This window comes from Sinocyclocheilus rhinocerous, unplaced genomic scaffold (genome assembly GCF_001515625.1).
Source record: "Sinocyclocheilus rhinocerous isolate Xijiao unplaced genomic scaffold, SAMN03320098_v1.1 scaffold711, whole genome shotgun sequence".
NCBI classification, from domain to species: Eukaryota; Metazoa; Chordata; class Actinopteri; order Cypriniformes; family Cyprinidae; genus Sinocyclocheilus; species Sinocyclocheilus rhinocerous.
Window position 1 is genome coordinate 103708 of NW_015641018.1, and position 54818 is coordinate 158525.

At 36.5% G+C, this 54818-nt stretch overlaps 1 protein-coding gene across 1 annotated transcript; it reads left to right on the forward strand.

Annotated features, from left to right (window-relative positions):
* The first annotated feature begins 8749 nt into the window (after positions 1 to 8749).
* Positions 8750 to 31584, forward strand: LOC107753886 (protein FAM19A4-like). Its single transcript, XM_016570153.1, has 5 exons — positions 8750 to 8838; positions 8951 to 9065; positions 19235 to 19390; positions 28453 to 28577; positions 31508 to 31584. Exons 2-5 carry the CDS (start codon positions 8951 to 8953, stop codon positions 31517 to 31519), a joined length of 408 nt encoding a protein of 135 aa, XP_016425639.1. The 5' UTR covers positions 8750 to 8838; the 3' UTR covers positions 31520 to 31584.
* Positions 31585 to 54818: the final 23234 nt, after the last annotated feature.

Consider the following 54818-nt stretch of genomic DNA (forward strand, 5'->3'; position numbering starts at 1 on the left):
TTTGAGAGAAGTGTAATAATGTAGCAGATTGTACTGCTTTGGGGCAGAAAGTTTATTAGCCTGTAAGTGCTATAGTTACACTATACCTTCATAAAGCACACAGGAACCTGTCTAGAGTTATAATTTAACACACACACACACACGCACGCACGCACGCACATATACACACACACACACACACACACACACACACACACACAGAAATCTAATTGACGACTTCATTCTACTGTTCATAATTCATTCTTTTATAATTAGTAATTATATAAATTTTTATAGTGCAACTCTTATATATAAATACTCTTATAAAGTACTTTTAGAAATGAATCTTTGAGGAGCTCTCCAGAATGGCTTGGTTAATTTCTGAGGACATTTTCGAGTAAGTTTGTCACCAAAATTAACCAAAAATACACTAGCAGTCATACAAACCAAACAACAGGGAGAGTTTTGTTTAAAAATTAACATATGGGCCGAATACAATAGACACAGCTAGTAAATGATGCAGTAAAGCATCTCATTGTGTTCAAATGAGGTCATGGTGAACTTCATGGAACTTGTACATCAGAGCAAAGCTAATTGGATAGTTAACAGCATCTGCACTGTCTCAAGACGATGCCGTGAGAAGCAGAACCTCAGCAAATGAGCGGCGAGCTCAAACTTCAGCTTAACTCTAACTCCATATCTAATTCAGAGGGCTTAAATGTGATGTGTTGAAATCATATGAGTTAGACACACAGGTGCTTTTTTAAGTTATAAGGCAAGCGTGCACGCACACACGTAAAGACCCTGGAAGGAAAGTGTCTGGTTACAGATATTTCTTTTTACTGGGTCTGTGAGGAAATGGAAGAGAGGGAAAAAATGGTCTGGTGGAGTCATTGGATCTAGGAGACTCCAGTCTGAGCAACAGGCTGTGGATGGGACTTAAGTGCAATGAAGATCAATTCTTCTGTAACTTTAACTCAGTACCCTTGTCATCATATTACCCTTGGGCTTGATACAAAAACTGTAGCAAGTTCAGGGCTGTGTTACAGCTGACAGCAAAGATTTACATAGATACGTTTTTGTTTTTGCATATCTGAAGCATACCTTCTTACAAATACGTTTTTAGTAAAAATACAAAGTGAAAATCTTGTCTGTTCTAACATCTCTTGCATTTGTCACCAAAGTAGACCTTGAGGCATTCAAGTTGTATTCATGTTTTTCATTAAACAGTATAACAATTCAGCAATCATGCACTTTTTTGAAAAACTAAAAAAAAAAACACACTTAACAAATTATTATTTATTTAAATAAAAGTATAAATAATCCAGCCATGAATCAGCTTAATTTAGCACTCAATTCAAATTCTGAACTTATATTTTAATGTTATAAAATATTTAAATGTAATGAAATATATGTATGTATGTATGAGTTTGTGTGGGTACACACACACACACACACACACACACACAAAATACTAATGAAATTAACTAAATGATACTGAGCAATAGAGCACACGGAATAGAGCAGCTCTGATATTTTGTTAAATGTGACCCTGGATCACAAAACCAGTCATAAGGGTCTTTTAAATTTTTTTTATTGAGATCTATACATCATCTGAAAGCTAAATAAATAAGCTTTCCATTGATGTAGCCTATGGTTTGTTAGAATAGGACAATATTTAGCCGAGAAATTGGTAATTGGAAATTGGCTTTAAAGTTGTCCAAATGAAGTTCTTATAGCCATGCATATGACTAGTCAAAAATTAAGTTTTGATATATTTATGGTAGGCAATTTACAAAATATCTTAATGGAACATTATCTTAATATCTTTACTTAATATTCTAATGATTTTTGGCATTAAAAAATTGATAATTTTGACCCATACAATGTATTATTGGCTATTGCTACAAATATACCCCAGCGACTTATGACTAGTTTTGTGGTCCAGGATCACAAATTCTTTTGCAGCATGAGAGTGGCTAGATGATGTCAGAATCTTAAATTTAAAGCAAATGATTTGCAGAAGGTGCAATTCAATTGGACTGACTGTCAGCCACAACATTTTTGATGCATATTATTAACCTACAGTAATCATGCAACTTAATTATCAAAGATACAGATTCATTTTTGGAAACTGCATTCAAAATCTGAATGGGCAGTATGCATGGGTATGTGTGCGTGTGCGTATGTGCTTTTGTGTGTGAAAAGGTATATGTGTTTATATAGCCTTATGTCGTCTTGTAGATTAAACTTCCAATATGTTTCAATAGTCTCTAAAATAATCACAGACTCGCGCACACACAAGCTCGTAAATACATATTGAAATGAGATGCTGTATAGTGCAGGGTGGGGAAAATTGCCTGCTTATCTCCAGTAATATCGGCTGATCGAGAGCTGATGTACTCATCTGCAAACACACTGATACGGCAGGGCCAGCGGTGCGGAAACTCCCCGTGTCCGTTCGGATTGGCTGTCGGAGCTTTACTGCGAGCTTCCCCACAGATGCTTGTGCACATAAACGCATGCGCCGATATTGCCTGGAGATGTGGGAATGCAGCAGGCTGGAAATGTTTAATTGAAAAGCCAGATAAATGCACGGGAGGCCTCGGCCTCCCACCGCATTTCAATATTGTGCATTTTTCCAGAAATCCAAGATGCTTTTAAGAACTTCTGTTGGCCCTCACACCGTTTGGGCTCATTTTCGGTGGGGCCTCTCGTCGGAGAGATAGAGTTGTTTTGCAGGGATTCATTTTTCTGCTCTGTTTGAGCTCCAGAGCATGAAATGGTGTATTTAGGATCAAGTCTGTTGTTGCAAATGGCTTGTATGTGTATGTGTGTGTTAGTGAAAGAGAGAGAGAGAGAGAGCAAAAATAAGTGAGACAGTGACAGGGCACAAGAAAGTTGTCTGAACCACAGGTACCCAGCTGACAAAAATATGCTCTAATAACCTTTTACTACTGTTCTCTTGAAATTGCTATTTCAGAATGTTCTCTGAACATTTAAAGCATCCAGTTTTTAAAATTAAATTTTTTTTTTTGTTATGCAAATCAACTCGTTTGGAATGTTACTTTTGAATAATTCTCTGAATAGAACATTCTGTAACAAGTAGAAGCTGAAGCTGTATGACATTATTTCTTCTCCACACAAAAGGAGGTAATTTATTAAATATTTGCTTTAAAAACAATGTGCACTTCATACTCCTGAAATTGAAGAAATTCTTCTAGTGCTTTTTCTAGTGTTTTAGTTGCAGTTGGCAAACTAATGTGCATTAGTCAACTAAAAAGTGATTTTTTTCCCCCACCTGCTATACTGGAGTGTGAAGCACTGGATGGCTCACAGGAGAGCAATGGCGTCTCGTCTGCCAAGATTTCACTGCACAATTGCTAAAGCATCATGTTGTTTTTCACTAAAAATCACTGAAGCAGTTTGAAAATGTTCAGTCAGCCATGTGCATTTTTTTTGCTGACACTCTTGAGTTACAATGTACTAACATTGCATTGAGTTTGTAAAGAAGAAAGAAAGTCATACAGGTTATTTTGAATGACATGAGGGTAAGTAAATGATGACAGCATTGTAATGTGTTTAAGTTATAGCAAAGCAAGCCATTAGGTTGATTTCCCCCCCAAAATGTAAACACCGCTGCTCTATAATACTTTCAAAACTCTTTGCTGCTTGTTTGAGAATCCTGACCGACCCATAGTCATGTATGCTCATACATGGTTGTGAATCTGGGGTGAGGCCAATTTGTCCGTTTAATAGAAATTGAAGGAAGTGTTTGTAAACTGTCACAGAATCTGAAATAACACATTTCATCTTCGACTTTAGTCTGACTAGATGCCTTATACAATTCCGTTATAATTTGGAATGTACAGTTTGTTCAGTGTGTTATACTTTATACTTATATTTTCACTTGATCAGGAATTTCGCATTATGTTGAAAGATTTCCCCACACAGACTTTGCAATTCTCTGTGTTAACCGGAGAATCAGAAAGCTGCTTGGCTTGAAAGTGGCTTCTGTGTGAGCTGTGCTTCATACATTGCTACAATAGAGAATGGACCCTTTTTGCCCATGAAATTTCACTGAAATGTCACTAATGTGATTGCACCTTTTGTCAGGGTAGTACCATATTTCATTTTTGACAGGTATGAAAACAAGGCTGTGAGGGATGGAAGTACAATCTGTTCAATGGATTCTTCTACTGTTGTTTTATGACATGTCAGTTGTTCAGCTCATGCAGCATCTTTCCAAAAAACTTTAAGTAGACAAAAACTCCATAAAACATTTTGAAAAGTTGTGGGTTTTGGAAATTACATGATCTAGACCTTCATACAGTGCGTGTCAATGTAAAGACTGTAGTCTATCCCTCACAGCCTTGTTTTCCTCAGATTAAGATCAGCTGATCGAACAACTGATGCAACATTAAACATATTGTTTTTCAGTGCTTTCCGAAAAATCTGATTAAGAAAATGAGTTGTGTTGAGAAAATGAGACATGTGACATAAGACCTTAGTTCACCCAAAAATGGAAATTCGGTGCCATTCCAAACCAATATGACTTTTTTGTCCATACAGTGGTCAGCAAAACTGGTTACCAACATTCTTCAAAATGTCAGAAGAAAGAAAGTCATACTTGTTTGGAATGTCTTGAGGGGGTGGAAATTATGGCAATTTTCATTTCACCTTTAAAGACAACTCATTAAATGGGCTAGTTCTGATATGCATAAAATTAAATATGCTGTCTAGCTAAAGCCTTTTAAGTGAAAATAAAAATTCTATCTAAAATCTACCTAAACTGCCAGTTTAACATCCCAAATAGAGTAATTTATACCTGATTTCACCTTAATGTCAACTTTTTCCTTCCCATTTGGTTGTCACACTAGTAACAGGTAAACAAGCAGTTATAAACAAACCAGTAGTTCTTCCCTCAATTAGTAGTTCATGTTATTGCAAGGCCGATGCGTCAAGAAGCCTAAAAGGGTTTTATTATCATCGGCCAGCCAGGCATGTAATATTGGATTTCATTTCATTTTGGTGCACCCCATTTTTGAGAGACTCGGAAATTCAATTTACAATTCACTGGTCAATTTAAATGACTCAGTCTAGCAGGGAATGTACAGTCAGGGCTGTGCTTTATATTCGACAGGAAAATGGGCCAAGTATTCCACCTCGGGATGTGTGCCGTACCGAGTCGCCTCACCTGCATGCGTGTTTATATTTAATGCTTCAGTTGTGAGATCCAGGCAGGAGATGACGGCATTAAATGCAGGGCACAGTTCTCTATCTTAGTCAGAGGTGGCTTTGAGCCGGTGCATGTCAATGAAGCGCGGTTTTGCATGACTGCGTGTGCGCGTGGCTTTGTGTTTGTGATTAAGGTTAAGCCAAATGCAAATCAAAGCAATCTCCAGACAGACTTTCTTATGCAGACCGTCCCACTCCACGTAATGATCTACTTGGTCTGTTCTGCTGAAGAGTCCTTCAGTTAATACACTGATAAATAGCGCACGCACACACACATACACACACACTCACACACACACACACACACGCACGCACACACACACAACACACACACACACACACACACACACACACACTCGCCTATGAGCAAACACAGGTGCATTTGCATGAGTTTAGGGCAATTAGAGGTGTTGTGCAGGAAGAACAGAGTGACAGTAACAGGATGATTTAATATGTCAAGACTAGGGATATGCCGGTATCAAATTCTCATGTTGCGATTAATTGCTAATGCTTTTAATTTACCGTCATATATCGCATGACCGAATACCGGCACAAGTCTAGTCAAGACTGTTGACAGGAGTTTATGTATGTGTGTAAAGGTGCGTAGTCAGCTTTTGTGTGTATCCTTTTGCAATCCAGTATGGGTTTCTCTAATGAATGTGCCAGAATACAAAGCTGTCGGTAATGCTGTTATGTGTCTGTCTGTGTAAAGAGAATGGACAATGTGCTGCTTTTGGTGGCTCACTATGTCTAATCATCAGTCACACACACACACACACACACACACATGCTAATGTTGGATGAGGAGTGTTTTATTAAAGTGCTAAGGCAAATGCACACTTTATGAGCTCCTCATGCACTCCTATAATAAAAACACCAGTGAAAGTGTCTGAGTGTGGGAAATGAAACGTTCATACACTCTACTGTATACATCACAACATTCAGATCGATCTTGTTTTTATGTTTGACCGATAAATCTAAAAATTAAAATTAATTAATTAATTTATTAAAACATTTAAAATAAATATTAATACTATTTTTTTTTTAAAATGTGTATTAAAACATCTCAGTCTTATTTTTTTTCTTCATTCAAAGCAATTCTCATTGTATCCACAAGGGGACAGAGTGAATGTACACAATCACTCATTCGGATCTGTGGGGAAATCTCTAGAAAACATGTCCAAGTGATGTCACTTCAAAAGTAATGATAATAATAAAACATTTTACATATAGAAACCATTTGAGATTTTTGCAGGTTTACTTTTTATGACAATTAAGCATATTTCTATCCATTTTTATATTGTAATGTGTCTGGGTGTTTTACCTATATGTTACAGAGGGGTGCCTAATTATCATAAAATATTTAAATGTGAATATGCCTCACATAATAATTCAAGCGAGCACAATAATTCAAGTGCATATATTTGATGTTAACTTTCTATAATGGTTGCAGACAATATAGATGTTAATGATGGTACATTTTTCATGTTGTCATCTGTGTACCTGTGGTACTCGGTATTCATTTTACTATTAAGGTAAATGAGTCAAGCAGGAATTTGACCTGCTTGAATTTTAAGTCTGTTCGCCCGTGGCAACTTTTATTTATGGGCATGTTCACTGTGCGCATGTGGAACTGTGTATTGGCATGGCTATACGTATGAAAGAAGCAGAGAAAAAGAGAGTATGAATGTGTGTGTATATGATTGAACTTGCAAGATCGGTGGTCTCTGTGATTGTGTGATGTGGCTGTGAGATCACTTCAAGCCCGGGGGTAGGTGAACTACAGTAAACAATATATCAGTCCCATCTCTGTGGCCCCACCGCCTGTGTGCGTGTGCGGGGTTGCCTTTGAAGAACAGGGGTTGCATCGGGCCCTGAGGGTGGATATCCCTCTCTGAAGCTGCCCTTCTTTTGCTCACCCCATCTCTGTTTCTCTCATGCCCCGCTCCATCAGGACTTTCATTCCTCTCTCCCTCCCTGTCCTCAGACCTTCCATCTCATCTCAGGTCTTTTTTACTTCTTTCCATCCAATCTCACGTTTCATCTGTGCTGTTCTATTATCATGTTCTTGTTTTTATTTTCTCGCCTATATGTGGGTGTTTCTTGAACAAAGGGAACTTTAGGTGCCAGAGGTTACTTTTAATTTAAAACTCGCAGATGTTTTTTTCCTTTTATCATATGAAGGTCACATAACAGTTCTGTAAGCATGTTAATTAACTTTTATTGTGTAGATGTTATTGTTTAACCTTGTCCTAGACCCAGGCTTTCAGTTTTAAAATATTAAAGGGGTGGTTCATTGCGATTTCACTTTTTTAACGTTAGTTATTATAAAACTGTATATTAAAAGCTAACAAGCTAACATAAGCAGTAGCATTTACAAATAACAGCGTATCTAAAAGTATGAGACAACAACAAACAAAAAACATAGGCCTAAATTCCGTGCTTGCACAGGTTCTGCACAATCCTCTTCAATAATATCCTTTGCTTCTCAATCGGGCTCAAACTGATAAGCGATATTAAGGACGTAGCTGTTTACAATACAAACGGAGCACATACTGCTGAGGAGAGGGGCAGGACGTTTAGACACGCACTAGAGGCGGTTTAGCCAATCACAACACACTGGGCTAGCTAACCAATCAGAGCCCATCGCCTATTTCTGAGGGAGGGGCCTCATAAAAACAGGAAATTGATCAGCGCGTTTCTCAGAGAAGGGACAGAGCAGTGTGGAATAAAGGTAAATTATGTGAAAAATAATGTGTTTTTTTAAAAACGAAGCATTAACACATGTTAGACTGCACCCCATAAACACAATCAAGCCTAGAAAAAAACCACTGAACCACCCCTTTAAATTCCATCATAAAAATACTTGTTACATTTTATGAGAGGAAAAGAGGGAAATCATTTCGATATATATTCTGTGGAAATGACATTATTACACAAATTACTGCTGTCTCTCAGTTGTACTGTAATGTGTCTCATTAATTTTAATTAGATTTTTTTTCTTCTATTTTTTTAAGATCAGTTTTCCATTAGTTAAATTATAACTGCCCCTCAGTTATCATTTTGATCAATTTAACATAGACATTTTTCACAAATTACAACAGTCACACCATTTTGATTTAAATTTAAATTTTATGACTAAATTAACATGAATTTTTCACTAATTATAACGGCCCTCCATGAAATTTTTTAGTATTCATTAATTTTAATTTTAATCTTAACACTAATAAAGTTCAATAAGAAGTTAGTGTACTATCTATCTATCTATGCGTATATACATATATATATATATATATATATATATATATGGGAGAAAACCCTTAAAATGTCCATTTGTCATGCATGTATATCCACTGCTAGTAGACAAAGTAAATGAATATGAGAGAAAAGTGTGTTTTAAGGGAGTTTCAAATCTGAATGCCCAGAAGACCAAAAGTGCCTATAAGAGAGGCACATGTACTAATTTTTTTACCTCATTTGACTTCATCCCTCTCCTCCTTCCTTCTGTCTCCTCAGGATCTGAACGGTGATTGAGGAAGCGAGTGAAGACAGAGGAGGACAAAGAAGGAGACATGGCCGGCTCACAGGCAAGAGAGTGAACAGAGAACACAAGACAGAAAGGTAACACAGTTGACGTCTCCTCACAACCTTGAGGCAGACTGTGACTTATGTTTACACTTTTCAACCCTCTCCCTCGCCTTCTTTCTCTCTCTTTGTCCTGGTCTATCTCTAGATGAAGCTGTGGGGGCAGTCAGTGTGGCCGTTGCAGGTTGTACTCTTGGTCACCTTGGTAATGTGCTCGTGCCAGTTGGTTTCTGCGGGTACACGGAGTCTGCGGGGACACACAGGTATGTCAAAGCCCTGTTGGCTTAATTACAGGAGAGTAACACAAAGCAGATCATCTGGTTTACTCTCACACTGTCATTCATAAGTTCTTCTCCTGCCTCTTGTGTGTTTGTTAATTAAACAAATATTCCAGGTAGACGTTAAGCTCAACAAACAGCATTTGTGGCAAGATATTGATTACCACAAAAATTAATTTCCACCTCTCCCTTTTCTTTAAAAGAGCAAAAATCTGGGTTACACCGGGCACTTACAATGGAAGGGAATAGGGCCAGTCTTTAAAAATTAAAATAGTGTAGTCACACTTTAACATAATGTTATCTGTATAATGTTATGTGCAATTTTTCAACTTTGTAGCCATGATGAAATGCCACAAGGAGAGCAACAATGATAGCAAAGGATTCTTCACATTTTCTGTTTAATGAATTTGAAAAATTGCCTTCAGAAAGGCGTTATAGAGCAATGAAAAATATTTAGTCCCATTGTCGATCGGTTAATTGAATAATTGTTGACATTAAAGTTTTTTTCTCATTCTTTTTCTCTATTATGGATGTATTGTGTTTCTATGTGTTGTGAATAAACTGTATGCGTATGTTGTACCACCTGTGGGGGCTAAAGGAAGATTTCCATGATAATAGATAAAGTGTAATATAGCCATAAAAAACATCAGAACAAATTTACACCCCAAATAATACATACATTTTGACAAATGAATAATTCTAAGTACTTTTTATAACCTGAAATTATAACCTTCACATTTCTGCTTTTAATACTTTTTTTGTTTGTTAAAAAAAATTTTTTTTTGTAGTAATCATGCCACTAATCTTGGTGAATAAGCTTAACCTTTATTGAACCAGGAAGATTCAACCCTAATATTCAATGATGCTTTCAGCTACCAATAAGAGTACATTACTCTCATCTCTTTTTAACACATTTCACCATGTTTAAATCCAATTCTATGCAAAATTAGTGTAGAAAAAAAAAAAAAGTCCTCAGATTCTGTCCACCCAGTGAATGTAAACTACAGAGGATGTCGGTAAACCTTTCAACATTCAGTTTGTTTTTGCAGCCCATAAAGGACATTTAACATGGCTTGACCTCTAATATAAACACACAATTACCGTTATTGTCAGTGCTGTCCTGTTCAGGAGATTAAATGCAGGTCGTTTGCATCCGTATCATATTTATATGATAGTGCTCCTGCCCTGCAGTAATATTAAAATGGACAGCAGCAAAGTCACTCTTTTCATTAGACTTCATTCCTCCGCAGTAAGGAGTTTTAAGCAAAGCGACAATTCAGTAATGACTGTATTAATATGTATGATCTTAAATGGTCAGGTAATAAAATCGTCACACCTCTGCGTGCCACACACACACACACACACACACACAGATACAGACCTACCCGTCTTTGTGAAAAAAAGAGGGAGGGTAACTAAAATAATGTCCACTTCCCCACACTAATTGACACCCACGAGCTAACTAATTCTGATTTGCATAATTCATGAAAGCTCCCCTCATGGCGACGAAGTGACCAGCAGTACATAAATATTTTAGCATGCCAAAAGGTCAGACTCCGGCTCTTTCGCTGAATCATTCATATTATGCAAAGTCCTTCCCCAATGTCAGTGTTGCTCCAGCTAATTATCACACTTTCTTTAATTACGACTTCTCTTTGTTTAGTTGTTGCTAATGCAAGGTGACCTTTTTGCTGGCACAGAAATGCCACCAGCATCTCGAGTTGGTCTGACTGATGATGTTACTTTTCATTTTTGACGGGGAGAAGAGGTTACTTTTCTAACGGAGGTGTTTTTAATCAGCTCGCTGCTAATTAAAGCAGCAATGTGTTGTGAAGGTCACTAAAGTTTTCACATTTCATATCCTATCACCAAAGTGGATGTCAGTTTCAGCCTTATCCTTATAATTTCAAGGGAAATTCTTGCTAATTGGGTAAAAACTTGTTGTTTGTTGTGAAATTGCAAATTTTCAGGAGAACAAAACAAAAGGGTGAACTTTTGGCAAAAACAGAAAATTGCATTGCCAACACTTTTCATTGATTCGCTGCTCTGTTATTTGCCATGCAGTGTCTATGTTGGGGAAAGTTTCAGAGTGACTTTTTACATCGACTGGCTGCACGAAGCGGCTATTTGTACCCCAATAGTTTGGAACCCGACCTGACTACCAAAAAACAAACAAAAATAATAATAATGACTGCGATTTAGATGTTGGAGAAGTGGACTGGAGAATAAAGCATGTTTTATTATGTTTGCACAGGTGACCACAGGCTTATGAAAATCTCTATTAATAAAAAATTAAAAAGGATGAAAACATTGAAAAAAAATTACTATATTATAGTAGTGATATGTTATATATTATTATATTCAATATAAGAATTCTCTATTCAAAGCGTAATTTCCCATATTTATATATTGCATAACATTATATGATATTTTAATATAAAATATACGTTTATATCATACACTACCATTCAAAAGTTTGGGGTTGAGGATTTTTAAAGAAATTCAAAAATACCCATAAAATGGTATCACTTTATTTTGCAGTCCATGTACATACTATTTGTTGTAGCAATAAGCTTCTATATTTTTTGCTGTTGCTTCTATATTTTTTGACGGTGTTGCTCCGTCTTTCTTTCTTTCTTTCTTAAAGGAAGCATCCTTCAATAAAAGCTGCTTAAAGGCAGTCCAATAATAAACAGAGCAAACCATTACAGAATAAACATGCAGTATAAAAAAATTATATGCTAAATTTTAAGCAGTTTTCAACTATGATGATAATAATAAGAAATGTTTCTTGAGCACCAAATCATCATGTGACACTGAAGACAGGAGTAATAATAGCTGAAAAGATTTGAAGATTTGAAATGATATTATACATAAAATGATAAAAATGATATTATATCTAAAATATTTAGGTGTGTGTCTTAATGTTGTAATTATACTATCTTATTATATTACTACACAAAATATCAGCAGCGCAATTAGTACCGTATGTTAATGATAACATTTTCCAATTTATAAACAGGTTTTGTCACATCTTACCTGTACCTTGAGAAAAGCCAGTTCTTCATTGCAGTGTCACTTGTGGCCACATGGTGGCTCTGAAGCTCTATAAATGCCTGTACAGGAATAAGCCCTCATGTGTCTGAATGAGAAGCAGTAATGGGTCATTTGTAAAGTTCTCCTGTGGAAACATGGACACTAATGGGAATGGATGGTCTGAATCTCACCCAAACGAGGCAAGGGCCATTGACTGATGGTTGACACTGAAACCAGACACTATAACTAACAACCACTTTTTCTTGTCTTGCGTGTCTTGCCGTGCTTGTCCATGCTTGCAGGTAAATAGAGACAATAGCGTGTGAGCGGCTGCCTTTGTTCCTGTCTGCTGTAATAGGCCCTTATATAGCCAACACCGAAGGCCAACAAAGTCCCAATGTGCATTGCATTTAATGAGTATACACACATTCTCCATGCCTACACGAACCATTCGTGGCCATTTTCGACACATCGCTTCAGCCTCCATATAGTACAGTGTGTCAAAGTGAGTCACCTGCAGCCAAAGGCCACCCACTCTGAGACCTCATTTGTGTTATGTGAGCTGTGCTTTGGTCTGTGTCAGTTTTGTCCGTTCTTACACTCATGACATAAAGATTAAACACACAAGTTCAAATGTCCGTGCAACATTGTTCAAGCCTGTGATGACATTTGACACATCCAATTAAAAACAACAGCTAACCTAGAGCTATTACCTGGTCTGAGTAATGGAGGTGTGTGTCAGCCGGGTTCGGGCAGTATGTTACGGGTGTTCTTGTTTGAAAGCTTGTTAGTTTCATTTTATGTCACCTTGCACATTTAATTCTGTCATGGACGTAGACGTTCATCTGTAATTGCACGGTTCTTTCTTGAACACTGAACCAGTCATCACATGTGGTGTTATTTTATGAAATTCACATCCTGAATGCCTCATTTTAAATTAGTAAAAAAAAAAGTATGGATGGACAGATGGAAAACAGTGCAATAAAGAGACTAGAAAGAAAACATTTCTGCAGGTGCTATAGCAATTTTTAAAAACTTTTTATTCATCAAAGAATCCTGGAGAATTTTTTTTTATAAGTTTTATACAAAAATAGTAAGCAGTACAACTATTTTCAACATATGTGTATTAATGTAAGCAGCAAATCAACATATTAGAATGGTTTCTGAAGAAATCTTTCTTTAAAATATTTTAAAATAAAAAACAGTTTTTTAAAATTGTAATAATATTTCACAATATTACTGTTTTTGATCAAATAAATGCAGCCTTTGTGAGCATAAGAGACTTTCAAAAACAAAAAAATTACCTCAAACTCACATTGATCATTTGGGATTCAAACATCTGGAAATAAACTGAATGTTTAAGAACATAAAAAATGTTTAAAATGTTAAATTAAAGAAGCATAAGGAAAAAATCAATAGTTTTGGTCACATTACTGTGCAAATAAGATACTTTGAACTTTAACTGATAACATAATTTGTTAATCAAATACATAAAGAAGGAAAATAAAAGTTTTTTTATTTAAGACTTTTAGATGGCTGTATCTCATATGTTAGCAGGTGCTTGAGACATTAGCGGCTCTGCTATTGTCATTATCTTGTCCAGCAAATGCTGTCATGATTTTGGAATTATACACAATTGTAATTTTACAAGCGAAACTGTCGCACAGAGACAGACTTTGTAAATGCATTCTTCTCAGCTTTTTTCCATCTTAGTCACTATCTGACAAGAAGTCATGCAGAGTAAGTTTTATTAGACATAGACCCATGTGTAAATGAGGGACCTGTTATTTGTCACAGTTACACTGTTCCAGTCTTAATGTCAGTTAATTAAGGATGTCAATCGATTAAAATGTTTGATTAAATTAATTAGAGGTAATTAATTATAATTAAATGCATATCAAAATTTGCTAGAAAAAAACAGTCAAATGCATGAATAAACATTAATGTGGTTTCAATAAAAGTTGTAAAAACCCCTGTAAAAGACTTTACGTATGAGTCAGAGAGGGCAGGATTATTATGTTATTTCTAGCAACATTTTTTATATAATTAATCTCACTTATTATTACATTACATTGACAGTCCTAGTCTTAGTGCATAATTTTTGTCGTCGCAATTAACCAAGTTCCCTCAAATCGAGTCACAAAATGCCTGCCCATTTGATGCTGTCACGCTAGTCAGCTATTGACAGCAGAAAGACATGCTTCTTGATAAATCGCACAAAGGCTCACCCGCCTCGCACTGTCAGAATATATCAATCGCCTGGCTGCCCCATCAGCTCAAGGTAATGGCGTTTACCTCGACACCCAGATGCGTCCGCCACAGGGATAGAGACAGTTAGCCATGCTTGAAATCTTATTTGATTTCAGGCTGATCTGAGATTTATTACTCTGAGACCATCATAACAGCGCTTTAAAATCCAGAACAAGATGCTATGGTGGAACGCCGAGCGGTTAATTCCAGCGGTGCGGTCCTGGAGGAGAAGCCGCGCAAAAAATGCACGATTATCCCCGGAGTCTGCTCACTGTGCTTAATGGCGCGGCGGAGAATTTTACAAATGACTTCTGCTGCCAAGTGTGTAAGAAGAGGCAGATACAGAGAAAAGCTTATTCAGATGCATTTATGCTGTTCATACACCACAAATTTTCCATGCCTGTTCAGTCATTATTAGCTTATAATGCCACGTTTACAAGCAATCGAAACCTTGCAGAACTCATTTTTGTGGTTTGTCGGTTTCTGTGTAGTCCTCAGGGCCAGAGATGTGTCAGATGAGTGTCCAAGATGTGATGCCTGCCTGTGTGTGAGGAAGGTGTAAGACATGAGTGATAGTGCGAAGTGTGAGACCTTCTTCCTGTGATGTCTCTGCACAGTATGTTGTTAAATCCAGGGAATTGCTCATCAGTTTAACTGTAAATGACTGTTAGTATATAAAGGATGTGTGTAAGTGTGTCGTTGGAAGCAAGCAAACTACTTAGGAAGGATGTGGGCTGTGAAGGCTTGGTGCTTAGGTTTTTCCCGTGACCCCATTATGCCGGTAGAAGGCAGTATGGCCTTTGTTCTTGGGGTTTGGTGGTGATGGGGTGTCTTCCCCTGAGCGCTGAGCCTCCAACCTCTTGCTTCTCTGCACACTAACAAGGCGCACAGAACCCACACACACACATGCACATGTGCAAATTGGAACATATGCTGCACTTCCAGGAAAGCTACATTCTTAAAATAATTTCCAGTTAGAATCCAAAAAGTTTTAGTGGTTTTATATGCAGCTGCTTTAAAGCAGTAGATCCAGTGGAAATGCTTGCGAAAAACTGGATAGCATAATCTATTTATATGTACACTACCATTCAACAGTTTGGGGTTGAAACATCTGTTATGCTCATCAAGGCTGCATTTATTTGATTTAAATTACAGTAAAAACAGCAATATTGTGTAATATTATAAAAATTTGCAATAACTTTTGTGCATTTTAAAACATTTTAAAATGTCATTTATTCCTGTGATGGCAAAGCTGTATTGTCAGCAGCCATTACTCCAGTATTTAGTGTCACATGATCCGTCAGAAATCATTTTAATATGCTGATTTGCTGCTCAAGAAACATTTCTTATTATCAGTGCTGAAAACAGTTGTGCTGCTTAATATTTTTGTGGAAACTATGATACTTTGTGAACTATATACTTTTTTTACTATGTAAAAAACAAAAAAACTAAAACAACAACAACAAAACAGCATTTATATTTTCTTTTGCAACATTATACATGTCTTTACTGTCACTTTTAGTTGGTTTAATGCATCCTTGCTAAATAAAAGTATTTCTTTAAAACAAAAATTTAACTTTTAGACGAAAGTTTATGTTTTGCAGACACTTTTATTCAAAGCACCTTGCATTTCATTCAAAGCATAAAGCATATATACATTTTATCAGTTGATGTAGTCCCAGGGAGTTGAACCCATGACTTTGGCTTCATTGCATATGCTACTGTTTGTGATACAAGAACACTGTTAAAGTGATAAACTTCACATCTTTTGCCATCAGATGTTGTATCCTGTCAAACTCTGGTGCAAATTAATTTAATGGAAGTGGACATGCCCTCATGCTTGAAAACCAAGAACAAAGTTGCGCAAAGTAAAAGCAAGTATGAGCCAGACTATAGATGATGTTCACATTGGTCAAAGAGCATTTTGTGTGGGTCACCATTCAATGTCCAATGTAAAATCTGGGTCCTCAACTCTTTAGCTTTAAGTAACCTTTAAAGAAACCTCTGATCTGAATGACAGTCAAACATCCCTACAGTGAAAAAATGCTGCAAAGAACCACTGAAGAACCTTAATTTTTAAGAATTTAACAAAATAAAGAATAATTTCTGCAGTATTTTTCAGTGTTATTTTAGTATTATTTATATACGATTATAGCTTTTATTAATATTTTGAATTTATAGTTTTTGTTTTTATATTTTTAGAAATTTCAAATTCAAATGTTCATTTTTGTTGTTTCAGCTAGTATTTATATTTAACTTTTTTCAATCATCAAAAATAGTTGTAGTTAAAAATAACAATACTGTAATGCTTCAGATACAAAATCAGACATCACAGACACTTTTTCAGCTCGTTCCAAAAAGATCCCCCATCCCCTCATCTCCGGAATACAGAAGCGCACCATCCATCATTCATTATCTCTGCGATATCCGTGCAGGATCCGACGCGAGGCCCCGTGGTGTCAGTCATAGTCACAGTTAGAGATCTGTCCTTACCTGTTGTTTATCCGGTGATGTCGGGCTGACAGAGACGGAGCGCATCGAGCTCTTGAGCGGCACGCACATGGCCATCCAGCCTGTAAGGCCCCTGGACTCCACACGCTTTCTCTAATTAAAGCCCAGTCGGCGGGGTCCATGTTGGGCAGAGAGGACAGGGTGATGGGGTAATGTGGCTACACGTGGAGCCTCAGGGGAAGAAGGTAGAGGGGTGAGTACAGAAGGAAATGAAAAGAGAAGGAAGAGTAGAAAGAATGAGACCTCTCTAAGCTGAGGAGCATCACCTTTCCCAGGAGGAAGCTGTCAAACAAACTCTACATCATAGCGGGAGAGCGAGTTCACGGCCTGATGAAATGGAAACCATCATGTTGCTCTGTGTGTGTGTTTGTGTGCAGACCCACCATGTCCAGCTTATGTTCAGAACAAAAAATAAAAGTGTAGGCTACATTTAAAAGAATACGAATTTTTTTTTATCAGTCAAGATTGAACTATTAACTTTAATGCAAGAACTACAATGAAAAGTTATCATATTTACACATCAATTATAGAATCATGTCAGAATTGCTCAGCAATTGTTGCTGATCATAATAATTTGTTATTTGCATTCTGACTAAAATGTTTATGCATTTTATGATTTATGATAATCTGATTTAAAAAGTACAGAAATCAAATGCTGCATATAATACCCATTTAAGCCAATTTTTGGCTACTTCTCATAACTACACTTCCCATAATTCTCTGTTGCAACATGAGAATTACACAATACATTAAAAAATGGTCACATTCTTCATACTTCATTCAACTTAAACCATATTCCAGTAAGTTGCCAAGGCATCATCACTAGTTTTCTTTTTTGAAGTTTTTTTTACATTTTAAGTTTTTCATCTTTTTTTTTAGTTAACAATAGTCTCATTGTAATGCTTCATATACAAAATCACATACTGTATCACAGACACTTTTTCATATAAAATTTATGTGGGTGTGTCTCTGTTAAAAAATCCTCACATACTTTATTTTGCATTAGCACTAAAAAGCTTTGTCAGTAAAGGCAGCCTAAAACACTTCCAGCAGTGTTTCAGCAGTGTTTCAGCAGTGTTCCAGCATATCACATCTCATAAAGCACTTCTGAACTTGTAAGTGGGAACTTGTAGTAGGCAATATATAGTATGACCTTTTGCATTTCTTACAGTTGTGTATTAAAGATATGGTATGTGTCACTGGAATATGTGTTTAATGTATTTTTAGACATTGCTGGTCATTCCATTCCTTTTCTTAAATATCAGACACATTTCAGACTGACCTTAGGGGTTGTTTGTGTTCCACTGTGCTGTTTTTCCTTTGTTTTTCTATGTAAATATGTGTTAGTCTAGCTTTATAAAAACTCAAGTTACAATAAAGTCCAACTTAAAAAAATATTCTAGACCTGTGTCTCATGTTTTCAAACACAAAAATGCTTTCTGTGTGAATGGCCCCAAATTCCGTCTTGTAATGAAAGTTGGCTAGTAATGTCCCAAGAGAAGAAAGCTAAATGTTCACCTCAAATCCATGTCACCTGCTTGTTCTCTCTCATGACAGCAGGACAGATGGTTATGCCACCTATAAATTTATCAGTAAAAACAGACTGACTAGTTACTTTTGCATTTAAGGAATGCTAATGGTATTTGATAACTTCATCCACATTGTGATTTAAATCATTTGGATATGTTATTTTCCTCAGCCACCTGTTATAACAGCTCTAATATGTCATAATATTACCACATTGCATCTACATTGAGGCATTAGCCGATACTCACACACCTCACTGTATAGAGGAGCCTGAGTTTCTTGGAGACAAATCTTGGTTGTAATTGAGCACTCATGTTAGACTGGCTGAAAACAAACAAAAAAAATTCAATGCTCAAGCGATTTATTTACACTCTGAACAGAAAAACAGAGCTCTGTGTTCATTATGTATGTCCTGCTATGGGAAGTGGGAAAGAAAAAGAGTGAAGACTTGGACCTGGCAGCCCTTAAGCTGCTTGTTAGATTCTGCTACTCTCATTAAATATAGATGTTATTTCTTATATTGGGTGGGTTATTATTATTAAATGTTAGGGTTAAATCCATGAGCAAACCTTTACATAACTTTATTTATTTACATCTATACACAAATAAAGTTGACATTTCCTCGCTTGATCTCTTGCTGTCTTGCTCTGCTAACTGAAAGAACAGACTTTGCATAATGTTGCAATTTCTCTAGCTGGGGAAGAGAAGAGCTGCATGTGTTGATATTTGTCTGAGCAAAACATTAGCTTTTTTTTGTGCATATTTTTATGACCTGCTTCATAGGGAAATGAAGTAGGCCTATCTCTATTTTTTTTTTTATATTTCCGCAGCTTCGTACCAGGTGAAGCAGGGAACCTGTGAGGTGGTGGCCATCCACCGGTGCTGCAATAAGAACAAGATAGAGGAACGTTCACAAACCGTCAAGTGCTCCTGCTTCCCTGGTCAGGTGGCCGGTACGACACGTACACAGCCTTCTTGTGTGGAGGGTAAGTGCTTTTCATGTGTTGCTAATTCCCCTTTATTGGCAAAAACATAGCTATATGCATACATTTCAGTGCATTTTCTAGGTGAAATGAACAGTAAAACCAAATTATGACTACAGGGGCAGATTATCAATGAATAAAGGCAAATGTTAAAGCAATTCCTTTAAAAAATACTATGTTACAACCTCAAAACATGTTTACTATAATACACGATTTGTTAACTAATAAATTTTAATGTCTGAATCACATAATCCATTCCATATGTATGGATTTTCTAACATAGTAAGCTTGCTCAGTAGCTCACCTGGTACAGCACTGTGATGTGAAGCGCTCGGGTACGAGTCCCATGAAACATGAGCGGTTCTTGCAGAAAATGTAGGCAGAGTCATATATTTCGAATGAGCCTGGGTTAAAAATATTATGAGGATGTACAAAATAAAAAGCGCATCGACAGTAGTGTAGTATAGTATGAGGACATTAAAATGGCCCAATTTACCCTGGTATTATCCACCTGGTATTATCAGCCCACCCAGGGACAGAGGGAGCTTTAAGGGCAGTCGTGGCCTAATGGATAGAGAGTTGGACTTGTAAACCGAAGGTCGTGGGTTCGAGTCTCAGGTCTGGCAGGAATTGTAGGTGGGGGGAGTAAATAACCAGTGCTCTCTCCACCTTCAATACCACGACTGAGGTGAGACCCTTGAGCAAGGCACCGAACCCCAAACTGTTCCCCGGGCTGCCCACTGCTCCGGGTGTGTGTTCTCGGTGTGTGTGTGTTCACTGCTGTGTGTGTTCTTGGTTGGGTTAAATTCCGAGTATGGGACACCATACTTGGCCACACGTCACTTCACTGTTCATCTTGTGTGATCCATTCATGTATGATCAGCACAGACACGTTACCGTTTATACCTGATGTTAACCTGTCTCTTGTGGCAAATTGTGAATGGGTTTCATTGGGAAAAGTCTCTGATTTAGCTAAATATTAGGTGTGTTTTGATATCAAAGCCATTATCCCTTTGATAAATGTGACTACACTGTCTATATTGTCCTCCGCTTCATCTCTTCTGTATTACCTAAAGGTTTAGGACAAGAGAGTGTCGTTTGGGTGATGAAGGAGGTTTAAATGTGTCCCTTCGGTCATACTGTACGCACTTTAGTTATGAAGGCAAGAGGGGGAATGCTGGCAGCCATTTTTCTTCTTTGTCTTCTTTGACACCCGAGACAAAATACCCCAATAGAAAGTAGGGAGGGCTGCACCAGGGGAGGTATTCCATGTTAAGACTTTCATGGCTCTCTTTGACTATAGTTCATGTAATGACAAAAATGGGTCCTATGCACATTTTGTATTTTCCACAGATGTGAGGCTGCAGGACTGTATTATGGAGACACAAGGAATCTGATGTAACCGAGAGAAAGACAACCAAAAACTACGAAAAGGATAAAATACACAAGCATAGGGATAAATTCATCTGATATTTGTATATACTGTACCTAATACTTTAATTATTTGCCTAAATAACAAGACAAGTAAAATATTAATAAAATTATGTATTATATATAATTGATATATTACATGTTTCTATTTTAATATATTTAAAAAATGTAATGATTCCTATTATGGAAAAGCTGCATTTTTAGCTTTTCCATTACTCCTGTCTTCAGTGTCACATCATCCTTCAGAGATAATTTTAATATGCTGATTTGCTGCTCAAGAAATATTTATCATTATTATTAAGGTTGAAAACAGTTGTGCTGCTTAATATTTTTGTGAAAACTGTGATGCTGTTTTTTTTCCAGGGTTTTTGGTTAATTGAAAGTCCAAAAGAATAGCATTTATTTGAAGTAGAAATGTTTTGTAACAATGTAAAAGTTTTTACTGAAAGTCTTTGCTGTCACTTTTGATCAGTTTTTAGAATATTTATTATCACTTTTTAGAATATTGCATATTTTATGCATTTATGTGCATGGGTGCAGTATTATGCAGTTTCTTTTTCTTTTTCTTTTAAAACTATTGGTATACACAGAAGGGCAGAAAGAGAGTTGGAGAGGCCGTGTGTGAACTCACATCAGAGGCCATGTTAGCTTTGTGTTGATGTAAGACAGAGTCAGTATGATTGACCTGTGTTTTTGTGCAGTGAAGGAGAGAGTGGTGAGGGTCATTTCCTCTATCAACATCGCTGGATCTCTAGATCCCACAGGCCATCAGTCTCACTTTCTCCCTCAGGACCACACAGCCCTCTGGAGAGAGGTCACATAGGAACATATTCTCCACTTCTGATTCCTGAAGCTTCATAAATATCTAATACTCAGCGCAGAGTTGGAGAGTAGCTAACTAGAAGTAGTGACATGACTAACTACATTTTTCAGTAGCTTAGAAACTGTGTTGCTTTTTCTAGAAAGAAGCTATTTTTTCCAAAAAATAGTGGTGTAGCATGAGAAAATACTTTACGTCACAATTATATGGCATCAGTTCTGTACTAAAGGTTCCATGTATTTAAAGCAAAAATTAATAAATGTATTAAGGTTTTGACAAAAATATCATGCAGCACAACTGTTTCAACATTGCTAAAAATGATGAATGTTTCTTGAGAAGCAAATCAGCATAATAGAATGATTTCTGAAGGATCATGTAAACATGCAAACATAAAAATCTCAAACGTCACTTTGTACTCCATGTAGTTCACCTTTTAGCAGCAGATACTGAGAAATGCATTTAATCTTATTTTTTAAATAGTGTTTAGAAACAAAAGTGTGATGGGAGTAATTGTGATTTTCCTGTGGTATATTACTGCTGTGGTAACTTAAAGATTTGATTGCTTATTATATTAATGGTAACACTAGTATAGGGACCAATTCTCACTATTCATGCCTATTATTAACATATTGGCTTTTTATTAGTGCTTATAAAGCAAATATTCTGCATGAACATATTCTACATCCCTAATCCTACCCAATACCTAAACTTAACAACTAACTTAATATCTAGAATTGGACCTTAAAATAAAGTGTGACCATATTTATTTTTATATGATTGCTGTATTAGATATTTGTATTGTGTTGTTCCTCTGTATGGCCATTAGAGGGCACTTTACCCATTCATATATCATTAAAACATCAGTGAGAGCCACAGAGGAGCCTTAGAAAGAGCTGAAAGAAACTTCATTGAAACCTTCAGAGGATGAGAGTTGAGATATACCTTCTTATGGCAAATCAACTAGGATCAGAATTTAAACAATGATGCACTGAGAACTTGGACTTTAAATCTCATTCAATGAGAATGTAATACATAAGGGATTAAATATCTCTGCTGTCTGATGTAGAGGTCCTTTGTTACTCTGTTGTGGCTGGGACTGTATCTCTAGTCACTCCTCTGTGAGCTCTTGAGTCTCTGAAGGCCTCTACCGACCTGCCCATTAAAATCTCATTAGAAGAAGCGAAGGGAAGGTGGAGAGAGATTCCCTTTGGCGCTCTGTGGGGAGATCTGCTTCACTCTGCATGAGGGCCTCTCTTTCTGCCCGGTGTGCCCAGGATTTCTGCTCTGCTTTGGGGCTTGAGGCAAGCCCCCTCTGAGCCTCTGCCATCTGTGATTTGGGTATCAGCGCTCAGCCACACATACAGGAACTTCAAGGCCCTGTCTAATAAATCCAGCATCTAGTTAATCTAGACATTTGTCCACAGGAAGAGCCATGATTAAGCCTGGGTTTATTTTGCAGTCACGCCAGACTAGCTGTACATTATTCTACTTATTTTACAGAAAAAAAAGACATATTCCTTTTTAAAATAATAGAGTGATATGAACGACATGAGATTAGCACAGCTATAAAAATTGATTGCCAGGGATGGTCATATAGGGTCTGTTTAAATTAACTTACTTTGAAAATGTATTAAAAGAATGAATAAATGAATAAAAAAATATATTTGATTGCAGGTTCTAGAAGATGTTTTTAATTCAGATTACAGTTAGATTTTTTAAAATTATTATTATTTTCCAGTTTTACACTTGTTAGAATTTTTCAAACACACAGTCCAAATGATTATATTTCCAGTATATATATAGATTGCAGGGATTTGGATCAATTTGCATCCAGATTGCCGTTAGAAATCATCTTATTTCTCAATGTTACATTTGTTGAAGTCTATCAATCAGCTTATAGTCTTAATGTTTATAATAAACAGTCATTTTTTATGCATTTGGTTTCAGGCAAGCAAATGACCAATTCCTAGATCACCTGTAAAATGTGACAAACAAGCTTAGTGCACTGATTATTCAACCAGTTTGGTCAGCAAATGTAATTTGAGTTAGTAGCTTTTTATGAATTCAGGCAATAAAATCTGCTCTAACATAATTACTTTCAGTTTTTTGGTACTTTGGCTTAATTTTCTGCATTGATTCCATCTGTTGTTGCTGAGTCCTTGTATAAACACTTGTTTAAACAGAGATTATAGTCTCACCAGTGTTGAATTAGATTAGAAACATGCAACCGAGAATAACATACTGTATTTTATGCCATTTACAACCAGCCTGTACCTTATTCTATCTTATGCCAACGTAAGGCTGAGGTTACATTTATGCAGTGGCAGATGTGGAGAAAACCCACTGTGATTTCTTAACGCACAGCGAGTGATGTGTCGGATTCGTGAGCTGGAATGCCTGCTGTTTAATAAATAGGTCGGTGGGGTCAGGTGTGTTTCCTGCGCTGCTCTTCGGGCATATCCTTAAGGAGACAAATGTGCTGTTAGCCTGCGGAGAGTGATACTGAATTAATACACTGCATTAATGTGTGTCAAAGGCAGAATCTGTAGCTAAGATGATAGTGTTGTAAATTAGGTCATTTCAAGCTTTGTGCTGCTGAGACGGAGTGCTGGGTAATCTAATAGACGGGTATAAATGGATTTGGATTGATACTAGGGGGTTTTGAGTCTCTGGCGCATAAACAACAATGTGAGGTGTGTTAGCTGGGATGCACACCCATATGCATATACATGTACAGATATACATTATTGTTTACCACCCCCATTAATCTGAGGTATGGCAAAATACACATGTTTGTGTTGTGCAAGTATTTGTGAACTTTTTTGTGTACTCCCATCCTGTGTAGGAATTTGTTATAACTTTCTAAGCTTGATTCAATCATCAAAATGTGCTGAATTCTGATTACCTAAAAACATAATTTTGTATTGTGTAATTTCTGTGCTGCGAGTGTCAACAAGTGGAATTGCAACAGTGCTGCAGGGATGATGTGTTTTTGTTAGCATTTTTAGCATGAGTTAGCATTTTAGCACTTCTGGTTCCATTTGTCCAATCTAGGTAAACTCATGTACTCACTAGTCCACTTTTTCAACCTTGTGTTATATCACACTCTTGCAAACTATTCATACTCAAACTTTATGAGGAAATGTTTTTAAAGACTGAAAGAGCTGTTGGAAGCTTACTGATGGTGATGCTGAAGAAATGTTGCTGCGGTGTAGTTTGTTTATAGCCTATATTTAGCTTCTGACGACTGTATTTAGGCTTCAAATTTTCTAAAAGTTGTTTTGTTCATATAGGAGATTATCAATGTAAGCTAAATAATTAACTGTTTGTCACAGAGCTTTATTTTTTGCTATAATCTAAAAGCCATTGGAAAAATCCTACTGGGGATTTTGTCTAGGGGAACCAAGGTGATGTGAAATTTTGCATTAGCTTACAAAAAATATGCTCTTTGATGATGGTTTTCGAACAGGTTTCTCAAACACTCTCCCCTCTGCCATTGGTCGGACAAACAGATTGTCCCGTCCCAAATGCACAGCGTTGGTTGAGTCAGTGTTGCTGTGTTGGGATGTTGAAATAAACAGATGAATGTTTGATGTTCAAATCAGTTTACAAATGGCTTATATGTGACTAATGTAAACATATGAAACTTCTTAAATATGCAAATCTTAAGTTTTCAAGCACACAAGTTGAAATGCTGATTGTTTTTCCTGTTACCTCACATTATGACATAGGCGTCATATTGACAATAGTGGCAATGTTTGTGTGTTTGAGAGAGAAAGTCTGCATGATTTAGAATACTTATGATTACCACATGCTGGGTTTCCCCACCAGGCCCACAACATGCCACGAACCCCAGTGCCAACAACTGCAAACGCAAACAAGAAGAGACAGACAGTGAGACACTTTCTCAAGATGTCTGACATGCTGTTCCCATCCCATCTTGCTTTTTGCTTTTCCCTCTCACCAGTTTTTTCCAATCTGTCCTCCCCTCTCTCTCTTTCCATGCAACGTTACTCGCCGGCGTCTTTTCCTGCAGTTTCCTCAGCCACCACATGATGTCAGACACATTTCAAACACAGCCTGTTCACACCTCTGAAATGGGGGTAGCAAAAATATTTCTGTATCCTGGATAGTCTGTCACATCTGTAGCAATGACACTGTCTAAATCCAACAAGGCGCCATACAGGAAATCAAAGCTTAAATTAGTGCCTTCATATCCTCAGATAGGGCTTTTCATGACTAAAAATAGAAAGACCACCAGTGTCTCGCAGTTGTCCCTGCCACTTCAGCACTAAAAGCGATAAAAAACCTTCCAAGTATGTGGGCTTTGGCCAAACTCTATCCAGTTAAATGCCTAAATAGTGGAGTGAGAGATTTGGTGTGGAAAAGCTGAAAAAAGGGTTCAGACAAAGTTGTCCACAACTGCAAACCTAAAGCCATTTAACTCCTGAAAAGCTTTAGTAGCTCAGCTGGCCTTTTTCTTTGGGGAAGTTTCAAACCCTCAGTCTAAAACACCTGCTCTGACATGTACTATAAAAAGATTATTTTCTTTTTTAACAATTGGTCAGTTTGAGGTTCTTAACCCTAATTGTAAAATGTAATTTATTCCTGTGATAGCGAAAGCTGAATTTTCAGCATCATGACATTACTCCAGTCTTCAGTGTCACATGATCCTTCAAAAATCATTTTAATTTGCTGATTTGCTGCGCGAGAAAATGTTCTTGTTATAATCAATGTTGGAAATAGCTGTGCTGCTGAATCTTTTTGTGGCAACCATGATGCTTTTTTATTCTGTGATGAATAGAAAGTTCAAAAGAACAGTGTTTATTTGAAATAGAAATCCTTTGTAACATTATAAATATTTTTCTGTCACCTTTGACCAATTTAAGGGTTACTTTTATTAATTTCCTTTAAAATCTGAACAGTGTATACTGTAGGACTTGGTATTTTGGGACTACATGTTGATTTATTGTTCTGCTAATATATATATATATATATATATACGTATATATATATATATATATATATCCATCCTGTGAATTAAAGAAAAATATTTCTTTTGATGATTTTGTCTAATAATAATGGGTGTTTAATGTGAATTTGAGTCATGACTGTGAGCTCTCCACTATAAGCGGACGCCCATGACCAATATTTATCTTTACAGCAGTTGTTATTGGATGCTAACTCAAAGAATACACTCATATTGTTGTGTATGTTTGTTTAGTTTCACGACACACTCACGTAGACAAATGATGGAGAGCTCTCGACAATAATGAAAACTTTGAGTGCCTAGAAAAGCGCTATATAAATGTAACAAATTTTTATTATTATTATAATTATACCTAATAATGCCCATATTAATGCTAATTATGCACCCACTGATTCTCTGAACCACTGCAATCAGACTGTGGGCTTCACACAGATGGAAAGGCACACACACAGCAGTTACTGTATGTCACTGCCTTTGCAACTGCTTATTTTGTTGATTTACGAGCATCCTCATTTGACTATAGCCGTCCTACTCTCCAAATCTACAAACACACATGCTGTATGAACCCCTGCTTTCATGTCCTTTAAGGCGTTCACTCACGATGCTTGAGAGGACTTGCGCGTGTTCCTTTGCATAATTCCATGTAAAGCTCATTTTCGCTGTGTATATCCTCTCTCCTTCTATTATTGAGGACAATGGGCTTGAGAGCGGCTCTCTTATGGACGCACTCATCTCAATGAGCCTCATTTGAACAGGCTATTGATCGGCTTCTCAGAACTGGATTTGGAGTGAACTAGGCTTTGGAAGTGACACGGGAGAGCTTGGACTACTCAGAGGACTTGAAAAGCAGAGTAGCGAGGGTGTTTTCAAATGTATTGTATTGGCAAAAACTTCTATTTGGGTTTGATAAAGATGTTAATGCTAAAGGTGATATGTAATTCCTTCACTGTTAAAATACAGCTATGTAAAAGGGGACGTTTTTTGTCATCTGAACAAAAGATTTGACCTAAAATATTTTGACCCCTTTGACCAAAAATATTTATGTTTATTTAATATTTATATGTATTTAAGTTCATATTTTAACAATTTAAAAAAACATGTGCATATTCACGATTCTCTGATGTTGGTTAATAGTCACAACATGCAGATAAACAAATATGATATTTACTTTGTGTTTTGTTTTTATTTTAGTTTTTTTTTTAAAAAGCTTTTCATCAGCTCTCATGAAGCCCATTTTGGGAAACCTGTGAACAATGTTAGTGTTGCTTTAAAAAACATTTCACGTGGTAACTTTGACTCAACCAATGGTGTGCGTTTAGAGCCGGACCACTTACTTAGTTTTTCAGCAGTTATACAACTCATATTTAACATTTAATAGCAGATGTGATTATATATTTGAGAAGACATCATGGGATTTTCATGCAGTTATGATGGAGAAGCTGTTTCCGATGTACCGCTATTCAGAGTGGATAATGGAGCATCACTTCCTGCGTTATGACAAATCAAAATGACTTTTTTTTCACACTATTATCTTCTTGTATGGTGTTAACAACTGTTTATTCAGCCTGTGCTTCAGCAGAAATTCTTGGAATCTTGATCTTTCATGTATTTTCCTCTATGTTTCCCAGTTGGGAAGTGATGTGATCTGTATTAGTCATCTTAGTTGTTTTGCTTGCCATTGCAGGGCAAACCTACACCTGCAATTTTTCATCATTACAGGCTTTAAAATGGTCACTTTTGATGAAAATTTGAGAAAAGTGATGTTCAATGAGATAATAATGTTGAGAGTAGTTTAATATTTCATTTTCTCCATCTCTTTTTCAGCTTCCATCGTGCTGCAGAAGTGGTGGTGCCAAATGCACCCATGTTTGGATGGCGAGGAGTGTAAAGTTCTTCCAGACCTGACTGGTTGGTCCTGCAGCACTGGTAACAAAGTCAAAACCACCAAGGTGAGTGGGCCAAGTAAAAGCGAGTTGCATTTTGCTGACCTGGTTTATTTGCTTCTTAAGGAAATAAGGACCACGCTGATTAACGCCTGGTTGCAATCTGACACATGCTATATTTAAGTCCAAGAGAGCCAGGTTGGCACAGAAACAGGCTTCTGCCCATTGAAAGAGAACCTTTTTGTTGCCATAAAAGTACATTTTAAACAGACTTTTCTAAGAGCTACTATATATGCCATCAAAACACTCCCCAGGAGTATTCTCAAAGTGCGTTTCTTTGAGGACCCCTTCTCCCAATGCCTTTTTCTCAGGCAAACCATTCTTCAAAGCAACGTTTTGTTGAGGCCTTACTTTTATAAGATGGTTCTCTGAAGCTCCTGAGAGTACAAGAAGGGCTATGTTATGAGATAAAATTGTCATATATATAGGGTTTTGTAAAACAATTAAACACACCTCTTCAAATGTTAACTTGTTTTATGGGCACATTACTGCAGGGACACAGTTCTTTTTTTAAATTTTTTTATTGGTGCTACAGTACATCCCTACAGTATGTTATAGGCAGACGCATCACTCAAACTTTCTAAAAGAGACTTATTAAAGAATGAGTAAAGCTTGAAGATATATAACATTTCAGAGTAACTCCACAGATTTTGTGGCTCAGCGAATAAATCCCCAAGGACTTCAGTCGTACAGAGAAAAGTTTCAAAGTCCGAAGGAGAATTTTCAAAAGCCGAGCCTAGACATACATGCAAAGACAACATTGTTGGTCCATACTAGCTTTGACTTGAAAAAGGCATAAAAGCGAACAGGAAAATTGACTCATTTTCAATTAAAGATGTACGTTTTGTGCATCAGCTCATCTGAACCTATGGTTTAATGCCTCAAAATGTCAGTATTCAAGCTAAAAACAGATAAGATTGCTGAGATTAGGTTTTTAAAACTTTCTTTCTGTATGGAAAGAAAGTTAAATGAGGTAATGCTTACCTCATAAATCAAAATAAAGATAAGAAATGAGACTTTGAGACATGAGATGTGCTTCTTTTTGTTCGGTGAACTGCTGTTTCATGCAGTTGTGACATACAGGTGAAGTATTAAAGAAATAACGGTGTGTGAGAACACAACTGCTATAAGAATAATTGCTCAGAGTTATAAAGTAACAGCAGAACATCTGTTGTGTTCATTAAAATACATTATGGCTATGAGCTCCGCTGAGGCTTTCAAATTAAGAGTCCTAATTAAATTGGTAAGAGGGAGAGACGAGAAATGAATGACGGCTCTGGGTTTACATTCAGGATTAATGACTCTGTTTATTGAGTCCATTATTGGTTGAGTTGACTGTCAGTGGGCTAAGCCCCGCCTTCTTCCACCACAGGAGCCAATGGGCTGCAGTGAGTCACAGATGGGAGGCGGAAGGGTGTGTCTTACTCCAGTGAGCATTAATTCTGTATTTAATAGCAGTGGAAATGGAACAGTAACCAGCAGGCTTCAGCGCACATGTCACAGGAGATTGTGGCGATGAGCCAGGATACATATTGTGTTCTCTCTCTGTCTCTTTCCATCTGCTTTTTTATATCTTTACATTCTCCTCCTGTACCATCCGCTTAATATCTGTCCTTTACGTTTTTATTATCCTTCTCCACTGTCTGCCTTTCTGCTGTACAGCTGACGTACAGCTTAATGTCTCTTTCCAACACTAAAGCATCTGAGTGCACACTTCAAATATGTAGAATTTATCTAAAATAGTAGGCTATACATAATTTTAAAAAATCATTTTAAAATAATAGAATTTGTTTAATAATGTTAATAATGTTTTGAAATGTGCTTAAATGTTTAAATAATTTAATAATTTTGTACATTTAACCAAGGAACAAAATTGTATATATTTTTTTCTTGCCCCATTGACAAGTATTTATGGTAGCACATTATTTTAGGGATAATTTCTCACTATTAACTAGTTACTTATGAGCCGTGCATAATACTAGTGTCACGGTCAAGGTGTGTGGAGGCAGGCAGGATGACGAGGACGACAAGGATTCAAATAAGGATGTTTAATGTAGAGACAACAAGGCAGATACGGGTAGATGAGACACACACTCAGGGTAACATTCACAATAACCGACCAACTAGACTACAGGAAGCAGGAACTAATATAGGGTGGATAACGAGGGGCAGACAGGTGAGCACAATCAAGGTAATTAACTAATAATGAGGACAGGAACAACCAAATAAGGACACAGGGGCGTTACATTTAGCATATTGGCTGTTTATTAGTACTTATAAAGCACATATTAATGCCTTATTCTGCATGACCATATTTTAGATCACTTAATCCTGCCCAATACTTAAACTTAACAACTACCTTACTATTAATAAGCAGCAAATTAGTTGTTTATTGAGGCAAAAGTTGTTGTTAATAATGAGAATTGGTCCCCAACTAAAGTGTGACCATGTTTATTAAGCATAAAATTATTTTAAGCATAAATGTAATATAAGGAGATTCATGTTTAAAACAAGAAAAACTAATCAACTTAAATCAAGATATATTCTCTTAAAACAAGTATGCACACTTCACACTTTTCTCTCTCTGAGATTTACATGCAACAAAAATATTTTTATATATAATTATATAAAATAATAATGTAATTATTTATATATAATACAACAATATAATATACTATATAATTTTCTTATATAGTAAATGTATTACCATAACATATAAGGACAATTATTAAAACATGACACATTCTCTGAAAAAAAATAATAAAATAAATAAATATATAATAAATATAAATATATATAAAAAATAAATATATATTAAGAAAGTTAAGGTATATTACCGCAAAAGACAAATATTGATTAAACATCTCGATGCACACTGCTTGCAATTCTAGTGATTTTTTCTAATATGTTAATCCTACCTCCCTTTTTATTCATAGGTCACTCGATAGCAAGAACATGGCTGCCGTACCAAGAGGCTCAAGACTCCTTACCAACCCCTAATGGAAAAGAAGACCCTCTTGTTTAAGACACTGACATTACAGAGGATTCCATACATGTGAAAGATGGACAAACTCACTGTAGACTATAGATGGCTACCTTGCTTCGACAGAAGATATGAGGATGGACAAGAATCTCTGTATAAATCCGAGGTTCGACTGAAGATGCTGGACACACAGGTGCTTCTGTGAGAGACTGCATTTGTCAGCTGAAAGTGACTTTTTGGATTTCCACCGGCTCTCTTGTGTGTATGTGTGTGCATGTGTGAGACAGATAGTAGGACGTGGGACTTGTAGGACAAACTGTGGACAGTTCAGGCCTGTCTTGGAGCTTGTGTGTCTGTGTGTAAGTGTGTGTTAGTCAGGTTGATGATGATGAGACAGTAGTTGAACACTGTTTATCCGCTTTCCAGCACATAGCAAACTTTATATTCATGTGTAGGGTGGGGATTGCTCTGAATGTGTGATTCACAAGTTATCAATTTGCTCTTTTGGGTCAAATGTTTCCTTTAAGTCATTTTGCACTTCTAATTAGGGTTGCTGAATAGGATCATAACGACAAATAAAAAATTCATGGGCGACTTTTTTGCACTAGATAAGATCATATGGAGATGTTTTCCGTTTTCTAGTCTTTTACTGTCCGTGTAAGATGGAATTCAAGAGAGAAACATTTATGAAGCTTCCTTCCACAAATGCGCAAAGTAGAAATGCAAGTGATGTAGTCATCAGTAAAACAATGGTAAACTGCAGTAAAATACAGCTCCTCCTTGCTGTAAAATGTTATGTAATGTGAGCTTTACAGATGCAATCCCTTTCAAAAAACGTTTAAAACTGACAGCTGGCTAAAAACATCTATGTTACTCTGTAAAAAGATCCACAAACCACTTAAAGGTGCACTAAGTACATTTTATACTAGATTTAAAACCTAAATAAATTAATAATATGGATAAATATGTTTAAAATGCTTAAAAATAAAAGCTGTTTTATTCTACAAATGGCACATCGGACCATGATGCTTTGATCACATGACTTGCCAAATACAACTCATTGGCAATCCCTATAACCAGACACTGTTGGTTTCAGAATAAATTAAGAAGAGGGTGCCAAATGCATCTGCATAAAAAAACTAAACAAAAAAACTTTTACAGTACATCCACACGACTAGGTGTCAGTATAAAATTCAAGTGATCTGTAAGTGAAACATAGCCAGAAAGTTACTTGGTGCACTTTTAAACAAGGAAATACAATATCTTGTTTTTAACATTCTGCTTTCTGGTTTAACTGTGAAGCTCTCAAAAGTACTCTGTGAAGTTCTGAAAACAGGTTAGCAATGTGCCGACTGAGATAATGAACGTGTTTAAAGATAAGCTCCAATGTGAAGAGGCATAACTCATGCCCAATACTGCAATGAAATAAAGTTTGAAATAGAATCAGCTCCACCATTCATCACCTGTTTTCTAATCTCAATGTGTTCCTCCACAGACTCTAACCTAACCTAAACTTGAATTCTGAACTCTAATCGGCCCTTTTGTTCGCTCTTGCTGAGCATTACTTTTTCTAGGGTTGGATCGAACTTGCAGAAAGACGCTGTCCATTGTGTCTTTATCTCTGTATGTCTTTCTCAGGGCTCTGGTGGCTTGTGAAGTGTCGAATGAGGTTTTCTCCCTACAAGACAGCCCTGTACTCTAGGCTCGCCCTGGGCCTGCCCAGACGTCTTCCAGGCTTCAAAGCCCCTTCAGACTCCAACCGTCTGCTTTGTGAGCTGTGATGAATGTATCAGAATCACTGTGATTCCAGTGTTGAGCCTTGGGAGATAGGGTCGAGTGCCATCTCGAATTCTCATTACTGAAGCCCAGGATACCGCAAGCCCTCTCCTGGGATGGTCCGGGTGTATTTTTAGGTCTGCTGCTATTGGGAAAAGCTCATCCTGTTCTCGTTTCAAGTGGTCAACTGGAAGTGCGCGAATGATGACTGAATATTTTCTCAGTTTTTTTTTTTCCTGCAAAGGTGTGTTTGTGTCTGCCTGCATATGTTTATCTACAGATCCATCTAAAAAGGCTTTGTTGTGTCGGGACGTTCTGCCGGGAAGCAGAAAGCCGCTAAATCCTGATGCGGACACGGAATGAAGCCTCTTCGCTTGTCGTCCCGAGAGGCTGCCGTGCTCTGAGGAGGAACCTGATACGTAGTCTGACCCAACATCACATTTGGTTCAAGAATCAATATTTGAAGACAATTTCTGCACCACTCCCTAGTGGCCATGGCCCGTTGTTGCAGATCCGGCCTGTCGCCGAGAGAAGAAAAATTAGATGAGAATCGCCAGTAGGTCAGTGATATTTCAAAGCACAGCTGCACCGCATTTGTAGATGTGTTCGAGTGGTATTGGCAGAACAAACGCACATGCGAGTCTATGATACTCAAATGATGTATATATACACCTACTGTTTTCTATACCTCTAAGCACTTTAAACAGCCTGGGAGGAGACGTGCCATGCACGGCCCACAATTTCGATTGGCGGATCGATGTTCTGCTCTGCCGGGTGACTTGAACCTCTTGTCAAAATAAAGCAAAAGAGAACGCCAATGAGTGTAAGATTGCAGACAGATTTCATAAGTGAGTTTGTACTGTTTGTGCTCAAATCTCTCCGCATCCCAGGAGCCCACTTAAACACTGGCTTGCATGGGGTGGCATGTACCCAGCATTCTCCTCAGCAATGAAAAGAAACAAAACCTAAAGCAAAGATAAACATAAGCAGTGCTATTTCTACTCGGACTGTCATCCGTTGTCGAGTTTAATTCACATTCGCTCGGAGTGAACATTTCTTACGGCTGTTGTTTGTGTAGAAAGTGAATTGAAACCTTGATATAAACAACTGATTATTATGTGCTATGAGGGAGCCGTTGTAAACACCAGGACTGGGGAATGTTTATTACAGAACTGAGCACACATGCTGAATCGTCCCCGAACTCGGAATGAATTTGAATGACATTCCCTTCATATCCAGTTCTCAAGAATTCTCCACTGGCACCGCTGTCACAATACAATTTGTCAAAGTGCTACAAAGCATAAATAATCTATGATGTAAAATGCTTAGAGTGAATAATTTATGGATACTAGACTATGAAATAATGAAAAGTATGAAAAGCAAATGACATCTCGTCTGGTCTTTGAATTAGAGTGATGTGCTGCTTGCTTTGACAGCAGAAATTAATTACTGCATATGACGACCAGCTACAAAGAATTATTGCTGTTCCGGGCATTTGCAAAGAGACGTAAAACTTGTATTTGGAGGACACATGGGAAGGGTTTTTCAAAGACAAATGACATTGCAGTTCAGTCTGAAGACATCGGTTTTTGACATATGTAATAAAACTTTTGAATATTTAAAGATGTTCTAGATAAAAGTTATCCCATGTTAACTAAGGCTACACTCTAAAAAATGCTGGGTTGTTTCATCCCAACTTTGGGACAAATATGGACTAACCCAACCGTTGGGTTAAATTTTTACATTAAATGTTTACCCCATAAGTTGGGTTAGTCCATATTTGACCCAAAGTTGGGTTGAAACAACCCAGCATTTTTTAGAGTGTAATCATGACAAGAAAAGCAAACTGCACAATCTCAGTCTATTTCCAACATTTAAATTTAGGTGTTAATATGAAATTATTAATGTTAGGGGTGATTTACCCACAACGTGATTTCCGTAAATTGTGAGGCACAGGGCAGTGGAATTGGAAAAAAATGCAAGCTCTAGAGATGCTTTTTTTTAAGTTGAACTTTAACATGAGCACCGTGTTTTTAGAACGGTACGTCATGCATGAGAGGCTACAAAAGACACGAGACACAAGTGCAACACTATAACATGTCAATTTAGCACATATTTACATAGAAAAACAATGGAAAACAACACAGTGGAGTGCAAAAAATGTGTTCAAGGTCGTTATATTTATATATTGAACATGTTTTTGCATCAAGACCATGAATCGTGGGATGAGATGTGTTTCGAGACGTGTTTTTGTTTCATTAGGCCAAGGGAGAGACAGAAAAACAGTAACAAAAATAACAGAAAAGCAATGAAAAAGCATTGCAGAAGAAAGCAAAAACGTGGGGCCTCATTTCTAAAGTGTGTATACGCTACGATTTGATCTTTAGAGTGTGTGTACGCTTAAATCCACACCAATGCTCCTATTTGTAAAAACTGCCTTTGACGTGGAAAAGTGCTTAGCATCACGTCAGGGTCTGAGCAGACGTATGGACTTTTTCTTGTTGGAGTACTGCAGGCTTTTGAAAATGTAAGCTGTTCTTGCAGCTCACTGTTCTAAATGAAAGAATTTGGATGATGACTGGTGATCTTTTATATGTTAATGACATTAATTAGGAGTCGTTTACAAGGCAGAGAGCTGAAACCATTCAGTTGCGCGCAAGTTCAAGATCATTTGCGATTCATAGATTTCACATCTGAAAGAGAGGCGTGCGATTTCGTTGTGTACGTTCATTCTATGAATCACACGTACGCATATTTGAGATATGATCGTGAGATCGAATTTAGGCTGGTTTCTGCGCAACATTTTATAAATGAGGCCCATGTTCTGTGTGAATGCTACATTATCGTGCATTTTTATGGATAGTTCCAGTCTTTGATGCAAATTGGTCAATACAAATGCATTGAAATACACAATATAGTTAGTTACAGTTATGACACACACACACACACACACACACACACATATCTATATAAATATATGTTATCATATGTTAACTAAGATATTGTTTACATGACTGCACAGCATTCATTAAATAACATTCTGCTACATATCAGGAACTATATTTTCTAGTGTAAGAAATTCTCTCTCTTCCTTTTATTGTAGTTTTTATTTAATAAGCAATAAGTCACTATATTGTGAATATACATCACATATATAATAATAATCACAGCTGAAGGGTTGCAGACATCAATAACAATGCCCTTTAGCTGTGATTATATTTACAATATAATAAATAATACATTAATGGACTGCCTGCATGTCCAAAGGCTGAATATAATGCTAGTGTTTTGTAAGAGAATGTGAGAAAGTGAACATTTAAAGGGTTGGTGAGACACAGCCTGTGACCCCGAAACCATTAGCTTTGTTTGTCTCTTCGTGCTACAATAATCCCAATCTGTTATCTCCCAAAACCAATTAACCACACTAGCAGTCTATGTTGACCCCAGCGTTTGCTCTGGATATGAGGTTCAGGAACATCCCTGATTCATTATCCTCAGATACCACCCTGCTTTTCACTAATATGTGCCAAAGGAGTTACCAATGTGACCAAGCCTGATAACATAGACGCCTGTGGGCACCCACTTTCACTCGTGGCCAGGGTTCTGGTGCTGGAGGCACATTGTCATGGCACAGCTAGCGTGTCGAATGGGATTGAAGCAGCAGATATTGCGACATTCGTTACATCTGTGTGCTTTGAAGAAGAGCCGCGGTAATGGAGGAACCCGGAGAGAGAAACAATAGTGCTAGGCACGTGGTGTGAGCATTTATATGCTAAATCTAGCTGTGTGTGATGTTTTGCTTATGCCTCATCTATATATGTATGACGATACAAGATATTGTCGCACATACTGTAAATGGATCAAAATGTGCTTGTCAGTGATAAAACTCACGCATACGTGATATTACGCCATTCAATTGTGTGTCTTGGTATACATACGTCCATGCAAGCGTGTAAGCGATATCACCTCTGAGGCTTGTAACCAAGCGCCGCTCTTTCAGTCTCCCTTCCTGCCGCTGGTATCATGACAAGAAGGACAGATTTCTCATTGTCACATACAGCATAAACACAGACTACCAAACAACACTTCATAAATCACACAAACAGACTCAATATGCGTTGAGACTCCATAACACATCTTACAAAACCTCTGGAAAATGATGTAATACGATATGATTGGATATGAAAAACATGTTGCCCAACACAGCCTGGGAGTATGTCTTTTTAAAGAGCTATTTAAAGAACTTTGTCCCCCAAAATTGTGGAAATATGATTTACTGCCGTTCTTAATTACTGTCAAGGAGGCAGCGTGCAGGATAAGATTTAGAAACCGAAGTTAGCAAACGACCCACGGCAATGTTGGGTACAGTGCTAAGCAACTGCCTGGGAAAATGTTGTTTTCTCTGGCACAGAACAAGTGTTGAAATGTTTGTTGTTAGTGACATTTTCCCCCCCTTATATCTATCATACATAATTCATCATTCATGCCCAGAATACAGGATTTGTAACTGTTTAAAAGATTAATAGCTTGTTTACTCGACAAATTGTGTCTGATTTCATGGGTGGGAGAGGGGAAAAGCTGGGAAATTATGGCATTTGGAGCATTAAATGAATATATTTCTGCGTAAAGTGAAACAATTAACATTATCTTTGAATTACTAACAAGTATCTTGAGTATTTTCTAATGTACTGCCTAAATGTGTACTTTCTTCTCTGCTTTCTTACTTTGCTTCCTTCTTTTACGTCTATTCCTTGTTCCTTATTTTACTTGCTTAATTTTCTCTTCCCACCTTGCATTCCTCTCCTTTTTCTAACTTCCTGTCTTCAATTTTTTGCTTCCTTACTTTCTCCAATTTTCCTGTTTTCTTTTTTTTTTTTTACCTTACTTCCTTTGTTACCTTTTTCTTCCTCCTTTTCATCTGTCATTCTTTACCTTACTTTTTCTATCCTTCCTTTCTATCTTCCATCCTGATCTTCTCCATTGGGTTTTCTATCTTTCCTTTCCTTTCCTTTCCATCCTTATCTTCTCCATTGGTTTCTTTATCAGTGCTTTTTTTCTTTTCCTTTCCTTTTTCTTATTTACTTAATTCCTTCCATTTTTCCTACCTTTCTGTCTCGCTTCCTTTATTATTATTTTATATATATTTTTATATTTCTTAAATACTTTCTTTCTGTATTTTCATTTTTTTCATTCTTCCTTTCATCCATCGGTTCCTCCATCTGTCCTTTTTCCTTTTCCTTTCTTACCTTTTTCTTATTTCCTTACTTCCTTTCCTTATTTTCCTTCTTCCTTTTCACTTTCCTGTCATGCAGTACTTTTTCCTTTCATCAAATCTTTAGTTTTTTTTATGTGCTTCTTTCCAATCATCAGTTCCTTTCTGTAAATGTAATTTCTTCCTCGCCTTTTCTTCCCTTCCTTTATTTTCCGGCCTTTCTATTCTCTATTTCTACCATTGGTTCCTCCATCTGTCGTTTTCTCACTTTCTTTCCTTAATTTGTCCCTTTATTTACCTCTTTAAATTCCTTTAATTTTCCTTCCTTCATCCCTGTCCTTGTCCTTCCTTCCTTTTTTTCTTCCTTCCAAGAATGTTCATACTGAAAAAAAAGAGAGAGGGGAAAGTAAGAGAGGCAGATTACAGATGTCTTCCATTATTTGCCTGGCTGTGTTTTAAATCCAAATACAAACTTACTTCTCCCATTCTGTGGCTCTGTATTAATTATTGCATGTTTATTTATCATGGATGTTTGCGTTTATCTCATAAATGTCTTTCACTAATTGTTCATGACATTTTCTGTCAGCTCTTCTTTCTCTAGAGAGTAATTCCAGGGACTCTGTGCTTTGTGTACGTGTGTGGTGTGAGGGGATGCATGTCTGCGTCTCCTTCTTTCTGTTTTTGTCTTTCTCTTTCTCCATCTCTGAAGGTGTTGGCAGGCTTGTCACGTTTAGTATCTTCCAGCAGAAGAAGTGTATTTAAGATCGCAGGGTGTGATCGAGATAAAGATCCTGTAGTGGATACAGTGTCAGAGTGCACAGGATTGGAGACCTTTGACTGGACTCAGCATTCACTTACATAACTGAACAGCTGATCGACTGAACAAAACATGGCATCCAGTCATATCACCTCAGAGGTCACAGTGGTTTGAGGGTGAGGAGGTGGACCAGAGATGTTTCCTTGTTAGAGAAAAATCCTAAGTGAAAAAAAAAATCTTAAAGGAACAGTTAACCACAAAACAAAAACACTGCCTTAAAATGCCTTAAAACACTGGGCATCAAACAAAACATTAAGTCCATATGAATTTCTTTCTTTTGTACAACAAAAAATTACATAAATCCTTATGCTTGTATTTTACACAAAATGTACACTTAATGACCATAGTCAGCTCCAAAATATTAAAATATAACACCAAACAAGCTCTATAAAAGTAGTCTATCCAACTCGTGCACTATATTTCTAAATCTTCTAGACCTATACAATATCTTTGTGTGAGAACTAGACTGATTTTAAGTTATTGTTCATTCATTATATTCCCCTCCATTGAGCTGTTTACTTCAGAACTGCTGCAACCAAATCATTGAGTCGATATTTTATTGTTGGATCTCCCTTATATTACAGTAAAGATGAAATTAAATGGCATATTACAGAAGGGACTGTTAAAATATTCAAAAAGCAAACTGGCAAGTTCATTTGGGCTGAAAACATGAAGCTGGACGTTTGATACATTAGGCCTGTGCTGCACACTGTCTGTGTCAGTCTATCAGTATAAATATTGACATATTTTCTCTTCTGACATATGCAACAACTACTCCTCATTTCTGACTTCTTCAGTAGTTGGTTTATATGCCAGCCTCCAGCAGAAACATTCCCCAAGAGTCAACAGCCCCCACTGTGCCAAGAGAATTCAGATGATGAAAAGTTTGTAGTCATAACTGAGACCCACAGCGCAGACTCAACTCTGATTACTGCTAGTAATGACTGTTGGTTGTTCAGCTTACCAGTTTAAATATCTTAAAATTCAAAGAAATTATAAAAAGAGTTTCTAAAGATATGAATAGTACAGTACTGAATTTTTTTATTTTTTTATAGAGGGTTACCTATTCATGAAGGCTGCATGAATTAATGTTTATATAATAATAATGACATTAATAATTATAATACTTTATATATATATATATATTTTTAGATTTATATAATACTAAGGGCCAGATTTACTAAACAGGGCAAATTAGCAGTAGAGCGCAATTCCGTAAAAGAATTTCTGCGGGGGAAATTCTGCGGGTGATTTACTGACAATGCGCACATTAAAGAACACAGACACATCCAGATCATTTCCATATTCACCAGTGCAATCTACCAAGAGCAGCGCAAATTGACGCAAATACCAGTAATTTGACAAGCGCAAACGTTAGCAAATCGCGTTGCGTGATTCATTTTAACACTTGTCTCCTCCCAAAAATGTTGTGTCTGAAAGGGAAACTCATACAAATGCATATTCAATAAGGTCAGGCGCAAACATAACTGTGTCCATGCCTTTTCAGTGTTAATTCATCCCTGTGCGTCTTTATTAAATCCTGACAGTACTATTTTAACACCAAAAGACAGTTTGCACTGGCGCTAGTGGTTAGTAAATCTGGCCCTAATATTACTATCACTATTACTTATTATTGTTGTATTATTTTATATTCATTTATTATTATATTTATTTAGATAAGAACTATTATTATTAATAACAACAATGATAATACTTATGTGTTATTATAATTTAATAACATGTAATAATATAACACAATTTTTGAAAAAAAAAGAGAAAAAAAAGGTAAAGATTCTAAAGAACCCTCCATAAAAATAGATAGAAAGACCTCACGTGTTATGTTGGAATTCTGCATAGCATTTTTTTTTGTATCAATTTGGGTATGTGTTTGATTTATAAAAAGGAAAAAAAAAGAGATTATTTTGTATCCATATTGTCTGATCGCACAAATTAAGTGAGCAGATCATTGAAACCATGCTGACCAAACAAACATCAACAAACATTTGACATGACTCTTCCACAGGCTTCTGAAGTCATCCCCTTTTGAGCTGTAATAAGTTATTTCCCTTTTCCCTCTTGCTTACATAGACATGCTCCAATCACACAAAAACCCAGATTTCTCTTGGCTGTGTTCCCAGCTTGTGACATTCAGACAGGGATAGATGGAGCGCGTGGGTATGTGTGTGTCGTGCACAGACTTCGCCTGACTCTCTGCCACCTGCTAGCTGCCTGTGAATGCCAAGGTGCCTCAGGGCATTTGCCGGCACACCACTGATTCACATGTTTCCCATCCTGCCCCTGTGTCCTTTCATTACCACTGACTAAGGCCAGGGGAAGGGGTCTCTCTCCGTCTCCTCCTCGCTCGCTCGCTCTCCCTCTCATCTCATCTCCCTCACTCCCTCAGGAGGAGACCACCGCATGCTGATGTGACAGGAGCACAACACTAGCCGTCCTCCATCTGTGGAGTGCCGTCTGCTGCCACCCCGCCGTGACCTTTGACTGTCTCCAGGAGTTATAAGGCAAGGGCAGCAACCGAGGGTCAGTCCCTGCTCTGTCAGGGGCCCGGAGCACTAAGGTGAATGTGTCAGCAGAAGGAGGGGTGGGTCACAGACACCATGTTGACGTGCTGACCTACAGAGGTATCTCAGGTCAGGGGAGGGTTGTTAGAAACGTGCAAAGTTTCAGTTAATCAGGCCTCTTTCTCTCTCTCTGTAGCTGTTTTCAATGCGCTTTAGTGTCATCTTATTTGTATTCATTTCTAACATTTACATGTACCTTTTTGTATGCTGACAATGTATTGATAGCCTCTAAAACAGAAAGTGATTTAAATATGCAGAATATTTATGAATCCTTCATATTTATGTTATAAATAAATATTTATATAGTTAATTTTTTACTATTATCTAGATATTTTTGAGCCCATAACACCAAATTACTACTCAACAATAAAAAATGCAATAGACAGATTTATGCGCAAAGACAATAATTTAGTTACATTTTATTTTAAGGTGATGTTGTTACAATGTAATTACACAAAGAAGTAACAAGTAATATTAAATAACTACATTTACTTACTGTAGGGTTAAGTTTAGGGTTGCTTGTAATTATGTATAATCTACTGTTATTACTATAGTATGTATACATGTAACATTTGTAACTGCGTCACCTTAAAATGAGGTGTTACTAATGATTTTATTTCCTGTTATATACTGTGATATTTCTAAGCAAACAGTTCTGTGTACCACAAAATAAAATAACAAAAAAATTATTAAGATATGATTAAACAATGACTGAATTTGTAATTTAATATTTTTGAATATGGGACAAGAAATCACAAAGAACAGAATGAAAGCATAAAAAATTAGATTAACGTGTTGGCTTTAAACATAATTAATCTAATTTGTTAAATACAAAATAACTTTGCAAACATTTGTACATCGTTAACGTTATTCATAAAATGCTTATATTTTACATGTTGTCAATATGGTAATAATGTACATTTCGGTCAAAGCCATAAACACTGGGGGGACCGTTTAAAAAAAAAATGGTTACAAAAGAATACACAAAAATTAAATAAATAAATTAATAACAATTTATTGCAAAGTAATGCATTTCAACTTTTTGTAAATAGTTTTATAAAAAAAAAGCATTCTTTGTTAATCATATTCGGAAACGGAATTCAATATCTATGGTTTCTGCACTGGTTTCAGTGTCTATACAAATGTACAAGACTTTGAACAAAAGTGAAAAATGGTCCCTATGTGACAGGTGGTTGGAGGGGTGGGGTTAAAAAAAGAAAAAGGTGATAGTTATGTAAATAACAGAGATTGAGCATGTTATTACATTTTGCTGAACAAAGACAAAACATTTTGTTTGGAATAATGTGCACCAATTCACAATAAAAACAGGATGCAGATGTTAGCCTGTGTCTCACTGTTTAATTGCCACACACTTTGGCTGGTAGATCCTAACTGGTTTACTCATCAGGCTCCATTGGCCTATCACACCCAGATTTCACACTACGCTGGAAATGACATGTTACCCAGCAAGCTGCAGTATTCACGGCTCACCAATACGTCTGTGTCGTCGGTCTCTCCACAGCCTAGAGACAATCACAACAACATGACTATATTATGATGTGCTTAACATCGACACACAATAACCTCCTTTCAGTCAGGGACAAATCAAACACGCTTCCAATAAAACAAATTGTCATGCAGATTGGCAATTACTGCTAGAGGTAATTATGAAATTTTGGAAATTACGGTTTTGCCGTTGCGCACAATTTGGGAGAACGAAACCTAGGAAGGCTTGTGGATACTTTTCACAGGTGGCTGTATAAAATGAAATCCTTCACAGAGAGTGGCACTGACATTCAGAGTTTATTTAGACAGTCTATTCCATAAAGTGTGTGTGTGTGTGCAGGCTATCAGACCACAGTGGAAAGCAATCTGCAGAAAGGCTCTCCGCGTGAAACCCCAGCAGGGATGAATGGAATTGTTTTTGAAAAATAGAGCCGCTATTAAAATAAATAAGTGTCAGATCAAGAGGTTAGGGAGAGTTACGGGGATCAATTAGGTCCCAAGATCCATTAGTGACACTTTAATTACATTAGGAACAATGCTATGATAATTACTTTGTCAATAATTAATAGCCTTTTAATGTAACAAAAGCATTGGGAACACAGTCATCAGCCAATAGGTTATTACTGAGTTGATATCATCAGCAATTCCATAATGTAAGACTGTGCTAACATACTGAGTAGTGATGGTGTCAAACGGCATACTATCATGTGTCAGAACAGTCCAACAAGTCACTGCATACTAATGAGTTAATTAATTAGTCCTAACTAAATAGTTTCATTGCATGTAATCCAAGTTGAAGAAGTGCAATACATGAAACATCTGAACCAGCCTGAAAGATGAATATGCAGAATACTCTAAATTAACACGTCATCATCTAATGCAAAACTATTCTATTCTATTCTATTCTATTCTTGGTGTCTCTACAATAGAGCCGCTGAGGTGAATTATATTCTATTTTAACTGATACTGTTGATGGTAATTTCAAAAAGTCTTGCCAAGTGGTTCATGGTTAGGCTGTTACCCAGAGGCCAGTACATTTAACATGTTGTTACAGCGGAAATAGCACTAGAAAGGGATGATCTACCTCCGGGGATTATGTTGGCATGAATTTCAATTTTTAACATGGAAGTTAACGCTGAGATTTACAATTAAACACAAGAGATGAGCCAATATTCTGCAAGAGGACTGGTTTTAGCATTAAAAATAAATCTCTTGTTCTGCACTTGTTAGAATTTGAAACCCATATTGCAACTTTAACAAATCTTATAAGCTTTTATATATGTTTATTTATTTTTTAAATATTTAGTAGGACTAATGTAGAGTCTTTTATTCTTTTACAGACCTTTTTTCTTCTTTTTTATTTATGAATGTTTTGATTTTTTTTTATTTGAAAATAACTGTGCAGATAAATACATTAATATTATTAATAAATGATTACATTTTGTATTTATTTGGTCTGTGGGTGGTAACACGTTTTATTTGCTGTAAAAAGTCTGAAAGTCTTGATGAAATGGAAGTAGCGATCTCTTCTTCAGTATTGTGATGTACAATCAAATATAATGGATTACCGAAAAAAAAAATGTAGGAAGGAGACTTGGTTCTATGCATTGATTGTTGATTGAATTTTGAGATGTGGGAATTGCAAAATGAATGCGAGCTTGTAGTTGATTATGGTGAGGCAGATTTAAGCGGACTGAATGAATGAAGAAGTCCTACATCACCAGGGACAAGTCTGTCTTTTACAGCATTCTGATTAAACATTACAAGGTCAGAACTTGGTCAGAAAAATTTAATATACATGAACGAATCTTTCACAATAAGACAAACAACATGCATTTGCAAAATAGGGTGAATTTTTTGATTCCTTTTTGATTCCTTAACATCCAGTTAAAGGGGTCATATGATGCCCATTTTCCACAAGTTGATATGATTCTTTAATGAAAGTTCTGTAACATAGTTTGGTTAAAATTTCTCAATGGTAGTGTAAAAACACCTTTTTTTTTACCCTGTCAAAAACAGCTCTTTTCAGATCAAGCCGTTTTTGTAGCATTTCCCTTTAAATGTTAATGAGCTCTGCTGACCCCGCCCTTCTCTGCTGAGCCGCTCTCAGAGAGACTGTTTACTTTAGCCGCATTCATCGTTCACCTGATTTAAAGTTGAAGTGCATCAAAGCTGTGCCATTAGAAGCACCAAACCAAACTAGTAAATTCATGCCATTAGTTCAGCCAATGTTTTGTTTGAAGTTGCAGATAGTGTCAGTAATTAGACACTTCTCCTTTACTCAATAAATCAGAGTAAAGCTATATACAAGGGAATATAGTGTAATATTTATGAGAGCACTTCCTTTTAGCACCGGCAGTCCTAAAGGATGCAGCACTCGCAGCTGTTTTTCACACAGTCTTGTCACACACAGTTCTCTCTCTGCGTTTGCCAGAATGTCAGTCTTCTTTTCCGCGCACAAACATAGCATATAAACTCACACCTATGCACATGCTACATGGCTGATTCACGTTTTACCTTCTCATGCATGTGTGCCAACAATACATATGCTTGTGTTGGCATTAGTGTGTGTGTGATGTAACAGGCTGAACTTTAGACTTCACAAGAGCAGAATGTGGTGCTAATATTAAATAAGGCTTTGAATAATGACTCAACCTGTCAAAACGGCCTTCCTTCCTCCATGATCTTTTATTCAGCTTCATCATGAGGAAGCAGACAGGGTTGTAAAACACTTTTGCCAATAGATGAACTAAGACAAGGAAAATGCCAACTTGTCCATTCAAATGTAAAGTGAGCTGTGATTAACTTACTCAGCCTAACTCAATGCATTCAGCGCTGTCTACTCAAACTGTCCCCAACAACCTGGCTCAGAGTTTGACCTTATCTTCTATTTTAGAGGATTTATTCTACTAATACCTGGCACCCTTGAAGATAAAACACATATTGACATATTGACAACCGGCGAATAAGTTAAAGTAGAAAGAGATTGGAGAGGTGTTAAAATCCCAGAAAAAGAAAAATGAAAGACACAAAATAACTGGAGAGCAAAGATAAACAGCCACAACCTAAAAGGAAGTCCGAAATGAAGCAGCATATGTAGACTATATGTCATATTTACACAAATAATGTTTTTAGTCCAATATTAATTCAAATTGAATTGAATGTTTACGTGGTTTCCAAGATAAAGACATATGGAACACCATCTTTATATTCTATTATAAAGCAACCAGTACTATAATATTTATATTTATTTATATTTAATTCAATTTAATTATTTATATAATTTTTTTGTTTTATTTATTTATTTTTACCATTTTTAAGTGTTTATTAAGCCCAATATAAATCAGGTTTATGCATGTTTAAACTAGTGCTGTCAAACGATTAATCGCGATTAATTGCATCCAAAATAAAAGTTTTTGTTTACATAATATATGTATGTGTGCTATGTATATTTATTATGCATATATAAATACACACACACACATGCATGTATATATTACAGAAGAATATGTTATGTTTATATATTAAATATTATTTTAAAATAGAAATTATATGAATATAAATATAGACGTAAATACATGTAAATATTTTCAAAATATATACTGTATGTGTGTGTATTTATATATACATAATAATAGAACACACACATATATTATGCAAACAAAAACTTTTATTTGAGATGCAATTAATCGCGATTAATCGTTTGACGGCACTAGTTTAAACAAACACAACTTGTTTTCAGTTTAATTAGTCCATTCAATCACAGCAGCCTGGAGTTTGTATTTAAATGCATTTTTAGACTATTTTTGGTCACTCCCCTCATACACCACTAATCTCTGTTTAAACTTTTATCTATTGATGTCACTGTTGAACAGTATTTTCGTACAAAAATGAATGATTTACACAATGTTTGAGCATTTGTTTTTCTTTTGCAGTACTGTCAATTATTCTCTGATCTGAATGTTTTTGAGGAGGCACTGCCTGCTCAGAGAAAATGTCCTGATGTGTACGTTCTGACTGATGGTGGAGGACAGATTGCCTTTCATGTTTAAAGGAGTGGAATGGAAAATCAATTTTACTTTTAGATTGAAGTTTGGCTGAGAAGCTGAAAGACAAGTATGGGAGTCAGTAAGATGCTGTACGCCCTATTCATCAAAACGGCCTGTAGTGTACCTCTGACAGTCTTTACAGCATGTAATTTAAATTAAAATCAGATGAGGCTTCAAGTAAGCTGACTTGTGTATGAAATCTGCCATGTTTACTGTCGCTACTCAGATGAATATTCTGAATGTGATCTTTCGGGTGGTTGCTCATTCAGAGGCAGAATCCACCATGATTGATGAGTCTCAGCAACGATGATCTGCTTTCAAAGCCTGTGATCCATGGACACACGAGGCACTGATGCTGAATAGAGGATATATGCACATAAGCAAAGGAACCACCCACATATGTCTCCTCTTCTGTAGTCCACATTAATCACACAGTTATTAGTGTCAGCTATAATTTTATCAGTTTGACTCCTGTGCATTTAAGCAGACCTTCATGCAACGCATTAAGACTTCTCTCCAGAGCATTTTCAGATTTCTTATAAATGCATTGCAGTACATTATGAGAATGCACATTGGAAACAGCTTTGTCTGATGGTAACTGTCTGTTTCTTTAATTTGGTTCCCTTTTGACCATGTGGACCTTTAGAGAATGTAGTTTTGCACTCTTATAACACATAGACTGTAAAAAAAGATGGACGACGCATCTCCTATTCCTTCCACTATATAAAAGTGAAGACAAAGCATCTCAGTATGGCCGCTGCCATCTTGAGTAAATGACGTCATTTGGAGCAAGAGTCTGCGCAGTAGAGATTTGTTTGGAGCCAGAGTCTGCGCAGTAGAGATTTGTTTGGAGCCAGAGTCTGTGCAGTAGAGATTTGTTTGGAGCCAGAGTCTGCAGCAGTAGTGTCGTGAGGTGGAGCCGCGGTATCAAACTCCCGCCCAAACTCCCGCAGACCCAATCAACCATAACGACACGCCCCATTTTTATAGCATCACATTACTAGCTAAAATCAAACTTATCACAAAAACGAACAATTGAACATATATCAGCGTGATAACAACTACCATAAATGACTAAAACCATCTTTCGGAAAATTGTATTGGAAGTGTAATTTATTTTTTTTATTTTGACTCAAGTCCCATTCGTTTACATGGAGAGGGCGGGGTTTATGACCTGTACTGCAGCCAGCCACCAGGGGGCGATCAACGAGCCTGCAGCTTCACTTTTCAGGACGTGTGAGGCACACCCGTTATAACACAAATAATGTAAATTTTATGAAAATAACAATGAATACTGTATTTATGCATCACCTAAGAATTCTGTCATTTTTCTAAACATCGAGAAAGTTTTTACTACATCACATGTCATGTATTGTTTAGAGAGATTCTGTCATCATTTACTCACCCTCATGTCATTCCAAACTTTTGAGAGTCTGAAATATTCGGAGAAATATCTCGGTGTTTTTTGTCCATACAGTGGAAGACATAGGTTTTGGTTACATTCAACATTCATAACATCTTCTGTCAAAATACCAGAAAGAAAGTCAGACAAGTTTGGAACGACATGAGGGTGAATTATTATTATTATTATTTTTATTTTGGTTAAATTATCTCTTTAATAGCATTATGTGGTGTAAGTAACATTTTAAATATTTTTAAACAAACATCCTTTATTTCATAGCATTTTATGTAGCCTAAATACACAAAATAATATTGTCAAAGTTTTTGCATTGTTTCACATACATATAGCTTGACAGGACGTGATGCACAATAAAACAATGCTGCTCACAAAAATGTTTTTTAAAAAAAATATTATATTTACAATACTTTGATCCTTCATTTTATTAAAGCACCACATCTCATTGGTTAATGTCAAGCATGATTAGCAACTAACCACACAAAAGTAGTGAAATGGGTCATGATGATTTAACTAATTAAAATATAGTAGTTCTAAAATGTCATATTATTTTTTTTTTTGAGTTATTTTCATATCTTAAGTTTGAAACAAAAATAAAATGCATATATAAAAATGCATTTAAAAAGAAGACTGTGTGACCTTCATATGATAAAAAGAAAAAAGTTTGAATAAAATCAACCCCTTGGATTTATGAAGTGCCTGTAGTTGAAGAAACTACCAACCACAGGATCAAAACATAGCTAGGTCAATATTTAGACTAGTAGTACTTCCTAGTGGTAGCCTATATACAGTAATAAGAGTCCTTGCAGACAGGCTTCCCAGTGCCCCTTAGCTGTTCAGTGAATTGTTCCCTTCTTAAACGGCTAGAAAGGTGATCCATTGAGCGTTTGAAGTGAAAAGGGGGGTCTTTCCCTCCTCTAGACCAATCCATTCATGTTTTATTAATGTCATGTGCTCTTGGGTATGGAATCTTTTTAAAACAACTCACCAGGTCATCCTGTTCGTTGTCACAAATCAAATTAGCCCAGCGAGTGATTAATCTTCCTGTCGAAGCGACTCTGAAAGGGCCCTGACACCTTATTCATTTTCTTAATTAGATCTCTTATTAGGTGTCACAGTCGTCCACGATAATTACAGCTTTCTTTGACTCTTGCACTTTCGAGTTGGCTATGCAAACTATTTGTAGAAAGTAAGGGCAAGAACGTAAGGTGATTAGAAGCGATGAATTGGATTAATGTTTAACGCACAAGCTGGAGGTGAGGCAATGCGTTAGGTGGGACATCAGTTCTGGACAGTGTAGATGCTACTGAATATCAGATGCTACTGAACAAATATATCAAAAATACAGATATGTGGATAAACATACTTTTATTAAGCCCTATCACACAAGAAAAAGTGCTGTAAGATATTTGGTAAAAAACAAAAGAAAGAAAAAAAGACACCATTACGATTTACTAAGTCAAGTTGTGACCCTGGACCACAAAACCAGTCATAAAGGTAAATTTTTTCGAAATTGAGATCTATGCATAACATGAAAGCTGAATAAATAAGTTTTCCATTGATGTATGGTTTGTTAGGATAGGACAATATTTGGCCGAGATACAACTATTTGAAAATCTGGAATCTGAGGGTGCAAAAAATATATAAATATTGAGAAAATCGCCTTTAAAGTTGTCCAAATGAAGTTCTTAGCAATGCATATTACTAATCAAAAATTACGTTTTAGTATATTTACAGTATGAAATTTATAAAATATCTTCATGGAACATGATCTTTAATATCCTAATTTTTGGCATAAAAGAAAAATCAATAATTTTGACCCATACAATGTATTTTTGGCTATTGCTACAAATATACCCCAGCGACTTAACACTGGTTTTGTGGTCCAGGGTCACAATATTGTATTGTACATATGAGGGATAGACAGTATTTATAGGACGCACTATAAAGGTCCTAAATCTTGAAATGCTCACAGCTCACAACAACTTTCAAAACTGTTTTATTGAGTTTTTGTCTACTTAAAGTTAGCTGAACAATCGATATGTTTTTAAAAAAGGTACAATCTATTGAATGCCCTGTAGTTTTATTTCTTTGCCTCGTTTTCATTCATATAAAAAATTAAACATGGCGCTACCCTGACTAAGGTCTATTGCTTAGGCTACAACAGTTTCAGAAGTTAATATCGAGTAATTTACATTTTAGATACAAACACTTACCTTGTCTGTTTCTGCTCCCGGCGAAAATCAGAGCAGAACAGTAGATGGGGTTTCGTTGTTAAACGAATCAGAGTTTTTGGGTCACTTTAATGAATGAGCTAATGGTTCACTCATAAAGACCGTCAGGCGTCGCCACCTACTGGAGTATAAAGGTAACCTTCAAAAAGAGTCTTTTAAAAATGCCCAGCACTAATGCACAGACTGACAGTCTGTCTGATCTTCAGAGACACAGACAAGCAGAGTGAACAGTGAAAATCCCAGTGCTGCTATCAAAACAAACCACTGACCCTGATTTATTTCTCCAGAGCTTGGAAGTGTCCTTCAAACAAGTTCACTGTGAATCTGAAGCTAAATTTAGAAATACGCTGTGCTATTTATTTATGATTAAAGGAACATCCTTGATCCAGCATTGACCCCAGAGGAATGAACCTTTCCTTGTGCCGCACTAGCATGTTACTGATCTTCTCACACTCTCAAATACAACAAAAACACTAATTAAACATTAATGACACTTCTACAGAACACCTAGTTTGCAGTTACCAAAAAAAAATCCATGTTACAGCTTACCATAGGAAACATAGCATTTACTGTAAATGGGCCAGTCAGCACGGTTTGACGAGAAAGCTTTACTTCATAGAATAGGAATCAATTTCCTTTGCCTAGAGCATGAGCACTTTCTACCTTTGAATTGAATAGCTGAACAAAACGGGTGGAAAAAGGACCAGTAAAAGAATCAGCAAGTAAACGGCGTTGTGCTTGAAGCCTGGAGTTTCTGTACTTGCTGTAGTGAAGTCTTTGGCCCGCTGTCTGGAGTGAATCTGATGACCCAGCAGGAGTGCGGTGTTGACCTGGATTTTATTGATCTTCTGGTCTTGCAAAGTGGGATTGTATTGTGGCGTAGAGCAGGGTTTTGGACATGTTCATCACTTTACACATACAAAAATGTGCTGATTCATATTCAGCATATAGTCTGTATTAAAAATGACACACTTGAAGGGTTTGGCTCCTTTGTTTGCTGGGCACCTGCTACAAATATCTGCATGCACAGCATCACAATTTTCCACTGAGACTGTCCACCTGGAAGAAGCCATTTTCATTTCTATTTATGAAAACAGTACAGTTACATTTATATATATACTACATGTATATCTACTGTATATAGCACTTTGTTTTTGCAGCATTTTTAAACAACAAAACTTTCTTAACTACATTTTTTTGCAGGCTATTCTCAAATGTAACATTTAGCTCCTAGATGTTGATTAAATATCCCATTTTAATTCTTTATGAAAAATCAGTGTTCAGGAAAACAACTGTATGAATAAATAAATAAGAGAGAGAGAGAAAAAAACAAAACACAAGAAAGAGTTTTGCATGTGTATTAAATCTGTCAAGTGCCAGAGAAACAAAAAATTTTTTTCTAAGAAAAACATCAAGAACATCCAAAGAAGATTGTAGGGAGTAGATGAGAATAAATGTTGGATGAACAAAGATTTGTTATAAACTAACATGAAAAGAATATTGTGATGCAATCCATAATGGCTCTCCCATTGGTGAAGCTTGTTTTTTGATCAAAAAGCTTGCAAAAAACCTATTTAACTTGTCAAAACAATATGCAACCTATTTTAAAAAATGAATTGTTCTTCACAGTAAAATAAATTTATGACCAATTCAGTGAGAAACTCTACAGTACTTTGGTTATAGTGAGAGTGACACATTTGTGAGCCTTAAAAATCTAAAGAAGAAGAGACATTTAATATATTTTATTATTATTATTATGATTAATAGTATTAATAAAATAACTTAAGATATAATATTAACTATTGACAGAAATATCTTACCTTATACACTGCAAAAATTATTCTCATTTAGTATTTTTGTTTTGTTTTCCAGTACAAATATCTAAACATTCTTAAATCAAGATACATTTACTTGAGAAACAAGAAGAAAAAAATCTGCCAAAGGTGTAAGAAAAATAAACTTAATTAAACAGGAAATCAGGATTATTTTTCTTGGCTTAATATCTTATATAACTTATATAATATATAACTAATATCTTATATATCTTATTATATCGTCTAACCATCTTCGTTTTATGCTGTACAATTGAAGTTCTCTCAGATGACATCTCACTGATACTCTGTGAAACCTGTGGAAATATTACTCTGAACTTAATAGGATGGCGGAAGGCTGAAATCTTGCGTGAGACAGCGACTGCAATTTTCTGTGTGTCCCACAAGGGACAGGACTTGTCATGTATAACACAGACCCACTCAAGAAGAAAATGATGGATTTCACAGTTTGGCCTGTCTCATGCCTTGTGCATTTCAACTTTAGTTTGTTTTGAGGGAACACAAGGGAGAGAATAAACCGGAGGGGAAATGTATTATCATGATCATAGTCTCTGACAGTCCTGTACTTGTTAATCATTTGATGTTGAAGACTTACCCTCTTTTTAGGCTGATTGTGATGTCACAATAAGAAGACGTTGCCTTTGGGGATTCAGATGGAGCAAAGAACTTTTCTGTCATCATTTACTCACCCTCATGTCATTCCAAACCTGTATGACGTAACTTTAAAAATTATTATTGAAAATCAGTGGTGTCCAAAACAACACTTATGTTCATTAAACAGACAAGAAATATCTACTTTAGAAAGTCATTTGGGTTTGGAACGACACACAAGTGTGAGAAAACAATGATAGAATTTTCTGTTTTGGGTGAATCATTCCTTTTATTCAATTATGCTTCTTCCAAATATGACTATATTTGCATTAAGGCAGTTTACTTTTCAGAGTACTGTCAATAGCATCTATTATCGCAGTCATTGTAAACATGGCCTGTGATGTCGTAATGTACAATAACCTTTCCATTCTAATAATCATACAATGGGTGGTTATAAATAAATATGAGGTAACCCAGAAGCAGAAGCCTCTTCTAAGAACTCGATTGAAGTTTCTTCAGCAAAATAACAAAGAATTGGGCGGCGGCAAATGCATTCGGTTATTTATGCAAAGGCAGTTCTCACTCTAAAAAGAAGCAGGGCTCTCTTCACAGCAAGACTCCAGCATTCGTACCCAGAAAAAGGAAATGCATGAAAGAGAATTGAGAGCTCTTCCTTAAGCATCCATCCCAAAGCACCTATTACGACCCATCCACATTAAAACCCCGAATACACAACGAAAAAATCCCTTGTATCCAGGGTTTGAAATGAACACCCGCCAACCCGCCAAATGCGGTAAAAATCAGCTGTGGCGGGTAACGCTGTCAAATCACTAGCCAATTTGGCGGGTTACTTTTCGTAAATTATGTTTACTAATTCATTTCTTGAGGAAGTTCATGTAAGCTAAATCTGCACAGATTTAGTGTAAATACACTGTTAAAAATTTCCTGTAGAAATTACAGTAACTTACTGGCAGCAGTTCGCCAGTAACTTACTGTAAATTAAACTTACAGTAAAAATACTGTATTAATATTTACAGTACCAACTCGAGACTCATCATGATATAGTAAATAAGCCCAATTGCGCAGCATCTGGGCATATCTAGCTTACTTGAACATACCCAGCCATGTAGCTACTGGCCATCGGGAGCACAGGGACATTCCCGGTGGGTCGATCGCTGAAGCGAGGGAGACCTCATATTAGGCGCTGTTTTTAAATTACAGCCCACGCGAAACTGCAAAAAGCAAGTACTC

Excerpts from the sequence above, each read along its gene's own strand:
- LOC107753886 (XM_016570153.1), top strand. The coding sequence starts at position 8,951 with ATGAAGCTGTGGGGGCAGTCAGTGTGGCCGTTGCAGGTTGTACTCTTG. Across the intron at positions 9,066-19,234 it reads GAGTCTGCGGGGACACACAG|CTTCGTACCAGGTGAAGCAG; the intron begins GTATGTCAAAGC and ends ATATTTCCGCAG. Across the intron at positions 19,391-28,452 it reads ACAGCCTTCTTGTGTGGAGG|CTTCCATCGTGCTGCAGAAG; the intron begins GTAAGTGCTTTT and ends TCTCTTTTTCAG.